The sequence below is a fragment of the Schistocerca serialis genome, chromosome 1, assembly GCF_023864345.2.
Source record: "Schistocerca serialis cubense isolate TAMUIC-IGC-003099 chromosome 1, iqSchSeri2.2, whole genome shotgun sequence".
NCBI classification, from domain to species: domain Eukaryota; kingdom Metazoa; phylum Arthropoda; class Insecta; order Orthoptera; family Acrididae; genus Schistocerca; species Schistocerca serialis.
Genome location: NC_064638.1, coordinates 168,696,607 through 168,768,695, shown reverse-complemented (window position 1 = coordinate 168,768,695; position 72,089 = coordinate 168,696,607).

The window sequence follows — 72,089 nt, the reverse complement described above, 5'->3', positions numbered from 1 at the left end:
TGCACTCTCCGTCCAGGAGTTCCTTTCGGTTGTGGTTGTACATTGGTGTTCGTAAAGAACGTACTTTCGGTGCTTAGTGTTGCATTTCATTGATGACTATTCTTTCGGATTTGCAATTGAGTGTGGTTACACTACGACAATATGGCTACGGAGACTCTTCTGCCACGCACACGGAGAGCACATGGTGAGGTACAAAGGTTATCTAATATTAGATGGTTGTAGCAGAAATGTAATACACTCGTGTTCAGAAAAATCAGAACACCTTGAAGGACTAGGGACAGGAGTTCATATTCACAGAACATGTACATTAGTATGTTCTGCAGAAATGATTAGCATTTCAGTCATCTAGTCATGTGTCCTGTTGCCTAGTAGGCACAGGCTCCGACAAGGGTCCGATAACTTGTTGCATCCGCGAAGGATCGACGCGTATAAGCCGCGAATGGCGTTCTGTTGTATAGCCATCGACTCTCCATTCTCCTGATTCCAAAGTTCATCTGTGGTGGTTGCCGCCGAGTCAGGGTGCTGCAATCGTCGTTTCGCCACATCCCACACATTTCGATTGGCGACAAGTCTGGTGATCTGGCGGGCCAGGTCAAAAGGCTGACATCCTGCGACATCAAGAAGGCACGTGTTCGTGCAGCAATGTGTGGTCGTCCATAGTCTTGCTGAAAAATAGTGTCTGGGGTGTTGTGCAGAAAGGGTACCACTACGGACCGCAGAATGTCATTCACGTAGGTCACATTGCTCACAGTGCCCTGGACACGCATCAAATGGTTCAAATGGCTCTGAGCACTATGGGACTTAACTACTGTGGTCATCAGTCCCCTAGAACTTAGAACTACTTAAACCTAACTAACCTAAGGACATCACACACATCCATACCCGAGGCAGGATTCGAACCTGCGACCGTAGCAGTCGCGCGGTTCCGGACTGCGCGCCTAGAACCGCTAGACCACCACGGCCGGCCGACACGCATCAGCTGTGATTCGTGGTTGTACTGGATAGCACCCCACACAGCCATAAGGTCTTGAGTTGGCGCTGTACAGGGTTAATACAAATGATTGAAGCGATTTCACAGCTCTACAATAACTGTATTATTTGAGATACTTTCACAATGCTTTGCGCACACATACAAAAACTCAAAAAGTTTTTTTAGGCATTCACAAATGTTCGATATGTGCCCCTTTAGTGATTCGGCAGACATCAAGCCGATAATCAAGTTCCTCCCACACTCGGCGCAGCATGTCCCCATGAATGAGTTCGAAAGCATCGTTGATGCGAGCTGGCAGTTCTGGCACGTTTCTTGGTAGAGGAGGTTTAAACACTGAATCTTTCACATAACCCCACAGAAAGAAATCGCATAGGGTTAAGTCGGGAGAGCGTGGAGGCCATGACATGAATTGCTGTTCATGATCTCCACCACGACCGATCCATCGGTTTTCCAATCTCCTGTTTAAGAAATGCCGAACATCATGATGGAAGTGCGGTGGAGCACCATCCTGTTGAAAGATGAAGTCGGCGCTGTCGGTCTCCAGTTGTGGCATGAGCCAATTTTCCAGCATGTCCAGATACACGTGTCCTGTTACGTTTTTTTCGCAGAAGAAAAAGGGGCCGTAAACTTTAAACCGTGAGATTGCACAAAACACGTTAACTTTTGGTGAATTGCGAATTTCCTGCACGAATGCGTGAGGATTCTCTACCGCCCAGATTCGCACATTGTGTCTGTTCACTTCACCATTAAGAAAAAATGTTGCTTCATCACTGAAAACAAGTTTCGCACTGAACGCATCCTCTTCCATGAGCTGTTGCAACCGCGCCGAAAATTCAAAGCGTTTGACTTTGTCATCGGGTTTCAGGGCTTGTAGCAATTGTAAACGGTAAGGCTTCTGCTTTAGTCTTTTCCGTAAGATTTTCCAAACCGTCGGCTGTGGTACGTTTAGCTCCCTGCTTGCTTGATTCGTCGACTTCCGCGGGCTACGCGTGAAACTTGCCCGCACGCGTTCAACCGTTTCTTCGCTCACTGCGGGCCGACCCGTTGATTTCCCCTTACAGAGGCATCCAGAAGCTGTAAACTGCGCATACCATCGCCGAATGGAGTTAGCAGTTGGTGGATGCTTGTTGAACTTCGTCCTGAAGTGTCGTTGCACTGTTATGACTGACTGATGTGAGTGCATTTCAAGCACGACATACGCTTTCTCGGCTCCTGTCGCCATTTTGTCTCACTGCGCTCTCGAGTGCTCTGGCGGCAGAAACCTGAAGTGCGGCTTCAGCCGAACAAAACTTTATGAGTTTTTCTACGTATCTGTACTGTGTCGTGACCATATGTCAATGAATGGAGCTACAGTGAATTTATGAAATCGCTTCAATCATTTGTAATAGCCCTGTATGTCTTGCGCGAATACAATCACTGTGATGCCTCTCTCCCTGTTTGCGGCGAACCAAAATGCGACCATCATTTTCAAACAAACAGAACGTGGAGTCGTCCGAAAAAACTACCTGATGCCATTCCTGTCCCAATGACGTCGTTCCACATACCACTGCCGTCTAGAATGTTTCTGTACATTCGTCGGAGCTAGGTAGAGAAATGGACGATGCTCACGTAGCCCATGCCATAATAAACGGCGACGGACTGTTATCGCTTATCGTGTGCGATGTGTAAAACTGTTCCACTGTTCGGCCAGAGCTCAGAAGGACGTAGATCTGTCTTGCAATACCATTCGGATGAGGTGCCGACCTTCTCGTTGGGTGGTCTGGGTGGTGCGACCTCCCGCATCTCGTCGTGTTCTACAGCTTTCCGAGAACCGTTCTCACTTCGTCTCATAGGAGCAGCAATTTCCCGAATGGATGCATCACATTCTCTCATGCCAATAACGTACCCTCTTTCAAACTCACTGATTTGACGTTACGGTTCGCGCAAACGGTTCGTGCATACATCTACGAAGTATCCTACAGGTCTGCTCAAATCACACTGATCCATCACATTCGGTTTACAGCAACAACTACAGCCGCACGCACATTTTACCGGGAGATGGTATTGCGCCACGATATCGACGTTGACCTTTCACCCGCGGGACGACATGGGTTAGTCGTTCAAAGTGCTCTGTTTTTTTTTCTTTTTTCTTTTTTTTTGTAGGGTGAGCATTATTCATAACCCCAACAATGTATCCATTCCTTGTGTATAGTTGCTTTGTAGACTTCGCCTTTCAGTCCATCCTTATGGTAGAAATCTGAAGGTGGGAAGTCGGAAGATCTTCGTGGCCAAGAAACGTTACCATATCTGCCGATTCCTCATCCGGAAATTTTACATTTGAATGATGTGTCGCTTGATAGCTGTCATGTACAGGGGTCTCCATCGTGCTGGAACAACATAACCGTCCCTGCAGCAAAAGTAACCTCTTCCAACACGCTTGTTTTCAAGAAAGCCTATACAGCAGAGGGTCTGTTAGACTACAGAGTGACGCTACAATCCCAGTCAACTGATTTCCTGTCATACTGCACCACACATTTACAGAGAAGAGCTGTCGAAAACATATCTCCACGGAGGCATATGGATTTCATCGGACCACTCACGTGATGTTATTGGTACGGTAACGACTGAAAGTTGCCTCATCCGCGCACAGTATTAATGGAATTACCCGGCGATTTGCAATTACCTGACGACAAAATTTCGAACGAGTAGAATTCGCTTTAAATGATAAGGATAGAGTCCGTGCATTCATAATGGCCGCTATATTATTGCGCTTGCAACACCGATAAAACTAAATTGTGCGTCTGTGCTTGTTGGACTATGTTCTACACTGAACAGTGTCCTATGATTCGTCCACACTCTGATCTTTCGGACGTGCAGGTGAATTATGACAGCTGCATACTGCAACAGTTTCACGCGGTCTGCTGCAAGCGCAAGCAAACACTCTTGAATCTAGTATTCCCCGGTTATTAAACTGTCTACCGCGTGCTCTACAGGCAGCAACAATGTTTCCATCACAAAAAGTTGTCACAAATACCACTTCGGCATAGTCGCTATTTGCAAAACCACGCAGCGAGCTTAAATGATACAGTAGAATTGGCTAACGATTCATATCGGCAGTTGAAAAATTCGATACTGTGAAGTCAAACAAAATTATCGTAATATATTAGGCAGAAGAAATGTCCTGTATTGTTTGCATGGGCCTATAGATAATACGATGCGTACGTTTATGAGCCATTTTCAACTCCTAAACGCAGCTCTGAATTTGATTAAACTCCTCTCCTTGAAGCATGATAAAACTGGCATCTCTGGCTCCGGAAACTTTATCTCCCGAATGCAATATTCACGCTCCATTACATGCGATAATGATGCTGTCAGGACTGCAGTGAAAGAATAAAAGACGAGCAGGAAAAAAGTTTCAGAGAGCTCTTTTCTCCGACGAGAGGCGAAAGGCGAGAAGGAGCAGTTGTTCGCACGTCAGCGCCTCTTCGCTAGGTGTGGCAGAATCGGCTCACTTCTCATGAACGTCACATTCCTACTGTCGCCTGTAAACAAGTAATGTTCTCACTCTCACCTTCTCTTCTCTAGGAGTTTCTGGTAGGCGACACGCGACATCAGTTAATACTGTGTAGTGTTGAGTAACCAGATGTTTACGTAACTGAGAAATAATAAACGTTTTCGCTGTCGTTCCTTGGTCTCTCTATGACCTACCTTTAACAGATCAAGGATGAGCTCAGTGGAATTCTCGTAAATCACAAGTCAAAACAACGGAACAAAAACCTCTCATATTCAATATTTAAATGGAAGGATTGGCACCTGCTTTGCAATGGAACAGGGTCACAATAAATGCAAGGATTGTATTTATTTTTGTACGGTCACCTAAGTAGGATTACTTATAGACAATAGTTCGGTACTGAGGTTCAGATCAATTCTGAATTTAATAAGTCATTTATTTATTTTAAAACTTGACGTATACCACATTAAAATGACAGGAAAGCTACCTACAAAAGCAACATAAAGTCCCGTAATGTTTACGGAGAAACTGTTTCAACTTAACTAGCACGAGGCAGTCTAAAATAATGAAATACTAAGATCTCTTGAAGCTCACTGTTGTCATGAATGTCCCTCTGACGACGTGGGAGGTACTGTATTTATGGGAAAGACAGAATGGGAAACGCTAAAAGCTTTCCTAATGTGTGCAGGTCACAATTGCAAAGTAAACGAACCCAGGACCGACGAGATAATACAATTATTCATGTAAAACAAGTTCAAAAAAATGGTTCAAATGGCTCTGAGCACTATGGTACTTAACTTCTGAGGTCATCAATCCCCTAGAACTTAGAACTACTTAGACCTAACTAACCTAAGGACAATACACACATCCATGCCCGAGGCAGGATTCGAACCCGCGACTGTAGCGGTCGCGCGGTTCCAGACTGCAGCGCCTAGAACCGCTCGGCCACTTCGGCCCGCTAACTCAAGTTGCGTAGCAAATTCCGCAAACTGTTAGCTGCTCAGAAAGTATACAGCACTAAACGCGAAATGGGACACTTCTTAAAATTCAGCACAGTTGGGCCAAAATGCGCAAGTCAGCATCTAATACTGCCACAGACGGCTTCCCCGCGACAAGCGCCCACAATTCTCCTTCTCTAAACCTAACTCCCGAGTTTCGAAAAACTCTACATGGAGGGGAGGACACCAAGCTATTGCTATAGTGACCAGCGAAAATTGCCTTACTGAATGCATCTCAAAATGCAAGAGGTTGGTAGGTTTAAGTGAGAGAGAGAGAGGGGGGGGGGGGGGGGGGGGGACCAAACTGCTAGGTCATCGGTCCCCAAGATGCTGGTGTCGGCTGCCAGACATGTTCCACTCATTCGCATCTAAACATGATGGCAGAAAAGACCCACTTGATTGGATAATATTTCGAGGGAAAAGGTAAAGAATTTTTTCACATTTGCCGATCTGCACAGTGTTGGCCCATTCTATATCTGCATGCACTGAAGTGGAAAAAGCTGCATTCGCTGGCGAGGCGAGGACACGGGTTTATTTCACTAGCTTCCGTGAACTGCGGTACACAGGGGAGCCCCTTTCTTCCTCCAGAGCCTCTGAGACTGACCTCCTGTGGTCAATCTATGCCACAAGATGGACACCTTAGCTTTCGTTCCTTAACAAAATACACTCTCACAAGAAAAAAAAAGACTCATCTCCAGGGAATTATCGGAATTGGACGGAAATCGGTAGATGCGATGCACATGCACAGAGAAACAAATGTAAAATTGGGTCATTTATTCAAGAGAGACAGCTTCACAAACTGAGCAAGTCAGTACCTCGTTTGTCCATCTGTGGCCATTACGCAAGTAGTTATTTGGTTGGCTTGCTATTGAGTGATAGAGTTGTTCGATATTCTCCTGGGGGCTATCGAGCCAAATTCTGCCCAATTCGCACGTTAGAACGTCATAATCACGAGATCGTTGGAAGGCCTAGAAGTAACGCTCAAAACGTCTCAGTTGTGAGATTCTGTGATATTGCTGGTCAAGTTAGGGTTTGGCAAGCACGAAGATGGAAGTACAAACTCTCGACATGCGCGGGCGAGTGTTATCTTGCTGAAATGTAAATTCGGGATGGATTGCCATGAAAGGCAACAAAATGAGGTGTGGAATATCGTCGATGTACCACTGTGCTGTAAGGGTGATGCGGATGACGATCAAAGGGGTTCTCCTATGAAAATAAATGGCACCCCTGACCATGACGCCTGGATGTTGGCGACAGTCAGGCTGGTACCTCACACTGTCCGGGTCGTCTCCAGACATATATTCGGCCTGGAAACACATTGATTGGGATTGTATTGTATTGTATTGTATTGTATGTTAAGCGGGGACCTAGAAACGACGGAGAGGCTCCATCCCTGCCGCAGCCGCAGTGGTCCACAACCCCACGACGACTACCGGAGTCCACTATACCCCTCCGCCGCCCCACACCGAACCACTCTTTTAGGGTTATTGTGCGGTTCGGGCCCCGGTGGACTCTCGCAGGGAACGTCTCACACCACACGAGTGTAACCCTATGTTTGCGTGGTAGAGTAATGGTGGTGTACACGTACGTGGAGAACTTGTTTGCGCATCAATCGCCGACATAGTGTAGCTGAGGCGGAATAAGGGGAACCAGCCTCCATTCGCCGAGGCAGATGGAAAACCGCCTAAAAACCATTCACAGACTGGCTGGCTCACCGGACCTCGACACAAGGCCGCCGGGCGGATTGGTGCCGGGGACCAGGCGCTCCTTCCCAATCCGGAAAGCCGTGCGTTAGACCGCACGGCTAACCGGGCGGGCATTGATTGGGATAGAACTATCTTCAGAGATGAGTCCTGCTTCGAAATGAGCCCCAATGAGAAGCGTAGATGGTTTTGGAGATGCCCCAAACGCGGATGGGTTATTAACCTGACTGTACCCGCCATATGGCGCGACGACCAGGAATGGTCTGGGGCGCCATTTGTTTTCATAGCAGAACCCCTTTGGTTGTCATCCGCATCACCCTTACCGCACAGCCGTAAGTCGACAATACGCTGCGCGGCTTTCAAGCCGTTCTGGGCTTACATTTCAGGAAGATAACGCCCGCCTACTCGCATGCTTGTCAGACCCAACATGGGCCAGCAGGATCGATGGATCTCTCCCCAGTTGAGAAAATTTGGGGGAATCCAACCAGCTCGGGATTCTCTGCTGAAACGCGCCAATACAACAGAATTTGACTTCAAACCCCTCTGGAGACATAACACTGAAAACAGATGACAAAACCAAAGTCAAACCGATACATGTACAAACAACATATACAGGCAACACATCACAGAAAATAAACAAATTGTTAAGGAATACGAAAATACAGCTACCATTTCGCACTATCGATAACTTACAAATAAAGCTGAGATCAGGGAAAAGCGATGTCCCTGTCTCTCCTAATCCAGATGTAAGCGTATACAGAATTTCCTGCTATTACTTCTACAGGTTCTACGTCGGACGTGCAGGATTAAGTTTTAGTATAAGATTTAAAGAACACAAAAGAGATTGCGGAAGCTTACACTTAAAAAATACTACACTTAAGAAATAAAAATCATAGAATGAACAGAATCGATAACGCTTTGCAAATTCTACGCAGGTTACCATGAACATTTTGGAGGAACTAGAAATTTACGCAGACAAATTAGATATCCGAATGACATCCTAAACAAACAAACAGACCTCAGCGTAAAAATTATCTGTAACACTTTTTTCACATGCTAAGAAAAGCAAAGGTATGAACGCAACACGTTAAACAAAAAACAATAGACAACGATAACATAAAAATATCTCTGACTACCTAACATATAATTTACTTCTAAACATAAAGGACAACTGGAACGATCTGTCATTTGACAACTGTAAAAGAAACCATTGATATTTCTGTAGAAAGTATGTATGTGACCTTCTTGTATGTTAAAACGTAGTACATAAAAGAACTTACAACTAGGCGTAAGTACCGAGTGATCAAAAAGTCAGTATAAATTTGAAAACTTAATAAACCACGGAATAATGCAGATAGAGAGGTAAAATTTGACACACATGCTTGGAATGACATAGGGTTTTATTAGAACCAAAAAAAAAGTTCACAAAACGTCCGACAGATAGCGCTGGACAGCAAAACTGCTACCGTGACGGGTGAGAGGTACGCCGACATGTTAGAGAATCGCATCATCCCCAGCCTGGCTGATAAACACCTGCTGGAACGTACGATGTTTATGAAGGATGGTGCTCCACCCCATATTGCTAGACGCGTGAAAGATTTCTTGCGCACGTCGTTTGGTGATGGTCGTGTGCTCAGCCGCCACTTTCGTCATGCTTCGCCTCCCAGGTCCCCAGACCTCAGTCTGTGCGATTATTGGCTTTGGGGTTACCTGAAGACGCAGGTGTATTGTGGTCGACCGACATCTCTAGGGATGCTGAAAGACAAGATCCGAAGCCAATGCCTCATCATAACTCCGGACATGCTTTACAGTGCTGTTCACAACATTATTCCTCGACTACAGCTGTTGTTGAGGAATGATGGTGGACATTGAGCATTTCCTGTAAAGAACATCATTTTTGCTTTGTCTTACTTTGTTATGCTAATTATTGCTATTCTGATCAGATGAAGCGCCATCTGTCGGACATTTTTTGAACTTTTGTATTTTTTTGGTTCTAATAAAACCCCATGTCATTCCAAGCATGTGTGCCAATTTGTACCTCACTATCTACATTATTCCGTGATTTATTCAGCTTTCAAATTTATACTGACTTTTTGATCACCCGGTCTAATATAACATAAAACCTCATAGTTTTATTATACTGACATTGAAGCGATCTATAATTTTATAACTGTCAAAAAATAATAGGACACTTCAATTATATTCTTCTACAGAACGTAAATTCGTGATCTATATTATCAAAATAGTACAGAAAATAAATTAAGTTCCAAGACGTTTTATGAACGTCACGCTATCTAGTCGTAAGTACAATATCAAATCTCATAGTACTACTACATAAACTTGGAATAAAATGATATACGTATACGTGTAATGTTAACTGAACACTTGCAAATGGCACATATGAGAAAACAAGCTTGTCGGAAACATATGCAATCCACAAGAAACAAACAATCTACGGGTAGTTTTGTCAAAAGTATATAGAAGATGTCATATCACGACCTTATGTAAGCTGCAGGCTCAGAAGAGAGAAAGTTATTTTGCGGACAGGTAGCTGCGTGTCACGTATTTCTTAATAATTAATAGTGTTGTGGCGTAGATTGACAGCCACGCCACTCGGAAGTAGCCGAAAGGCACGCGTTAACTCACGCAGGCTAGAGATAGGTCTGAAACAGAATACGTAATGAATGCTATAAAGAAAAGTACGTAGCTTTTGGAATACTTAACTTTAATCCATCCTTGTTGTATACATCGTTCTTGATGAGACATGCTTTATACGATAAGTATCAATTACTATGTAAGGCTAATGGCGCCTTGCTAGGTCGTAGCCATGGACTTAGCTGAAGGCTATTCTAGCTATCTGCTCGGCAAAGGAGCGAGGCTTCGTCAGTGTAGTCGCTAGCAAAGTCGTCCGTACAACTGGGGCGAGTGCTAGTCCGTCTCTCGAGACCTGCCGTGTGGTGGCGCTCGGTCTGCGATCACTAACAGTGGCGACACGCGGGTCCGACATGTACTGATGGACCGCGGCCGATTTAAAGCTACCACCAAGCAAGTGTGGTGTCTGGCGGTGACACCACAAATAGCTATTGGCAATCATCTTCAAAAAAGTTTGCTATAGTGTAATAAATGAGCAACACTCTATTGTAATCTCCTGAAGCACATTGACATCAGTATATATAGATGCCTGTCCAGTTAGAATAAACTGCTGCGTCCTGCGTGTCAGCAAATATTCCATCCAGTCGTAAATTTGTTTAGACACGTCATTCTTTAGACGGTGTAGATGTGGAACTGAAGCAAAAGATTGTAGAGAGTCAAGAAACTTGGGTTGCGCTGTTCACGGCACTGAGGATGTTATGAGACAAGGAGATCAGTTCAGTATCACATGGTTCCTATTTCTGGAACCAATGCTGTTTTCGGTAGGACACAATTTTCACCCAAGTAGGTTATAATGATTGAACTCAGATTATGTTTGCTGGGGTACGGATCCACATTCTCCAAGTAGTTACTAATCATGTTCGTCTAAGCTTATTCCTCTCAAACAGTTATTTTATATGTCCTCGGAGTCTTTCGCGACGGCATACGTGAATATTCTGGGTTATCAAGCCGCGTCAGTTCGAATAAAATTCTCGAGATTTCGATGACCATCTGCCCGATCGTCGTCAGGAGTTCACTGACTGCTGGGGCTGCTACGGTTTCTCGCTTATATAGGCATGGCGACATCATCATCATCATCAGCAGCCAATCAGATCGATCCAATGTGGCGCGTGCGGCTAAGCCGACCCGGGCAGCTAGCAGAGCTATTGCCCGTTCCAGCACGGTGACGTCAGGAGGCGCCAGGGGCAGGCGCCACGTTTGAAACTGCCGCTCCCGCGTCGCGCGTCTGTCTTTGCTTCTTTCGATGTCCAACGCCCGCCCCCCCCCCCCCCCCCCATGCCTTGCTGAGTGTGTATCCCTGGTCTTTGTTGAAATTGTTGTTGTTTAAACGGATATCGGCTGCTTCCTTTATAACGGAGTCCCAGTATGTAGATGCCTGAGAAAACACTTCTGTATTTTCGAACTGTACTTTATGTCCGTTTTCTAGACAATGCTGCGCTATGGCCGACTTGTCAAGCTCCCTTTGTTTTATATGGCGCTTGTGCTCAGTACAACGCTCCGCAACCGTGCTAATTGTTTGTCCGATATACATACTGTCACATTGACAGGGTACACCATACACGCCAGGCACTCGAAGAGCAATGTCATCTTTAACAGGGCGCAACATATCTCGTATCTTGGGGGCGGGCCGGAACACTGGCATTAGTCTATGTTTCTGCTAGTTGCTCCACAATATGGCAGGAATGCAGTCCGTTTGGCCTCTTCTACTGATTAACCAGGCGTCTTTCGTCGGCGTCCCTTAAAAACGTTTACGATGTCTCTTTTGCTGTATCCACTTTTCCCGAAAACACGTTTTAAGTTCTGCAATTCAGACTGTAGGAGGTCTTCGTCAGAGATAATCTTGGCTCTATGAACCAAAGTATTCAGGCCAGCTTTATTGTGTACAGGATGGTGGAAACTATTGGCTTTCAAGTACCGATCAGTGTGTGGTTTCCGGTACACTGAATGACCAAGGTAGCGTCCTGCCTTCTGCTCAACCAAAATATCCAAGAATGGTAGCTTGCCGTGCTTCTCCATCTCGACATTAAATTTAATGTTGGGATGGACACCTTTCATGTGCTCGACGAACAGCTGAAGTGTATCTTTACCGTGAGGCCATATCAGTCCGGCCCCGGTAGCTGAGTGGTCAGCGTGACGGAATATCAATCCTAAGGTCCCGGGTTCGATTCCCGGCTGGGTCGGAGATTTTCTCCGCTGAGGGACTGGGTGTTGTGTTGTCCTAATCATCATCATTTCATCCACATCGACGCGCAGGTCGCCTAAGTGGCGTCAACTCGAAAGACCTGCATCAGGCGAACAGTCTACCGGACGGGAGGCCCTAACCACACGGCTATATAGAAAGGTGACATCAACGTATCGTAGGAAGCAAGAGGGCCGTAATTTCACAGTTTGCAGAGCCTGCTCCTCAAAGTGCTCCATGAAGAAATTTGCGACTGCTGGAGACAGTGGTGATCCCACGGCTATGCTGCCCGTCATCTCATAATATTCATAGCAGTACAAAAAGTACATTGTCGTTAGGACGTGACAGAAAAACTTAATGATCCCAGATGGAAAATGTTGGGCCACAAGATCCAGCGTATCTTGTAATGGCAACCTCGTAAAAAGTACACAACGTCCATGCTAACCATTAGGTCGTTTGGGTCTATGTTTATTATCTTGAGTGTCTCAACACATTTCTGCGAGCTGACAACATGGTGTTCACAATGTCCCAATTTTGGTGCTACATTACTTAGTAATGCAAAACACCACGTAACGATAAAGCAGTTTTTACTCGACTCTCATAGTTTTCAGTACTGTTACATTAGAGTACTATGATGATTAGATATATAAGATTATAGAATCGCATTCTGCCCCCACAAACGCTAGTGTACAGTGGTATATAAACAGTCCATGTGGCTTGTGTTAGTTATTATAGTTGCTCTTTGACATGAGTGATAAGACGATTCCATGTTGTCTTAACAGTTAATTGTTCAGGCTTCCACGCTTCCAAGCTTCTCTGTATAGATGTGTTTCATGTTGAAATAAATTTTCAATTCTACCAGATACCACAAGATCTTTGTACCAACTATTCCAAAATGAATAAATATTTACAAGTTATTTTAAAGAAGTTACAGACAATTCTATTTACACCAACGATGAGTGGTAATTATAATTGAGAACAAAAGGGTATGCAGGTTAATTAACAAAGTTCTGCAAAACAATTATAATCTTCCTAGCTAATACATGTGTTTTATGTATAAGACTTTGCTCGAATGTAACGTAAAACCTAAAGTAGCGTAAAACATCTCGGATTTATTTTGTGAGCATAACATGGGGTCATAGCACCAACGACATACATGACATGAAAAATAATCCTTAAAGTAAGTTATAATGCGCTTAGTATATCTTCAGACATGACTTGTTCCTACATCAAAATCACAAGTGTATAATGCTTTCGTTTCAGATTTTTGAAAATGGCCTAAGGCCGAAATTGTACAATTGTACTTTAAATAAAAAGAACGGCAGCTGAGGGCATCTCATGAAATCTTTCAAAATGGTCCCAACGATGTTGAGCGTTCAGTGTACTATCTTCGCAGATTTGGATGGTAGTACATTCATGTAGCATTATGCCCCCGTACACCATAACACCCGGACACTAAAAACGATCATGTTCCACAGTATTCCTGGCTGCACTGGGTTCTCACTTCTCGCCATATGAGGGTACCATCAGAATTACTACTCACATTATGTCTGCTCTCATCCGAGAAGAACGTGTGATCCCATTCCTCGTCTGTCCACTGCCTACGCTCTTGGCACCATCGAAAATTTTGCCGTCGACACGCAGGTGTCACAGCGGCCTGGTCGTTGGGGAAAGAAACCGACCCCATGACGTCGCCGTGCCAGTGTGGAGTGAGAGACTGCGTGTCCAGCAGTCCCGTGGAACATGAATACGGTTGCACCCGCTGTTTGATGTGGTTCCTTCTTACCTGTTGCACAATGTAGCAATCATCTGCTGCTGTAGTTGACCGTGTCGACCACTTTTTCTCCTTTGAGCAGCAGTGTCTGTGATTCGGAACGCTTTCCAAGCACGTGAAACGAACTCTTGCTTGGCCTTTCTTTCAGTGCCCTTACGATTCTCCCCCAAGTGAAGTCATCCAAGCACAGTGCACCGTAACAGTTCGATGATCGACACACACTGCCTTTTAGAGTTTCTTCATTTGCCTCGTGTTGCAGGGCGCCATAGATACGTTTACCTCACGCTATGTGACGTCCAGGTTTCTGTGGATGGCTGAGAGACGTGTGGAAAACACTCCCGCACTCCCAGTCACACTTCCCATTAATAAGTCAGGTGACGTCTTCTATCCTTAAGTTTTGTAGACACGTGTATGTATGCGTAAAGAAGACGAATGAGAAATTATGACAACGCCGCTAAGACCCACGTACGGAGGCTCCGTACCGTACAACATGAGGCGCTGAGAAGGATATTCCACGTGCTGTTCAACTTCCCAGCACAATGCTTACACGAAGCCGTCGAAAACCTGGAAGTTTAGAAACATTTGAGAAGAAAGCTGTAAAATTCTAAAATCAGACACGAGGATCAACTAACCTACTTATCCAGCGACTAGGAAGGTCGAAAGACAACCGAGACTACTATAATCGGCCAATAACTCTACTAAGTAGATAGTAGAGCCACACTTGAAGTGCTTTTTTTTTGGTCATCCGTCTACTGACTGGTTTGATGCGGCCCGCCACGAATTCCTTTCCTGGGCTAACCTCTTCATCTCAGAGTAGCACTTGCAACCTACGTCCTCAATTATTTGCTTGACGTATTCCAATCTCTGTCTTCCTCTACAGTTTTTGCCCTCTACAGCTCCCTCTAGTACCATGGAAGTCATTCCCTCATGTCTTAGCAGATGTCCTATCATCCTGTCCCTTCTCCTTATCAGTGTTTTCCACATATTCGTTTCTTCTCCGATTCTGCGTAGAACCTCCTCATTCCTTATCTTATCAGTCCACCTAATTTTCAACATTCGTCTATAGCACCACATCTCAAATGCTTCGATTCTCTTCTGTTCCGGTTTTCCCACAGTCCATGTTTCACTACCATACAATGCTGTACTCCAGACGTACATCCTCAGAAATTTCTTCCTCAAATTAAGGCCGGTATTTGATATTAGCAGACTTCTCTTGGCCAGAAATGCCTTTTTTGCCATAGCGAGATAATATACTGGCGGAAACCCTCATGGTCTGTGTTCAGTGGCACCAGGGTATAATATGTTCATATTTCGGCTCAAATGGTTTAATTGGCTCTGAACACTATGGGACTTAACATCTGATGTCATCAGCATCTATAACTTAGAACTACTTAAACCTAACTAATCTAAGGACATCACACACATGCATTGCCGAGGCAGGCTTCGAACCTTCGACCGTAGCGGTCGCGCGTTTCCAGACTGAGGCCCCCAGAACCGCTCGCCACACCGGCCGGCGTTCATATTGAGGGTTTGTAGGCATAGTGATTCCTTCCTAACTGTGATCGATGATCAGATGGCGCTCACGAGGGCTGTCAGTGCACCGTCTATTTTGGCTCTGCTGGCAGTAGAAGTGCTGAGTTTAGATGTGAACTTTATTCGACACATTCATTGTGGAGTACAGCCATGCCCCACCTAGGAGTATGTACTCTTGTTGAAAGCTTCAGCCATTTGAATGGGGTCACATTGTGGGCCCGTGGAAAAATAGATCGATGGATCGACCGATTGCTGTACATGTTGGGCACACATTATAGGTCTCGCGGTGCTGATTTCAGCGGTCGTCTGTGGAACATTCTCACAGCTGTACACCAGGTTCTGGACGTCTGCGCAGTAGAGAGGCAAGTCAAGATTGACACACTACGTTAGCAGCTGTGGGCGACCGAAAATCATTCAGGGACGAGAATCGGGCACTTGTTGTAGCTGCTGTGTCAACATAGACCATTGGGAACCGTCTGCTTGTAGCAGAGTTAAGATCACCTGTGCGTCTGAATACCACAGACACCACGACACCGCCAAACATGGGTACTCTGGTGTCGTGAAAGACTCTACTGGAGACTGGATGGCACGCTTTTGCCTTCTGTGCTGAGTATAGGTTCTGTCTGTATGCGACTGATGAACGTACACGTGATCGGCGTAGATCTGGTGAGCATTTACCAGTGGTACATGTGTGGGACATGTTGAGGCCGGAAGTTCGTCGTTCTCCAGTCCCTGCCAGAACCGTTGCCGAATAAAAGATGAAAGGTACTTGGGGCAGTGCATCGTAGGATGCCATTCGGCACCTTTATGATCATTTGAATGCCAGAATACGCTCATGCGTTGTTGCTAGCGTCGGGGTACAGTGTATATTGATCCGAACGTTCGCACGCTCTTTACTGTGACATTTGTGTTTCAGTTGGTCTGAATCTGTTATCATACACACTTACAATGTTACCATATATGTTACTAGCTGTCACCTCACTTTTGAATAAAACGACATTGTCCTTATTTCCGACCGTGCAGTTCCGGCTAACCAGATTCCATCTACCAAAGAGATGTTCCCTAAACTTGTATCCAACTGTCACTAGCAGTAAATACCGTAAATAGACAGTGCACATTAGACATTATAAAGAAGAAGAAAGTGACAATGTGTGTGGGGTATCATACGGGCTGCAAATGGGGAAATCAGCGGACTCTTATAGTCCTGCGCATTTGAAACAATGAAGCTGGTCGCCCGTTCACATGCCGCTGGTATGAACATACACGGAAAATAGCTAAGGATGATCAAACCACCAGAAGGTGACAAGGCGTTGGACGTCTACCCCTCATCACAGAACATGGACGTTGGAGGATGGCCATTGTGTCAAACAGGATAGCCCCGATATGGGGCAGATCTAACGACGGAGTACAGTGCTGGTGCAGGAGCAAAGGTTTCAGATCACATTGTCGAGCACACATTGTTAAATATGGGGCTCCACAGCGGCCGACGCTTAGGCTGGCTCTGAGCACTATGGGACTTAACATCTGTGGTCATCAGTCCCCTACAACTTAGAACTACTTAAACCTAACTAACCTAAGGACATCACACACATCCATGCCCGAGGCAGGATTCGAACCTGCGACCGTAGCAGTCGCGCAAGTTCCGGACTGAGAGCCTAGAAGCCGTCGCTTAGGTGTTCCCATGTTGAGTGAATAATATTCTTAATTACCATTGTAGTCTGCATGGGATCAGCAAGACTGTAAACATGTCGCCTGGTCGTATGACTCACGCTTCTTGCTACACCATATCGATGACGCTGTCCCGATACGGTATCACCCATGCACCACGACAAGAACGCAGGCCAGTGGCGGTATATACAGGGTGGTTCATTGACAGTGACGGGGCCAAATATCTCACGGAATAAGCGTCAAACGAAAAAAAACTACAAAGAACGAAAATCGTCTAGCTTGAAGGGAGAAACCAGATGGCGCTATGGTTGGCCCGCTAGATGGCGCTTCCGTAAGTCAAACGGTTATAATCTGCGTTTTTTTTAAACAGGAACCCCAATTTTTTATTACATATTCGTGGAGTACGTACAGAAATATGAATGCTTTAGTTGGAACACATTTTTCGCTTTGTGAAAAAGGCGCTGTAATAGTCACAAACGTATAAGTACGTGGTATCAGGTAACATTCCGCCAGTGCGGACGATATTTGCTTCGTGATACATAACCCGTGTTAAAATGGACCGTTTACCAATTGCGGAAAAGGTCTATATCGTGTTGATTGATGTATGGCTATTGTGGTCAAAATGCCCAATGGGCGTGTGCTATGTATGCTGCTCGGTACCCTGGACGACATAATCCAAGTGTCCGGACCGTTCGCCGGATAGTTACGTTACATAAGGAAACAGGAAGTGTTCAGCCACATGGAAACGTCAACCACTACCTGCAACAAATGGTGATGGTAGCAGACAAATTGCGCGAGAATCGGGAATCTCAAAAACGTCGGTGTTGAGAATGCTACATTAACATCGACTGCATCCGTACCATATTTCTATGCACCAGGAATTGCATGGCGACGACCTTGAAAGTCGTGTACAGTTCTGCCACTGGGCACAAGAGAAATTACGGGACGATGACAGATTTTTTGCACGCGTTCTACACTCCTGGAAATTGAAATAAGAACACCGTGAATTCATAGTCCCAGGAAGGGGAAACTTTATTGACACATTCCTGGGGTCAGATACATCACATGATCACACTGACAGAACCACAGGCACATAGACATAGGCAACAGAGCATGCACAATGTCGGCACTAGTACAGTGTATATCCACCTTTCGCAGCAATGCAGGCTGCTATTCTCCCATGGAGACGATCGTAGAGATGCTGGATGTAGTCCTGTGGAACGGCTTGCCATGCCATTTCCACCTGGCGCCTCAGTTGGACCAGCGTTCGTGCTGGACGTGCAGACCGCGTGAGACGACGCTTCATCCAGTCCCAAACATGCTCAATGGGGGACAGATCGGGAGATCTTGCTGGCCAGGGTAGCTGACTTACACCTTCTAGAGCACGTTGGGTGGCACGGGATACATGCGGACGTGCATTGTCCTGTTGGAACAGCAAGTTCCCTTGCCGGTCTAGGAATGGTAGAACGATGGGTTCGATGACGGTTTGGATGTACCGTGCACTATTCAGTGTCCCCTCGACGATCACCAGTGGTGTACGGCCAGTGTAGGAGATCGCTCCCCACACCATGATGCCGGGTGTTGGCCCTGTGTGCCTCGGTCGTATGCAGTCCTGATTGTGGCGCTCACCTGCACGGCGCCAAACACTCATACGACCATCATTGGCACCAAGGCAGAAGCGACTCTCATCGCTGAAGACGACACGTCTCCATTCGTCCCTCCATTCACGCCTGTCGCGACACCACTGGAGGCGGGCTGCACGATGTTGGGGCGTGAGCGGAAGACGGCCTAACGGTGTGCGGGACCGTAGCCCAGCTTCATGGAGACGGTTGCGAATGGTCCTCGCCGATACCCCAGGAGCAACAGTGTCCCTAATTTGCTGGGAAGTGGCGGTGCGGTCCCCTACGGCACTGCGTGGGATCCTACGGTCTTGGCGTGCATCCGTTCGTCGCTGCGGTCCGGTCCCAGGTCGACGGGCACGTGCACCTTCCGCCGACCACTGACGACAACATCGATGTACTGTGGAGACCTCACGCCCCACGTGTTGCGCAATTCGGCGGTACGTCCACCCGGCCTCCCGCATGCCCACTATACGCCCTCACTCAAAGTCCGTCAACTGCACATACGGTTCACGTCCACGCTGTCGCGGCATGCTACCAGTGTTAAAGACTGCGATGGAGCTCCGTATGCCACGGCAAACTGGCTGACACTGACGGCGGCGGTGCACAAATGCTGCGCAGCTAGCGCCATTCGACGGCCAACACCGCGGTTCCTGGTGTGTCCGCTGTGCCGTGCGTGTGATCATTGCTTGTACAGCCCTCTCGCAGTGTCCGGAGCAAGTATGGTGGGTCTGACACACCGGTGTCAATGTGTTCTTTTTCCCATTTCCAGGAGTGTATTTAGCGACGAAGTGTCATTCACCAACAGCGGCCGGCCGCGGTGGTCTCACGGTTCTAGACGCGCAGTCCGGAACGCGCGACTGCTACGGTCGCAGGTTCGAATCCTGCCTCGGGCATGGATGTGTGTGATGTCCTTAGGTTAGTTAGGTTTAAGTAGTTCTAAGTTCTAGGGGACTGATGACCACAGCTGTTAAGCCCCATAGTGCTCAGAGCCATTTTGAACCAACAGCGGTAACGTAAACCGGGATAATATGCACTATTGGGCAACGGAAAATCCACGATGACTACGACAAGTGGAACATCAGCGACCTTGACGGGTTAATGTATGGTGCGGCATTATGAGAGTAATGATAATTGGCCTCCATTTTATCGATGGCAATCTAAATGGTGCAATGTATGCTGATTTCCTACGTAATGTTCTACCGATGTTACTACAAGATGTTTCACTGCATGAGAGATTCGCGATGTACTTCCAACATGATGGACGTCCGGTACATAATCGCGTGCTGTTGAAGCGGTATTGAATAGCATATTTCATGACAGGTGGTCGTCGAAGCACCATACCATTGCCCTCACGTTCACCGGATCTCACGTCCCCGGATTTCTTTCTGTGGATAAAGTTTAAGGATATTTGCTATCGTGATCCACCGACAACGCCTGACAACATGCGCTTGACAACAATTCACTCTTGAGAGGAATGTCGTTACACGTATTGCCAAATGCATTGAGGTTAATGGAGATAATTTTGAGCATTTATTGTATTAATGTGGTATTTACAGGTAATCACGCTGTAACAGCATGCGTTCCCAGAAATAATAAGTTCACAAAGGTACATGTATCGCATTGGAACAACCGAAATAAAATGTTCAAACGTACCTACGTTCTGTATTTTAATTTAAAAAAAACCTACCTCTTACCAACTGTTGGTCTAAAATTGTGAGCCATATGTTTGTGACTACTACAGCGCCATCTACCACAAAGCGAAAAAAGTGGTCCAACTAAAACATTCGTATTTCTTTACGTACTACACGAATACGTAATATAAATTGGGGTTCCCATTAAAAAAATAAAATAACGCAGTTGGTATCCGTTTGATCTATGGCAGCGCCATCTAGTGGGCCACCCATAGCCCCATCTGGTTTCCTCCTTCAAGCTAGACAAGTTTCGTTCTTTGTAGTTTCTTCGTTTGACGCTTATTTCGTGAGATATTTGACCCGGTCACGATCAATGGACCACCCTGTATAAGCGTAAAATAGACGAATGGGAAATCATGAGAAAGCCGCTAAGACCCGCGTACAGAGGCTCCAGACCGTACAACATGAGGCGCTGAGGAGGATATTCCACGTGCTGGTCAACCTCCCAGCACAATATTTATACGAAGCCGCCGAAAACCTGGAAGTCCTAGAAACATTTGAGAAGAAAGCTGTAAAATTCTAAAAGCAGACACGTGGATCAACAAACCTCCTGATCGAACGACTAGGAAGGCCGAAAGACAACGGAGACTACTATTAGTGGCCAGTGACCCTACTAAGTGGATAGTAGAGCCACACTTGAAGTAAATTACGAGATAATATACTGGCGGAAATCCTCATGCTCTGTGTTCAGTGGCACCAGGGCATGTTCATATTGAGGGATTGTAGGGTTAGGGATACCTTCGTAACTGTGTTCGGTGATCAGATGGCGCTCTCGAGGTCTGTCGGTACACCGTCTATTTTGACTCTGCTGGCACTAAAAGCGCTGAGTTTAGAGGTGAGCAGTATTCGAAACATTCATTATGGAGTACAGCCATGCCCCACCTAGTAGTATGTACTCTTGTCGACAGTTTGAGCCATTTGAGTGGGGTCAGATTGTGGGCCTGTGGAAAACTAGATGGATGGATCGACCGATTGCTGCGCATATTGCTGTATCGGTCATGTGGCGCTGATTTCAGCGGTGGTCTGTGTATCATTCTCACACCTGCAGACCAGGTTCCTGACGTTCGCGTAATACAGACGTAAATCGGCACTGTGCGAGCAGCGGTGGCCGACCGACCATCATTCAGGGACTAATTCCAGGCCCGTTTTGCACCGGCTGTGTCATCAGGAACCATCGGGAACCATCTGCTTGTAGCGGGATTAAGGCCACATGTGCCTCGAGTCTGAGCACCACAGACACCACGACACCGCCAAGCATGGCTGCTCCGGTGTCGCGAAGGGGTCTTGTGGAGACTGGAATGGCACTCTCTTGTCTGCAGTGGTGAGAGTAGGTTCTGTCTGTATGCGACAGATGGACGTACACGTGAAGGGCGTAGATCTGGTGAGCTGTCTATTGCAGACTGCATTCACCCACGACATACTGGTCCCACCCCAGGCTTCATCTTTGGCGGGACCAGCCCCCTCCTTTGGCGGGACCAGCCCCCATTCTACCCCCATACCCTCAAATCATACCTGCCCACGTTACGCTAAATTCTTCTGCCTGACTCATGCAGTACTGTCACCTCCAAAGTGAATTGCAGTGACGCAGTCACTGCCCTGTGGATAAATTTACTGCCTTACCAACACAGTTAGACCGCAATAGACCGGTGCTATGGGTGGTGGTGGTGGGAGCGGGGGGGGGGGGGAGGAGGTCGCCATCAATTGCAGCTCATGGTCACATCCGGTGTGTCTAGAGGGTAAATTAGCTAGTGATCGCCACATTGCATATGCTGTAATCCCCGTAATGTGGCCATTCCACCGACAGGTATGTGATGTCGTTTTTCAGCAGGACAATGCTGGTTCACATACGGATATGTGACGCAACGTGCTCTTGGTGATGTTCAACAGCTCTTCTGGCCAGCAAGCTTACCAGATCGCCCACCAATGCATGGGACGTGTTGAGGCGGGAAGTTCCTCGTTCTCCAGTCCCTGCCAGAACCATTGCCGAATAAAAGGCGCAAGGTGCTTTGGACAGTCCATCGTAGGATCCCATTCGGCTCCTTTATGATCCTTGGGATGCCAGAATACGCTCATGTGTTGCTGATAGTTTGCTCTGAATCCGTTATAATACACGCTTACAATGTTATCATATACGCTACTAGCTGTCACCTCACTTTCGAATAAAACTACATTGTCCTTTTGTCCGACAGTGCAGTTCGTGCTAACCAGAGTCCATCTTCCAAAGAGATGTTCCCTAAACTTGTATCCAACTGACACTACAATAAAAACCGTAAATGTAGACAGTGCACATTACACGTTTTAAAGAAAGGGACTATGTGTGTGGGGTATAACACGGGCCGCAAGTGGGGAAATCCGCCGACTTCTATAGTCCTGCGCATTTGAAACGATGAAGGTGGTCTTCTGATCGCATGCCACTGGTGTGAACCGAAACGGAAAATGGTTAAGGATGATCGAACCACCAGGAGGTGACACGGTGTTGGACGTCTACCCCTCATCGCAAAAACATGGTTAGCAGCTTGGCTATTGTGTGAAACAGGATATCTTCGATCTGGGGCAGATCTAACAACGAAGAACAATGCCGGTGCAGGAGGAAACGTTTAAGGGTACATCGTTGAGCACACATTATTGAATATGTGGCTCGTCAGAGGACGGCGCTTATGTGTTACCATGTTGAGTTAATGATTACGATTGTAGTGGGCATGGGATCAGCAAGACTATACAGTGGATATGAGTCACGTTTCTTGGTACACCATATCGATGACGCTATCCCGATACGCCTTCACCCACGCATCACGATAAGGACACAGGCCAGTGGCGGTATATACACTGGGCTTGCATGAGACCTGTGGTGATAACCGAAAGCCACTTGACAGCTGTGGACTATATTAACATTATCCGAGGCCACTTGTATCCCTTCACGGTGATTGCGTCTGCCAGCAATATAATTGTCCCTTGCACAGGCCCAGAAGCGTTCTACAATGTTTTGAGAAGCACAATAGTGAATTCACGTTTATGTCTTGAAAACCATTTTCGACAGATTTGAGACTGACGGAATACATGTGAGACGCTGTCGTGCGGCAGCTCCGCCCGCACTATCCACCGGCCCCTGATTTATGAGAATCGAGTGATCTGCGTGAATATATCTGGTGACACGTCTGGTCGGAAAGCTACGAAAGACGTGTCAAATCCATGCCTCGTGGAATTGTGTACCAAAATAGACTAACGTGGTATTAAGTAGGTGGCCATAATTATATGGCTTATCAGTGTAATTCACTAGTGAATCTTGTATACAGCGACGTGATAGGGATCTCATGCTCCTTGGGCCTCTGTTAAGCTATATAAGCCTATATAAGCTACTTTTCACCAACACTAGAGATCGCCACCGACATGCTGCCCAAGTCGGACTCCGTTAGTTCAAATGGTGGAGAAATCTGCTTCACCAGATAGTGACTGACGAAGGGGCAAGTAGTCTCATTCTAAAATCCGTAAATGCGGTCTGTGTAAGAATGCTCTCTCTGAAATTTCTAACCTCTCAATTATGTTAGAAGTGAGTACGTATAGTGATCGATGTAATATCTTACATGAGAAGTCATGAACACAAGTGGAAGTAAATTCGACCGTGTCCCAGGGAGCAGTAGTTTGATATGTTGAATATGAATGACCTGACATATAATATTAACAGTAGCCTCAGTCTTTTTGCAGATGATAAAGTTACCTGTAAGGAAAACATTTGTCACGTATCCAGCAGATCGTGAAAAGACTTAGCAGTAGTCAGAAATTGGGAGCTTGCTTGGAGTGTTTAGAATTTCAAAACTGGGCGTTTCACAAAGTGCAGAAAAGTTGTAGTATCGAAGTAGTATCTTTCGATTACAGTGCCAGTTGGTCACAGCTGTGATCAGTCAGCTCATACAGATGCGTGGATGTAATAATTTCTGAGTGCATGAAATGGAATGATCATACAGTGTAATGTAACGGACTACTGAAACTACCGATACCACCGGCTGGCGAGGTGTGCAGTGCCGTGAATCAACTTGAACGAGGAAGTGAACTTTAACTACGTAAACATAAACATATTATTATTTTGTTACAAAACTGTTAATATGAGGACAATCATGACGTATATTGCCACAGAACTATATTATATACACTTTTCATTTTTCATACTATGTTTTTCATATATGTATACGTGCGATGTGTAAAATATCGATATAAAACCAAGGTTGGCACTACTGCACAGTTTGTAAGCTCTGTGAACAGGAGCCGGAGGTTGGGGGGGGGGGGGGGGGTGTAGAGACAATGGGCAGTTGGTGCTGAGACATCTTGTAATACGCATGCTTTGAGAAGGTCAAGGATAGAGGGAACGAAATGATGTATTGGAAAAGCTGTTACGTTGAAAATTAATGATTATCGTCACGATGAGCATTTATAAAATAAAAGTGGGAAGTTTAAATATGTGTCAGTTCTTACGCAGCCCTGGACCTCAAATTGATTTAACAAACAGCGGATGGCGAGATTCATCACTGGACCACGAGCGTGCAACAATGACCAATAAAAGTAAGAAAGTTATAGTACTCTAAATTCAAATTGTGATGATACCTTTCTTTCTCCATGTCTTCAACCCTGCTTTTACTCTGTTGTTAGAGGGTACAGCGTGACGGGGACGTGTGGTAGACTAGGCACACCAGGGAGACCACACAGGTTTAAAATGATAATTTGTGGCTTAGTATACTACTACTGATAATAATTAATATTGGTCCCCCGGAGAAAGAGGTGCATTACAACAGACACATTGGTAGGGTGCTGAGTAAATTCAGCCTATAAACACATGCGTAAGAGCGTTACGGAGAAGCTGAAAAATGTGAATTGACAGTTGCTCGAAGACAGACGTCAAGTAGTCGTCGAAATACTGTGTACAAAGTTTGGAAAACCAGCACTTAGTGAGAAGCCTCTAAACATACCAGAGCCAGGTACGTATCGATCCCGTAGGGACTAAGACGAGATTAGATTATCTAAGGCACGCACGTAATCATTTAACCAATCATACTTCCTGCTCAACATAAGCAAAGGGAATGGAAAGAAACCTCAGTGTGTGATACTATGAGAACTATCCTTGTCGTGGCGCTTCGCGGTGGCTTGCAAAGTGTGGGTGTTGTAAATAAACAGAATGGAGACGTTATAAGTGGCTACCATCTCAGTGATATTCAATCAGGCAATCGGTTTCACTGTCTTCAGGTGACTCAAGAGTTCACACGAAAACTGATTTACTGCCTTTTCACGGTGTTGCAGCCGCAAAACAATCGTAACCAACAATGCGGTTGCAAAGTGCACGAAGCCTACACCACGTGCGCTGGACAGAACGCTGCGATCTGATACACTGCGATTACTGCCGGTTATTCTATCAAGCTTAAACGTCAGAGGAAAAGTATTCGCTAAATTCTAGTAGTGCTTTGATCTCACACTCCCCAAGCAGAGCGCTGTTTTACAGGAAAGGAACGCCGTGTCTGGCAAAAAAAAAGGACCAATGCGACACTGTTTTTTACGGCCACATGCTGTAAAGTGCTGTCAATAAGCATTTTGTGATGTCGGCTGTGAGGGTTACGATATCGACTAGCCGTAAAAGCGGCTCCGATACTTCGATATCGGGAACTTGCGCTAGCTGAACGACATCGGCTTTGTTGCGAGTTATACGACCGCTCTTTGCCCCGTTGCTCGGGGCGTTGCAGAACGCAGCCGGTGCGCATACTGGCTGACGCTTTCTTTCGGAGGACCAACCTGTTGCGACTGCACACGGCACCCGCTGCCGCGGAGGAACCATAAAAGAATTTATGCGCCGTCCGCACTAAAAGTTGGCGCGCAGGCAGTGTTCCGGAGTTCTCGCCTTTGTGCTGCTAAATAACGCGACAGGTTCTCCGCGCCATAAGGTTTGACAAATTGCGACAGTAGGAGTCAAGGGGTACTTTCGTCTGCCGACTCGGAATCGCTGACATAGTTAAGACTTCAGTCCAGACAAGAACAGAGTAGAAGCTACTGAAATTCTGGTGCTAAACATAAATGTTGAAGATGAGGCGCATAGGTCAAATAACTACAGTGATGGAGCGAAGTGCGATGGGAAAAATTTTTGAGGGAGACCAGAGTAGGCAGGTTAAAATGGATCTAGATTGGGGTAGTTACTCGGAAATGGAAAGGCTTCCCCTCTCTCACTATCTGTCTCCTCTTTCCCCTTCTCTCTGCTCTCCTGTGCCCATATGAATGTACACTCCTTGGAATGCATTGCAATAATGATGTCACGTGGACATAGAGGAGGAGGAGGAAGTGGAGACAGAGAAAGGGGGAAGAAGAGGACACACAGAAAGAGAAGGTGACAAATAGAGAGTGGGGAAGAAATGGACAGGGAAAGATGATGGAAGAGATGGATGGAGAGAGGTGGAGGAGGAGATAGATGCCAAGTTTGCAGGGTGGCCTAGATGTCAGGCTCTGGCCAACCTCATAATCCTCAATCCCACCCATAGGGGATCCAGACAGTTAATACACCCACAGTACTTCTGTGCAGACAATAAGTAGCATGCGTACAAAATTTAGTTAAAATGGATACAGTGGTCTGGGAGGAAATGCGAAAGTTACGTATATACACACTCACATAATCCATTTATATATACTGCTTGAAAAAGAAGAGGAGGCTGTGGAAATTAAACGAAACCATATGTTACGCCAGTCATTACAATTTAAAGTCAAATTTAAAGAGAACTTGGCAGTTTTCAGCCCAGTTATCAGTATGATGTGGCGCCCACTCTGGTATGGGTGCCTGCACTGGGAAGGATGGTACAAAACTATTAAATCCTCTCAGGAGCCTAGCTGGTCCACAATTATTTTAACTAGTCCTTGACATCTGGGTAATAGTATTGGGATGAAGTTGACATCCGAGCTGGTCCTGCAGATGTCCTACTGGAGACATAGCTGGGGAAGAAATAGTTCCAAATATATATATATATATATATATATATATATATATATATATATATATATATATATATATAAACGCTCTAAGACTTTTAAACAACACATCACAAAGAAATCATCTGAATGGGATGGAAAGCAGTAGATGAGATGTACGTGTACACACAAACAAGTTATTAGTATTTCATATCTATATATACACAAACACACGTATATATATATATATATATATATATATATATATATATATATATATATATATATATATATACTCTAAGACGAAAATGACACACCAAAAATGGATCATCTGAATGGGATGCCAAAATGATTGTTCTCATTCTTTACTTCATCTCTCTACATTTTATAATTCACTAAAATTAATATTTATGTCAAATTCTGAATTGATTCGTCAATAAATTTAATCTAATTCTGAAATGGTTAGTTTAAGTTGTGAAATTAGAACCCACTGTCCGAGATCTGAACACTGACAGGCTGGTCAGAAAAAGATTTAGTCTAAAAAATGTTTCGTTCAGATAGCATATTGCATCATCAATAAATTCCATTGCTTTTGTTATCTTTTATGCTTTGCACTTTTAATTAATCTGAGCGCCATAAGATAGAAAGCTTTTAAGTGCATCATCCTTCCACACACGTTAGTTCAAGAGTTTCAGAGTGATACACATTATCAGTACCCTCCTCCATTGTGAGAAAATAACAAAATCATGAAAGAGTGTGTTTATGAACACAATCATAATTTCAGTGCAATATTAGAAAACAGCAAACTATTATAAGTCCATGCTTATTTCAATAAACAAGAGTTTATGATCAACTTTCCCTCTCCCACTGCTCAGCCTGCAACGATGTATGTAGTACAAGCTAACAGATATAGATTCACAAGCAGAAGAACGTGTAGAAGGTGGGCTCTTCTGTGTATCTACTTGTTTCACAGCATTTCCCTTCATCCATCCCACAACAACGAATCCACATTTTGGAATCTGAAGTGTACATCATCCACACACAAAAGAGCAAATCCATTAGAGAATGAAGACATTTAGAAGTCTACCTCATGTTGATGCAATCCCACACTGACGTGCTCAGTTGACAAAAAAATCTGTCCTAAGAAAAATATTATACTCACATTATCTAGACTTGAGGGCAGCTGGATGCTGAAGGAACAAGAGAGAAAACCTAGGAAGCCTTAGCATTTGACAGTATATATATCTCTGTGAAAATCTTCTTAACTCTACAGTAATAGCGCAGGTGTTTATTTTCATGCCAGCTGCAGGTTACATCTACATCTCATCTACATCTACATCTACTCCGCAATCCACCATACGGTGCGTGGCGGAGGGTGCCTCGTACCACAACTAGCATCTTCTCTCCCTGTTCCACTCCCAAACCTGATAGGGATCCCAAACGCTCGAGTAGTACTCAAGAATAGTCTTCCCAAAATTCTACCAATGAACCGAAGACGACTATCCGCCTTCCCCACAACTGCCATTACGTGCTTGTCCCACTTCATATCGCTCTGCGATGTTACGTTCAAACATTTAATCGACGTGACTGTGTCAAGCGCTACACTAGTAATGGAGTATTCAAACATTACGGGATTCTTTTTCCTGTTCATCTGCATCTGCATTTAGCTGCCACTCTTTACACCAATCACAAATCCTGTCCAAGTCATCTTGTAGCCTACTACAATCATTCAACGACGACACCTTCCCGTACACCACAGCATCGTCAGCAAACAGCCGCACATTGCTATCCACCCTATCGAAAAGATCATTTATGTAGATAGAAAACGACAGCGGACCTACCACACTTCCCTGGGGCACTCCAGATGATACCCTCACCTCCGATGAACACTGACCATCGAGGGCAACATACTGGGTTCTATTACTTAAGAAGTCTTCGAGCCACTCACACACTTGGGAACCAATCCCATATGCTCGTACCTTAGTTAGGAGTCTGCAGCTACGCACAATAACAAATGTAGCAAACAGGAGACTGTCGCCACAGAGACGTCAGCAAGCCACTGAAATTGCATTCTATGGTGCTCTCTCATCTTCATTACAGATTCGAGTTTGTATGTCTTCTCCTAACACTGTACTACCATGACAGTGCTAAAAACGCAACATGAAACTGATACACAGCACAGGTAATGGTACCATTCTCTTGAGAGGTGATTATTGCCAGCGGTCCACAGGTGTTATGTGTTAATTTAACGATATGCTCACCTGTGAAAGTGTGGTTATTCCACTAAAGACAGTGAATGCGTTTGTGACTACCAAGGCTTTCCTGGCGTAATAATTGATAATATTCTTCTCGGGGGTGCAGCCGGCTCATAACGTCACCTTGACACAATATTTCAGCGATCCACCTGGCCGCCATCTTCAGATAAACAGATCCGTTGTGCTTTCCAGTTTGGACCTTCGCCTGAACCACCGCAAGATACCTGCAAATCGGTGGCTTTTCTACCTTTTGCTGGGAGCATTTCCTCGAAAATAGGAAGAATTCTAAAAAGATATCATATCAAAAGTGTTTTTTGTCCAGCAGCCAAAATTAGAGCGCTTCTTGTCTCAGTTAAGGACGACTTGGGTTTTTAGGAAGCCCGGTGTGTACAAGATCCCTTGCCACTGTGGGAGGGCATATAGGCGTCAGACAATCCCTACCATTCAGGACTGATGAGTTGAGCACCAGCGGCACACACGGTTGCTTCTACCTGAGAAATCTGCAGCGGTGGAGCACTGTCTCACCGAGGGACACAGAATGCTGTATGATGAGACACATATGGTGCCCCTGCATCTCGCTATTGGAACTGTGTTTTAAACGAATCCATAGAGATTCGATTGTCTGATAGTCCTATTAATAGTGTAAGATTGCAAGAATTATGCCCCTGACATGAAGTCATTAAAGATCAGCTAACTCACGTTGAGCGAACAGTAGGGGTCAACAAAAATGACTGACAAGGCACAATGCATCTTGTAGGGGTATAGTATGGACGTATTGGAATAATTAATGTTGGGTGATGGTTTTAAAGTAATTCACATGACATGAAAACTTTGTGGAAACGCGTCGATTTACTGGAGGCTAGTTGACCCCAGGGAAGAACTCAGAATTGACTGTGGCCGCTGGGGGAGCGGCTAAGGGAAGCGACAATAGGCAGCTTAGGGCAGCTCAAGCTCTGAGAAAGCAGTAACGCCTAGAACCGCTCGACCACTCCGACCGGTGGGCGCGGCCTCCAGCCGCCTTCAGATGAGTGACAGTGAGTGGGTGGTTGACCACGACTCCATGTTGGTGTACTGGGAAACAGACGGAGAACTTGTACGCCTGTTGATAAATGTCTGTCGTCTTGTTTCCTGTGAAACATGCGAGAAAGCCACGCAAAGCTATGGTGCAGCGGTCAACAGAGGTCGAAATATGTGTGTTCGTGACTATAGCAACTTCACGCTGAATTCATGGTCCGCAGAGTCTGAAACAAATCAGGTGAAGAGCGACAGAATGAAATACGCTGGCCTCCAATGGGAACGTAGGACCAAGGAATTTGAAGTACTCTCCTGGGAGTCAGAATTCAGGAAAACTTGGTGTTGTGCAGACGTTAACCTTGATGGGTGGCCTGGCTAAATAACAGAAGTTGAGAGGAAGGGAAATTTTGTGGGAATTTGTTCACTTCCCAGAGCAGGCATTGGTTGGCTCTGGGAAGCGACGCATAATTAACGCGACTTGCGCTGCAATTGGTGTAAGTGATTTTGCTGGAGAGGAAACCGAGGCGAAGAGCAGACTGTGAGAAGTCTCCATAGAGCACTTCAGTTCCCAGCTTGCCTAGAGTGCGGACGTGGCGTTCTTGACTCAGCTTGCCTGAGAAAGAGTGAGCATCTCTGCAGTTTAGGACTTAGCAAAGGGAACGATTGAGCTTGGAGATAGGAAGTTTTGGTTCAGCTATGTACTGAGCAAGATAGCTAGGAGTGAATAGACGAGCGCAGCCTTGCAGCACCATGAGGTCAGCCGACGTCCACACAACGACGCCACTCTGCCACGCTGTATTCGGTGATATTGCCCCCGCTCCGGCCACTGATTAATTTGTTGGATCACGTCGGCAAAGTTTCCACGAGGGTTTCATGGGCCATGTATTGTAGAATTCTTCTCGCACTTCGCATTACGCCTGGGTCAGTCGATAGGATTTACTTTTGAGTTATCGCGCTTTACTTCACGCAAACGCAATTTATCACCACTGCCTGATAGGAGAGTCTTGTAATGTGATGATTGAAGGTCGGGAGTTAAAATAAATTTGTGCTAATCGACTGCATCTGTTTTCAATCAAGCAGTTGAAATCCCAAGTCACTTTCTCAATTAATTTTAGGTTCGACATTTGGATCTGGTGTCCAATAGCTGAATATAACATCAATGTGCATCCCTTTTTAATTGAAAGTGATCAATTTTGAATAAATTAATGTCAACACTGCCACCGCAGTTCAATCAGGAGTCACAGGGCCATATTACTTCTTTTTGTGTTATCCGATATTGCAGCAGTTTTGCACTCTCTGGTGATCCGTTAGTCAATTACTTGGGGTGAACGCACGCCAGAAAAAGATAAGTGACGGGTGGGGTGTTACAATAGTGACAAGGGTTACCTTTTAAGTAAGACTTGGAACCCGGTGTTATCAGACATTAAAAAACAACGGTCTGTGTTTCGATCGTCGGAATACTTTTTAATTTTTGATAGCGATATCTCGATTTCGCCTGTTTCCACCACTGGGGCGTTGTGTGTTTACTTGCGCCAGAGGGCAGTTACGGCACCTTCTTGCGCACTCATTGTGGTTCTTTTGGGGCATATATAGCAGCTGCCGCTTGCGCTGAGAAGTTGACGGATCGCCCAGAAGACAAACATCCCACAACGTCCACATCTCTCACCAACTCAGACTCGGGAGGAGAAGCCGCAAGGCTGGACACTCCATACACACACGGGTTGAAGTCCACTGAAGGTCCGTGGTGCTGAGAAGTCAGTTCCGGCGAGATCGTGTACCAGCACTCTCTCCTGAAGATGGCGGCCAGTTGGACCGCTAAAATATTGTGTCAAGATGACGTTATGATCCGGCTGCACACCCGAGAAGAATATTATCAGTGAATGGGTTTGTTAAACGTCTTAGAGGTGATGAGGCGAAAGCTTCTGGCATGTGAATTTGAGTCAAATTCCTTGTATGCACATGTACAGATACTGACAACTTTTTCCAGCTATTCACAACTCTCTGGCCAGACGTTCCACATAAGATCTACACCCGTGCATTCTAGTCAGCTCAAAAACGTATGGCGCTAGGAACAGCATCTTGACAATGTGCCATTATAGTCATCATCATTCAACATTTCTTCTTAGACATGTGTACGGACACACACACACACACACACACACACACACACACACACACACACACACGTTCGCCTATTGATTACTTGCTGCAACTGAGGGATGCTGATCTTATTCAGTGTTGCAGAGTCTGAAGCAGCCGTGGACAGAGGGAGAGAGCAGAAGCTGTCAGTTCCCGGAAGAAATACAAGACTGTGACGAAATTCAGAGAAACAGATGTCATCTATCGAAAGGACTGCAAATTATGTACATCAGCAAAGTCAAACATGAGTACCTGAACTCTGGACAAGTGGTGGTAGGCTGAACAATATGGTCATCATCGACTGTTTCGTAAATACTATCCTAGCAATACCCAGAGATAAAGAAATTTGAATTAGTGAAGTTTATTGCAAAGACAGTGAAAAAGCACGACAACTGTGTCAGTTAAGTATCTAGAAAAATAGATGGAGGTATGTTGACACAGAGAAAGTTCAACAATACTGCAAGAATTCTATATTTCACCTGTTGTGTTGCAGTGATGGGTAAAATGACTCGAAAAGCGCGTTACATTAAATCCGTTCCACCATCTGGAATGGAATTCTGCTGAATATGAATGTAAAGTCGAATATGTACAGGCGTGATACCTAATCAGGTTCGGTGTAAGGACCATTCACACTTCTTGAATGACCGATTTTACATCGTTGATAAAAAAAAGTGCATCTAATTTATCTTCTTAAACTCTAATTTTTAGTAGTCCCCAATTTTCTCATGCCCAAGTGAGGTGAACTAAAAGAATTGTGCTTCGTTACAATGGGTGTAAGTTTAATACATTACGTGATCAAACGTATCCGGACACCTGGCTGAAAATGACTTACAAGTTCGTGGCGCCCTCCATCGGGAATGCTGGTATTTAGTATGGTGAAGGCTCACCCTTAGCATTGATGACATCTTCCACTCTCGAAGGCATACGTTCAATCAGGTGCTGGAAGGTTTCTTGGGAAGTGGCAGCCCATTCTTCACGGAGTACTGCGCTGAGGAGAGGTATCGATGTCAGTCGGTGAGTTTAGGCACGAGTAGGCGTTCCAAAACATGAACAAGTACTCGATCGTGTTGAAAGATGCAATCGCCATCCCCGAATTGCTCTTCAAAAAAATGGTTCAAATGGCTCTGAGCACTATGGGACTTAACTGCTGTGGTCATCAATCCCCTAGAACTTAGAACTACTTAAACCTAACTAACCTAAGGACATCACACACATCCACGCCCGAAGCAGGATTCGAACCTGCGACCGTAGCAGTCGCGCGGTTCCAGACTGTAGCGCCTAGAACCGCTCGGCCACTCCGGCCGGCTGCTCTTCAACAGTGGGAAGTAAAAAGGTGCTTAAAACATGAATGTAGGCCTGCGCTGTGATAGGGCCATGCAAAACAACATGGGGTGTAAGCCCCATCCATGAAAAACACGATCACACCATAACACCACCGCCTCCGAATTTTACTGTTGGCACTACACATGCTGGCAGATGACGTTCTTCGGGCATTCGACATACCCATCCCCTGCCATCGGATTTCCACAGTGTGTACCGTGATTCGTCACTCCACACAACGTTTTACCACTGTTCAATCGTCTAATGTTTACGCTCATTACACCAAGCGAGGCGTCGTTTGGCATTTACCTGCGTGATGTGTGGCTTATGAGCAGCCGCTCGACCATGAAATCCAGGTTTTTTCACCTCCCGCATAACTGTCATAGTACTTGCAGTGGATCCTGATGCAGCTTGTGATGATCTGAACAGATGTCTCCGTATTACACGTTGCGCCCCTCTTCAGTTGTCGGCGGTCTCTGTCAGTCAACAGACGAGGTCGGCCTGTACACTTTTGTGCTCACGTGTCCATTTACGTTTCCACTTCACTATAACATTGGAAACAGTTGACCTAGGCGTGTTTATGAGTTGGAAATCTCGCGTCCAGACGTATGACAAGTGACACCCAATCACCTGACCACGATCGAAGTATATGAGTTCCGCGGAACGCCCCATTCTGCTCTCTCACGATGTCTAATGACTACTGAGGTCTCTGATACGGAGTACCTGGCAGTAGGTGTCAGCACAATGCACCTAACATGAAAACCTGTTTTCGGGGATGTCCAGATACATTTGATCGCATAGTGTATCATCCAAAATAAGAGATGAGCGGTAGTCAATAATGTCTATACCTGCGTCTGCATCTAAAAGAGTACTATGAATTTTAAACTTAATTGCCTGGCGGCGCGTACACCGAAACATCTGAAGACTTCAACTCTACCATTCTAACCTCGAAGAGCGTGCGGGGAACCGACATTTAAGTGTTTCCGCACGAGCTCTGATTTCTCTTACTTTGATAGGATAGTTTCTGATCGAAATTTCTTGAAAAAATCTCTTTGCAACGCAAAATGCCTTTGTTTTAATGATTGCCACCGAATCTCGAGTATCACATTCGTGACATCCGTAACATCTGTGACACTCTCTTTCCTATTTGGCAATAATACAAAACTAGCTCCTTATCCTTGAACTTTCTCAATGTCATCCATCAATCCTGCAAGGTAATAATTTCGTACCTCCCAGCAGTACTCCAGAAGTGGACGGATAAGCTTAGTGTAGGTAGTCTCGTTAGTAGACCTGTTTCCATCTAATAAGAGAGAACCCCCGATGGTGTAAGAGGGGCTTCTTAGAATAGTAACCAAAACACGCCGGCACGGTAGCTCAGCGTGTTCGGTCACAGGGTTAGCTGCCCTCTGTAATAAAAAAAGTGAGTGAATGAATGCACTATGAACTTGAACGGGTGTCATGGGACGTCCGCCCCGAACAAATGGAACGAACATTATCGAACAAAATAAGTTTAATGAATAAATAAAGGACGGGTAGTGTCTTAGATTAGTAATCGAAACATTCTCGATCCGGGATTCCAAACCCACCACGGCTTGAATTTTTGTTAATAATCAGCATTGACGTCTGAAGACTTCCAAATGACGTTATGCCAAAATGTCCTTTCGAAGAGCGCTTAGGAGTGGAGAGAGGTTCTGGGCACTCTCTTGTCCTTGGGATGGAAAACTGTCCCTAAGGGCGGAAGAAGCTGCAATGACCAACGGCATGAGAACTCAGAAGGCACTAGAAACCACTTCATTAAAGACACATAACGTGTATCCACAGGACACGTGGCCTGTAACTGAAAAAGTGCCATGATGATCTCTCCATTTGGCAAAAGATTCCGGAATAGTACCACATTCGGATCTCCGAAGGCGGGACTATCAGGGGAGGAGGGGGGTGACCATGAGAAGAAGAATGGATAACGTTCTAAAAGTCGGGGTGTGGAATGTCAGGAGCTTGAGCGTGGTATGTGTTTTGGTTGGCAGGAGAGCCAACACCGTGTTACTAGAGGAGGCCGAAAGGCACGCGTTTTAGCTCACGCAGGCTGGCGTGAGGTCTGGAACAAGACAAGGAAATTAGAATTTAGAAAAACGGACGTAGCTGGTGGAATACTTAACTTTAATCCGTTAATGGTGAACGTCGGTCTTGATGGTACATTAGTCAATATCAATAGTAACTGATAATGGCGCCTTGCTAGGTCGTAGCAAATAACGTAGCTGAAGGCTATGTTAAACTATTGTCTCGGCAAATGAGAGCGTATTTTGTCAGTGAACCATCGCTAGCAAACTCAGTTGTACAACTGGGGCGAGTGCTATGAAGTCTCTCTAGACCTGCCGTGTGGCGGCGCTTGGTCTGCAATCACTGATAGTGGCAACACGCGGGTCCGACGTATACCAACGGACCGCGGCCGATTTAAAGGCTACCACCTAGCATGTGTCTGGCGGTGGCACCACAATATGGAAGATAGAAAATATGAAAAGGGAAATGCAAAGGCTCAATATAGACATAGTAGGGGTCAAGAAAAGAAATGGGAAGAAGACAAGGATTTATGGTCAGTTCAGTGTAGGGTAACACAACAGCAGCAGATGGTTCGAATGGCTTTGAGCACTATGGGACTTAACTGCTGAGGTCATCACTTCCCTAGAACTTAGAACTACTTAAACTTAACTAACCTAAGGACATCACACACATCCATGCACGCGGCAGGATTCGAACCTGCGACCGTAGCGGTCGCGCGATTCCAGACTGTAGAGCCTAGAAACGCTCGGCCACTCCGGCCGGCAACAGCAGCAGAAAAAGGTATAATCGGAGTAGGATTCGTTATGAATAGGAAGGTAGGACAGAGAGTGTGTTACCGTGAAAGTTCAGTGATAGGGTTATTGTTGTCAGAATCGATAGTAAAGCAACACCGACAACGATAGTTCAGGCATGCATGCCTAAGTCGCAGCCTGAAGGTGAAGAGATAGAGAAAGTATATGAGGGTACTGAAAGGGTAACATAGTACGTAAAAGGAGATGAACATCTAATAGTCATGGGGGACTGGAATGCAGTTGTAGGGGAAAGAGTAGTAGAAAAGATTACAGGAGAATATGGCCTTGGGACAAGGAATGAATGAGAAGAAAGACTAATTGAGTTCTATAATAAATTTCAGTTAGCAGAATCACTGGAGGAGGAGGTATACTTGTAAAAGGGTGGATGATGCGGGAAGATTTCGGTTAGATTACATCATGGTCAAACAGAGATTCCGAAATCAGATATTGGATTGTAAGGCATACCCAGGAGCAGATATAAATTCAGATCGCAATGTAGTAGGGATGAAGAGTAGGCTGAAGTTTCAGAGATTAGTCAGGAAGAATCAATAAGCAGAGAAGTGGGATACTAAAGTACTAAGGAATGAGGACGTATGCTTGAAGTTTCTATCGACGTATATACGGCAGTCAGGAATGGCTCAGTAAGCAGTACAGCTGAAGAGGAATGGATATCTTCAAAGAGTGCAATCAGAGAAGTTGGAACGAAAAACGTAGGTATAATACAAAGACGGTAATTGAGAAAAAACCATGGGCAACAAAAGAAATCTTCAGTTGATCGATGAAAGAAGGCAGTAAAAAAGTGTTCAGGGAAATGCAGGAATAGAGATATAGAATTCGATGAGGAACGAAATAAATAGGAAATACAGGGAAGCTAAGGCGAAATGGCTGCATGAGCCATATGAAGAAATCTAAAAAGAAATGATTGTCGGAAGTACTGACTCAGCATATAGGAAAGTCAAAATAACCTTCTGTTAAATTAAGAGCAAGTGTGATAACATAAGAGTGCAACGGGCTTTCCACTGTTTAGAGCAAACGACAGAGCGGATAGGTGGAAAGAGTACGTTGAAGGCCCCTTTGATGGGGAACATTTGTCTGACATGATAGAAGAAGAAACAGGAGTAAATTTAGAAGAGATAGGGGATCCAGTATTAGAATCAGATTTTTAAGAGAACTTTGGAGGACTTAAGAATAAATAACGCAGGAGGGATAGTAACATTCCATCAAAATACCAAAAACCATTGGGGGTAGTGGCAACAAAACGACTGTTCGCGTTGGTGTGTAGAAAGCATGAGTCTGCCGACATACCGTCTGACTTTCACAAAAATATCATTCACACAATTCCGAAGAATGCAAGAGCTGACAAGTGTGAGAATTATTGTACAATTAGCTTAACATGTCTTGCACTAAAGTTACTTACAAGAATAACGTACAGAAGAGTGGAAAAGAAAGTCGAAGATGTGTTAGTGGACGATCAGTTTGGCTTTAAGAAAGGTAACACCACCAGAGAGGCAATTCTGACGTTGCGATACGTAATGGAAGCAAGACTAAAGAAAAATCAAGACTCGTTCATAAGATTTGTCCACCCGGGTAGAGCGTTCGCCAATGTAAAATGGTGCAAGATGTTCAAAATTCTGTGAAAAATAAGGGTAAGCTATAGGGAGAGACGGGTAATATACACTCCTGGAAATGGAAAAAAGAACACATTGACACCGGTGTGTCAGACCCACCATACTTGCTCCGAACACTGCGAGAGGGCTGTACAAGCAATGATCACACGCACGGCACAGCGGACACACCAGGAACCGCGGTGTTGGCCGTCGAATGGCGCTAGCTGCGCAGAATTTGTGCACCGCCGCCGTCAGTGTCAGCCAGTTTGCCGTGGCATACGGAGCTCCATCGCAGTCTTTAACACTGGTAGCATGCCGCGACAGCGTGGACGTGAACCGTATGTGCAGTTGACGGACTTTGAGCGAGGCCGTATAGTGGGCATGCGGGAGGCCGGGTGGACGTACCGCCGAATTGCTCAACACGTGGGGCGTGAGGTCTCCACAGTACATCGATGTTGTCGCCAGTGGTCGGCGGAAGGTGCACGTGCCCGTCGACCTGGGACCGGACCGCAGCGACGCACGGATGCACGCCAAGACCGTAGGATCCTACGCAGTGCCGTAGGGGACCGCACCGCCACTTCCCAGCAAATTAGGGACACTGTTGCTCCTGGGGTATCGGCGAGGACCATTCGCAACCATCTCCATGAAGCTGGGCTACGGTCCCGCACACTGTTAGGCCGTCTTCCGCTCACGCCCCAACATCATGCAGCCCGCCTCCAGTGGTGTCGCGACAGGCGTGAGTGGAGGGACGAATGGAGACGTGTCGTCTTCAGCGATGAGAGTCGCTTCTGCCTTGGTGCCAATGATGGTCGTATGAGTGTTTGGCGCCGTGCAGGTGAGCGCCACAATCAGGACTGCATACGACCGAGGCACACAGGGCCAACACCCGGCATCATGGTGTGGGGAGCGATCTCCTACACTGGCCGTACACCACTGGTGATCGTCGAGGGGACACTGGATAGTGCACGGCACATCCAAACCGTCATCGAACCCATCATTCTACCATTCCTAGACCGGCAAGGGAACTTGCTGTTCCAACAGGACAATGCACGTCCGCATGTATCCCGTGCCACCCAACGTGCTCTAGAAGGTGTAAGTCAACTACCCTGGCCAGCAAGATCTCCCGATCTGTCCCCCATTGAGCATGTTTGGGACTGGATGAAGCGTCGTCTCACGCGGTCTGCACGTCCAGCACGAACGCTGGTCCAACTGAGGCGCCAGGTGGAAATGGCATGGCAAGCCGTTCCACAGGACTACATCCAGCATCTCTACGATCGTCTCCATGGGAGAATAGCAGCCTGCATTGCTGCGAAAGGTGGATATACACTGTACTAGTGCCGACATTGTGCATGCTCTGTTGCCTGTGTCTATGTGCCTGTGGTTCTGTCAGTGTGATCATGTGATGTATCTGACCCCAGGAATGTGTCAATAAAGTTTCCCCTTCCTGGGACAATGAATTCACGGTGTTCTTATTTCAATTTCCAGGAGTGTACAATATGTACGAGAGTCAGCAGGAATAATAAGAGTGGACGACCAAGAACGAAGTGCTCGGATTAAAACGGATGTAAGACAGGGATGTAGTCTATAGTTCCTGCTGTTCAATCTGCACACTGAAGAAACAATGATGAAAATAAAAGGAAGGTTCAGGAGTGTGATTAAAATTCAAGGTGAATGGATATCAATGATACGGTTCGCTGATAACATTTCTATCCTGAGTGAAAGTGAAGAAGAATTACATGATCTGCTGAATGGAATGAATAGTCTAATGAGTACGAAACATGGATTGAGAGTAAACCGAAGAAAAATGAAAGTAATGAGAAGTAGAAGAAATGGGCCCAGCGAAAAATTTGTCATCAGTTTTTATGATAGGGAAGTAGATGAAGTTAAGGAATTTTACTACGTAAGGAACAAAATAACCAACAACGGACGTAGCAAGGAGGGCATCAAAAGGAGACTATCAATGGCAAAAAGGGCACTCCTTGCTAAGAGAAGTCTACTAGTATCAAACATAGGTCATGATTTGAGGAAGAAATTTTTGTGAATGTATGTCTGGAGCACATCATTGTATTTTAGTGAAAAACGGACTGTGGGAGAACCGGAACAGAAGAGAATCGAAGCATTTGAGATGTGGCGTTAGAGACTAATGTTGTAAATTAGGTGGACTGATAAGGTAAGGAAGGAAGAGGTTCCTCGTAGAATCGGGGAGAAAAGGGATATGTGGAAAACACTGACAAGAGGAAGGGACAGGGTGATTTGGAGTCTGTTAAGACATCAGGGAATGACTTGAGATGAAGAGGTTGACGCAGGAGAAGAATTCGTGGTGGACAGCATCAAATCAGTCAGAAGAATAAAGAAAAAAAACGCTGTCTTTGGTTCGTGTTACAACATTATCTGGGTGATTTATTCAGTAACCAAAATTTAACGGTTTCCTTGTAGATGAACTCACACTTCTTTTCATTATTTACAGCAATAGATGCCTGGTCGAAACCATTTTGCAATTGATTTTGACCTTCTGTTAACTTTGCTGGACCATGAATGACAGCATGATCGGCAAAAAATCTGAGAGGATTGCTCAGATTGTCATTTAAAGTGTTTATATTGATTAGGAACAGCAGAGGACCTATAACACGTGCTTGGGATATGCCAGATACCGCGGTGATTCCGTGTGCTAAGTACCAAGAGCACTGTTGACGAAAAATACGATGTACCAGTGTCTCTGTTGAACACGTTTTTCATTTGAAACGTGCTATAATCAATCTACTATTAAAACTACTTTCAAGGCCTACCTGTGTTCGCGAAATGTATCCTCAATTTTACAGTTACCAAAACTGATGTGGCCTTGCAGAAAAACTTGGAATCCACGCTATTTGCTGTTGTCACTACTATACTATCAACAGTTTTGTAAACTGTTATTACGAACTGCGACCCTTCTGAAAGGAGCCGACAAATTTAGTCTCACAACTGAGACAATACTCCTTAACCACGTAATATTATTGGAAGTCACTTGTGATTAACGGTGTCAGAAATCTCCTAGAAATGTAGATATTTGGAATCAGTTTGATTGCCCTTGTCTATACCACACATTAATTCATGTGAATAAAGAGCTAATTGTGTTTCACAACAATGATATTTTCGGAATCCTTGCTGTATACGTGTCATAGGATCGTTTTTATTTATTACATCCTTTGTTTGTGAAACCTGAGCAACTTTTCAGTCATTAGGTATGGATCTTTCAACGAGTAAGCAGCTGTTGCTAAGTGTGAAGTTATTGTGTCAGAACACTCTGAAAGGAGTGTATAATCTGGGCGCAAAACCTGTCTTTATTAAGTGATTTAAGCTACTTCACTACACCGAGAATATCTGCCTCTAAGTAAATACTGTTGGCAGCTTTTCTTGATTCGAATTCTTGAATATTTACGTCGTCTTCTGTCGTGAAGCAATTTCGGAAGGTCGTGTTTAGTAACCTTGCTTTAGTGGCACTGTCATTGGAAATATTATCGTTGCTATCGTGTAATGAAGATCTTAACTGTGTCTTGCCGCTACTGTACTTTACATACGATCAGAATACGTTTGGCTTTTCTGCCAGATTTCGGGGGAAAATTTCGTTCTGAAATTATTAAAAGCATCTTGGATTGAAGTCTGCGCCAAATTTCGAACTTCTGTAGAACACATGACACCTTCGAGATAATGCATTCATTTAAATTTGGTATGCTTTATTCGTTGCTTTTGCAACAGCATCCTGCATTGTGTATCATAGGGAGTTGATACATTTTTTGTTAATTTATTTTGTATAAATCTCCTGACTTTCTCTGAATTTAAGCCACATCTGGTTTATGCTTATACAGGTCCTTTAAATGGAATAGAGTGTGTGTCTTAGGAATGCGTCAAGTGAATTTTCATTTGCTTCTTTGACCAGATATATTTTGCATTTATTTTTCGTAATGTTAATGATAAGCTCTTAAAGAGACAGGAGACTTTTCAATGCAGGCATTTCGGTTGGGCGTTAAAACAAATAGTCCAACTGCATGCTAATCTTAATGACATTAAAAGGTTTTACGTACGGCTGTATAAAAAACTGCCAACAGTGACAGCAAGTAAAACCGTAATAACAAATGTTCAGTCGTATAACACGTCTTGTTTCATGTGCTCAGTTGTAGCTGATTTGTGTCTGTCTAATTTTAGCCATATATAAGAAAGTTAAACTTTGCTGACACAATATTTCCTAAAGAGGTGGTGCATGTACACATATTCAAAAAACAGAACAAAAGTGTATCTGTTAATGTGTTTGAAACCAAGTACATTGATGGTGATGGTTGGTTAATTTGGGGGAGGGGACCAAACAGCGAGATCATCGATTCTGTTGGTTTAGGGAAGGATGTGGAAGGAAGTTCGCCTTACACTTTCAGAGGAAACATCCCAGCATTTGCCTGAACCAATTTAGGGAAATCAGGTAAAACCTAAATCAATATGGCAGGACGTGGGTTTGAACCGTCCTCTTCCCGAATGCGAGTCCAGTGTGCTAACCGCTGCGCCACCTCTCTCGGTTGCGAGGAGACATGGAGGATGAGAAAGACTGCTATATGGCGAAACGAAATATTACAAGAAACTCGTAAACTTATTTATTACAAAAATCTTCCTAGGTTACCACATTATAGGCGTACAGCTCTTCATAAGTCCGGCACAGTAAGTGGGATTGTCTGTGGTGTTTTCATTTGAAAGAAAAATGAATGGTTTTTATTGCAAAATAAAATGATGGACACACGCCCTGAAAAAGGAATTAGCATTTCGCTCAGCACTGCTGTGTTATATTAACGAATTAAGGGACGAGATGTTAAATAGAGACATCAATGCATTTTTCAGGTGCATATCAGTGTGCTGCACATGATCGCTGCAGTCTTCACAGCCCCCGTTGTATTTCATAGTATGAGCAATAACAATTGCCATTTCTTGATCACAGTGTCAAAAGACGATGACAGACAGAGATGAGAAAGTGAAACTATATCTTTATCATGTTCCTGTGCTATCATCGAATATGAACAAGTGCAAAACATTTACCAAGAGTACTGCAGTAATACACCAAGAAAGGAGATCTAATATAAATTTCTGATTTATAAATCCACTTAATCTTTCTGTTATGTTCTGTCGAGGAATGGACATTGTTCGTGAAATAGGACATAACAGTTGTCTGATGGTTGCGAATTGAAGTTGCTCAACGAGAAGGGCATATTTCTGTATAAGTACATGAATAGTGAGACTTTTTTACTAGAAGATCATTTACCTCTGACTAGGAAGCTTAAAACTTTCTCAACAGGTGAAACTGTCACACAAGGTGAGTAACACAGCGCATGCGGTGTATGGAACTCATTGATTTGTAAGACACTAGGAGATTATTGCGATCTATATTGACGTGTTACTGCTTGCTGATGTATTCGCAAACTTTCATAGCCTTTATATTAAAACATATGAACTGGGTGCTACTCATTACATTACTTCACCTGACTTAGCTAGCGATGCTCTATTAAAAATTACTAGACCAGAACTGCAGGTCTTTATAGACACTTCACAATTTCAGTTTACTGAAAGAGGCACTAGGGATCGTGTTCTCCACTGTCAATGCCGATATGCTGTTGCAGAAATAGGACCATTGCTAGTTATGACGAGAAAAAGTTGTGAAATGCTTATAATGTTGTTATAGGGTAGATTGTACTGAGCAAAATTAAGCAAAAAATTCGATATGTTGCTGAGTTAATTAGCGCTGAAGTTAGCCAGCGCACACAAATTCAAGTGGATCACCAGAAACGGTGTCGTTGTAGGTGCTGATCCTCTGGTTTCCTAAACCTGAACGAGAGAGAGGTACAAAAATTGAACGTGGGGCATTAGTAAGGACTTAACCCTAGCCAAAGGCTGAGCAATCTTGTGCGCTGTCACCTACGCAACGAGAACAAGGGGCCCTAATTGTATCTGGCGGAAAGCTTGAATTTGGAGCTGCTACATCCTCATTGGCTAACTTCACTGACAATTAACTTGTAATCTGCGCAACATAACGAAATTTTTGCTTAACGATTATTTCTCAGCGCAACCTACGCAACAACACCCCTACAAGCTTCTCAGGGTATTTCTGATTACCCTGCAGAGCATGATGTGAATAGTCTTTAGAGCTGAGCAGAGATGTAATATCGTCCAGTGTCCCGTTTTTTCTCCAGAAGGTGTTGAATATCTTGATACACTATGTGATCAAAGGTATCCGGATACCCCCAAAAATATACTTTTTGCATATTATGTGCTTTGTGCTGCCACCTACTTTCAGGTACTCCATATCAGCGACCTCAGTATCGTGAGAAAACAGAATGGGGCGCCCTGCGGAACTCATGGACTTCGAACGTGGTCAGGTGATTGGGTGTCACTTGTGTCATACGTCTGTACGCGAGATTTTCACACTCGTAAACATCCCTAGGTCCACTGTTTCCAATGTGATAGTGAAGTGGAAACGTGAAGTGACACGTACAGTACAAAAGCGTACAGGCCGACCTCGTCTGTTGACTGACAGAGACCGCCGACAGTTGAAAAGGGTCGTAATGTGTTATAGGCAGACTTCTATCCTGACCATCAAACAGGAATTCCAAACAGCATCAGGATCCACTTCAAGTAGTATCACACTTAGGCGGGAGGTGAGAAAACTTGGATTTGATGGTGGAGCGGCTGCTCATATTCCACACATCACGCCGGTAAATGCCAAACGACGCCTCGCTTAGTGTAAGAAGCGTAAACATTGGACGAGTGAACAGTGGAAAAACGTTGTGTGGCGTGACAAATCACGGTACACAATGTGCCGATCCCATGGCAGGGTGTGGGTATGGCGAATGGCGAATGGCCGGTGAACGTCATATTCCAACGTGTGTAGTAAAATTCGGAGGCGGTTATGTTATGGCGTGGTCGTGTTTTTCATGGAGGGGACTTGCAGGCCTTGTTGTTTTGCGTGGCACTATCTCACCGCTGACCTACATTGATGTTTTAAGCACCTTCTTCCTACCCGCTGTTGAAGAGTAATTCGGGGATGGTGACTGCATCTTTCAACACGATCGAGCACCTGTTCATAATGGACGGCCTGTTGCGGTCTGGTTACACGATAATCACATCCCTGTAATGGACTGGTCTGCACAGAGTCCTGACCTGAATCCTATAGAACACCTTTAGGATGTTTTGGATCTCCGTCTACATGCCAGGCCTCACCTACCGATATCGATACCTCTTCTCAGTGCAGCACTCCGTGAAAAATGGGCTGCCATTCCCCTAGAAACCTTCCAGCACCTGATTGAACGTAAGCGTGGTTGAGTGGAAGTAGTCATCAAGGCTAAGGGTGGCACAACACTATACCGAATTCCAGCATTACCGATGGAAGGCACCACTAACTTGTAAGTCATTTCCAGCCAGGTGTCCGGATACTTTAGATCACATATTGTATGATAAATGTTCCCTATGTTTCTAACATAGGATATATTTTAGAAATACTTCTCGAATATCAGGAGAATGTGGTAGCATGTATTGATGCCACCCTGCCAGCGTCTCACAGTTGGCAACAGAACTGCAAGTTTCCAGCTGATGCTGATACCGGTGGTACAGGATCCAGCGGACCCAGTGTTGCACATCTGCTGAGCCACGCCTCTGGCAGCCCTGGACTACGAGCACCCTCTGCCAGTACAACATAGGACAGCTGGCGGCAGCCATACAGCACACTTGCACTTTGAGTGACTTCGCTACGTGATACTAGGTGTAGTCCATTTAGTCACGGCTCTGACACTATCGTTTGTACTTTATAGCAGCTCATAACTGTTGCTATTGTATCAGCTGGACTCTTATTTCTTGCTACATTATTTGTAATGAGTCTTTGTACACTTGGAGAAATACAAGTAGATGTTCTGTTTACTGTGTTAACTTGTTCACTAACCACAGTCCAGTTTTCCTAAGACGGCAGTTGCCAAACCACTCTGTAGTCCACCTCTCCTTACCATTGTTTCTTAAGTTGTACACAACATACCTGGTAACAAGGCAACACCTACCTGTAATTCGTTTCGGTATTCAGGTCAATGTCCTTTCGTTTCTTCCTTCTATTCTCGGGACAGTGGTGCTAACTTACTTACAGAATTTCAGGATTTGTTTTCTGAGGGTTTAGGGAAAGCCAATAATTTTGTTACCCATGTCACAACAAAAGACTATGCCCAGCCAATTTTTGTTAGAGCTCGCAATGTTCCTCATGTTCTTTGGAACAGGAGGCTCAGAAACGTATTTTTTTGCAAGACAGTGGGGTCTTAGATCCACCACTGCCAATCAGTGGATGTCCCCTCTTTTTACGCCGGAAAAGCTGTCCGGCAGACTGGCTGTGCGCAACTTTAAGAAAACTGTGAATCCTCAAACAGTCGTTGGCAGTTACTTCTTGCTGTGCCTGGAAGAACTGATTGATCTGTCGTTACTTTTCCAAAACTGATTTGCGCGACTCCAACTTGCAGATATCTGTGGATGAGCAGTCGCAAGAAATCTTTGTCATTAACAATCATCCTTCTATGGAAGGCAGGGTGTAGGCCACTCGTGTTTTCTGATGAAAGCTGCTTCTGCCTCAGTGCCAGTGAAGGCCGTGTGTTGGTTACAAGGGGGCCAGTTGAGAGCCGGCAACAAACATGTTATGGTCTGGGGTGCGATTTCGTATGACAGCAGGAGCACTCTCGTGGTTATCCTACACACCCTGACTGCAGACCTGTGCGTCAGTCTGATGATTCGTCCTGTTGTGTTGCCATTCATGAACAGCGTTGCAGGGGGTGCTTTCCAACAGGATAACGCTCTATCACATACCGCTGTTGTAATCCAACGTGCCCTACAGTGTGTTGACGTGTTGCTTTGGTCTGCTCGTTCACCAGATCTGTGTCCAACTGAGCGCATATGACAGATCATCGGATGACAACTCCAGTGTCATTTACAACCAGCATTAACCGTCAGTGTGTCGATCAACCAATGCAACAGGTATGGAACTACATCCCACAGCCGGCCGGTGTGGCCGTGCGGTTCTAGGCGCTTCAGTTTGGAACCGCATGACCGCTACGGTCGCAGGTTCGAATCCTGCCTTGGGCATGGATGTGTGTTATGTCCTTAGGTTAGTTGGGTTTAAGTAGTTCTAAGTTCTACGGGACTGATGACCACAGATGTTAAGTCCTGTAGTGCTCAGAGCCATTTGAACATCGCACAAAATGACGTCCGGTACCTGTACGCACAATGCATGCTTGTTTGCATGCTTGCTTTCAGCATTCTGGCATTTATACCGGTTATTAATGTACCAGCATTGGACATTTGCACTTACATGAACCTGCGATCTTGCAGTGTTAATCACTTTGATATGTTATCTAGACAAACTAATTCCCAAAATTTGATCACTCTACATTAATCATTTTTTGTGTTGCGATTTTTTTTCAGCGGTGTAATTTGAGTCCCTTTTTGAGTTGGATTACAGGTTTTCCATTGTAGATTGCAAAGTTTTCTGAAACGAAATGATTTTCATTGAATTGTAAGGATTCTATTGAGTTGTTTCAGTTTATAGTCTTTGGAAGAAATGTTTGTCTTGATTGTTCGTGATGTGTTGGCAGAAGAGCCAACACCGTGTTGCTAGACGAGGCCGAAATGCACGCGTTTAAGCTCACGCAAACTGGCGTGAGGTCTGGAACAGGACAATGTAATTAATATATCCAATAAGGTACGTTGCTGCTGGAATACTTAACTTTAATCCATAAATGGTGATACATAATGATACATAATGACAATCTCAATATAAACTGGTAATGGCGCCTTGCTAGGTCGTAGCAAATGACGTAGCTGAAGGCTATGCTAACTATCGTCTCGGCAAATGATAGCGTATTTGTCAGTGAACCATTCCTAGCAACGTCGGCTGTACAACTGGGACGAGTGCTAGGACGTCTCTCTAGACCTGCCGTGTGGCGGCACTCGGTCTGCAATCACTGACAGTGGCGACACGCGGGTCCGACGTATACTAATGGACCGCGGCCGATTTAAAGGCTACCACCTATCAAGTGTGGTGTCTGGCGGCGACACCACAGTTCCCATATACACTCCTGGAAATGGAAAAAAGAACACATTAACACCGGTGTGTCAGACCCACCATACTTGCTCCGGACACTGCGAGAGGGCTGTACAAGCAATGATCACACGCACGGCACAGCGGACACACCAGGAACCGTGGTGTTGGCCGTCGAGTGGCGCTAGCTGCGCAGCATTTGTGCACCGCCGCCGTCAGTGTCAGCCAGTTTGCCGTGGCATACGGAGCTCCATCGCAGTCTTTAACACTGGTAGCATGCCGCGACAGCGTGGACGTGAACCGTATGTGCAGTTGACGGACTTTGAGCGAGGGCGTATAGTGGGCATGCGGGAGGCCGGGTGGACGTATCGCCGAATTGCTCAACACGTGGGGCGTGAGGTCTCCACAGTACATCGATGTTGTCGCCAGTGGTCGGCGGAAGGTGCACGTGCCCGTCGACCTGGGACCGGACCGCAGCGACGCACGGATGCACGCCAAGACCGTAGGATCCTACGCAGTGCCGTAGGGGACCGCACCGCCACTTCGCAGCAAATTAGGGACACTGTTGCTCCTGGGGTATCGGCGAGGACCATTCGCAACCGTCTCCATGAAGCTGGGCTACGGTCCCGCACACCGTTAGGCCGTCTTCCGCTCACGCCCCAACATCGTGCAGCCCGCCTCCAGTGGTGTCGCGACAGGCGTGAATGGAGGGACGAATGGAGACGTGTCGTCTTCAGCGATGAGAGTCGCTTCTGCCTTGGTGCCAATGATGGTCGTATGCGTGTTTGGCGCCGTGCAGGTGAGCGCCACAATCAGGACTGCATACGACCGAGGCACACAGGGCCAACACCCGGTATCATGGTGTGGGGAGCGATCTCCTACACTGGCCGTACACCACTGGTGATCGTCGAGGGGACGCTGAATAGTGCACGGTACATCCAAACCGTCATCGAACCCATCGTTCTACCATTCCTAGACCGGCAAGGGAACTTGCTGTTCCAACAGGACAATGCACGTCCGCATGTATCCCGTGCCACCCAACGTGCTCTAGAAGGTGTAAGTCAACTACCCTGGCCAGCAAGATCTCCGGATCTGTCCCCCATTGAGCATGTTTGGGACTGGATGAAGCGTCGTCTCACGCGGTCTGCACGTCCAGCACGAACGCTGGTCCAACTGAGGCGCCAGGTGGAAATGGCATGGCAAGCCGTTCCACAGGACTACATCCAGCATCTCTACGATCGTCTCCATGGGAGAATAGCAACCTGCATTGCTGCGAAAGGTGGATATACACTGTACTAGTGCCGACATTGTGCAAGCTCTGTTGCCTGTGTCTATGTGCCTGTGGTTCTGTCAGTGTGATCATGTGATGTATCTGACCCCAGGAATGTGTCAATAAAGTTTCCCCTTCCTGGGACAATGAATTCACGGTGTTCTTATTTCAATTTCCAGGAGTGTAGTTTTTCTGTATTGGATGTAGAGATTTTGAGAAGCTCGGGTTCTTTTGCACATGGTATTACTGGTCCACCAAAAGTCAAAGACCAGTAAAACTCAATCTAGAGACTGATGCCTGAGATAGAGGAACTCATTCCTGTTATTTATTCAGGCTTATTCATGTTGGAGTTAGTTTTATGGCGATACTATGTGCAAGATGTCATGGCTGTCCAGATCAGGAAGTGCATGTAGCAGTCGCACCAGGTAGCTGAACAGAAGCTAGCTTCTGAAATCCTGAACATACGCTAGTAGATTTAGCTATCTATATTTCATTTGATCCCTCTAAGTCGGGCTGCCTCTTCCTCCAGTACTGCCGTACCGATGATCATGTCGGTCTTCAGTTCCACTGAGGACTTCACCGTAATCACAGCAAGAGACCTTTACAAGCTACCGTCATCCGTGCCAGGTGAGTGTGTATGCGCGTGTGTATGAGGGGGGGGGGGGGCGGGGGGGCTGGAGTGGGAGGGTGGCTGCATGGTTCTGGGTGTGAAGGAGCGTGTATTTACGTAAGTTTTGTATGTGAACAAAGAAATTAAAAAATTACAGTGAAAAATGTATACGACTTAATTTATTATTCGCTCGTGGTGGGTAACCTATACGACATCTCGCAATGATACCTATTCTGTGAAATGCCGGGATGCACGTTAATTGGGGGTTTACGTTAAACTGTAGGTCCCATATAACTGACTCCATAAATAAGTGGAGACATTGGCGGAAGTAAACGGCATGCTACCTTCAATAGAAAAATGGCTAGTGAATGGTACTGCGATGCGGGGTAGTTTACCAAATTTACTTCTGTTCGTCATGTACGATGCAGTGTAGGAAGTGTTGCCACGTGGCAGTGATTCTTTGAACTCGGTGTATAAGATGGAAATGGAAATGAGCGTTTGGCGTCATTGGCTGAGAGGCCCCTTACGAGACAGGTACGGATGCTTTGGTGCAGGTCTTATTACATTCGACGCCACATTGGGCGGATGGGGATGAAATGATGATGAAGACAACACAACACCCAGTCCCTGTGCAGAGAAAATCCCCGACCCAGCCGGGAATCGACCTCAGCCCCGTAGAACGTCAATCCGTGACGCTGACCACTCAGCTATCTGGGCGGACGGTGTATAAGATGTAAACACGCCACTCATTCACATAATCGAGTTGCCTCGAGGGGCAATGAATCCACTGTCTTCAGTGCGGATTGACTATTACGTTCGGCCTTCTGCGGGGATCTCGAAGTAGCGAGCACGGAGGGCGTAGACGGGACTGCCGGTAGGTGCCGCTAGTTGGGAATGGGGGTCGGCTGAGAGGCATAGTCCGCGGAATTACGATGAACACTGTGTCCGGATGGTGCAGTGGTTGACGCAACTGACTAGCAAGCAGGAGATTCCGAGTAGGAATCCTGGTCCGGCACCAATGATTCCTCATAAAATCCCGATACAGTTGACGTCAATACTTCTTCCCCTTTCCTTTCTCCTCCTTCTACGTTCAGTTTACATAACAGTGTTGTTGTGTTAAAGTCTGTGGAAGATTACTTTGTTTGTGATAAGTTCTGAAAACGTTCTAGTTTTTACAGGGGTTGGAACTTTAATAGTGGAAACTTATTAATTATATCTCGTACAAAATAGATACGTGTTTCAAAAATTTACTGACCTTCAAAGTAGTCACCAGCATTCTGTATAACCCGTTGCCAGCGATGTGGAAGTCGTAGGATACTCTTAGCAGTGCCAGTTGTGTTGCCATTTCGAGCGGCGCGGTCTACTGCCCGACGAATTTGTAGCAGTTCTGAAGCGATTACCAGGAAGTGTTTCCTTCGGTTTAAAAATCGAGTTGAACTCACAAGGGCTTAAGTTAGGGGAGTGCAGTACGTGGTATAGCACTTAGCAGCACCATCAGTCAAACAAAACAGTAACAGCTTGCACTGTACGTGCTTGAGCATTGTCCTCCAAAATGATGGTCAGGTCTTGGAGAAAATGTCATCACTTCTGTCTGTAAGGCGGTCTTGAGTTGCGTTAAGCCCTCGTAAGTTCAACTCGATTTCTAAACTGAAGGAAACACTTCTCGGCATTCGCTTCAGAAGTGCTACAAATCCGTCAGGCAATAGACCGCGCCGCTTCAACTGTCAACGCAACTGGCACTGCTAAGAGTATCCTACGACTTCCACTGCGCTAGCAACGTGTTATACACTATGCTGGTGACTATTTTGAAGGTCAGTAAAACTTTGAAACACGTATCTATTTTGTACGAGCTGTCAATAAATATTGCCGCTTTTATTTTCCAACCCACGTAAAATAGCTTTGGATTTAGATTAATAATTCCCTGTCTGTTCGTTCAGTAATTTGTTAAGTATTTGTTACATAGTAAGTTCATGTACTGGAGAAAAGATGATGGTGTTACCGGCTTGTAAATATACTGGTGCAGGATCCTCGATGTAGGGAAAGAAAGATATTTTGCAATTCCGGCGAATCGGGTTAGTACAGAGAGGACGCAGAGGATCAGTACCTTTATTTCAGTTTATTGCAATTATTGCATTGTTTTAGTTTTGTAATATTTTGTTTTCGTTTTTTACTTCAGATGGGAAAATATAAAAGAAAAACTGTTTCTTTGTAGACCGAAGATGACACGCAAAATAATGTTGAAGCTTACGGGGAGGGTAGAATTCAGCGCCACGCTGCGGAATCGTTTCGGATTCCGTATTTTTGTCTAGAAAGATGAGTGGAAAGTGGAAAACATTCGGCAGAAGAGGCAAAAGGTGGTCAAACAATATTGGGGAAAGGAAAAGAATTTCTTTCAAGAATCCTGAAATTATGAACATGTGGCTTCCAGTTGGATTCAAATGATTCAAGGAGAGCTGCCAACGAATTGGTCGCAATAGCCAACCGAAGCATATCTTTTCATGCGGCAACAAAATGGCAGGCATAGAGTGGCTGAAAGGTTTCAGGGAACGAAACCCAATTTATCTTTGAGCAAAGTGGAAGCGCTTTCCGTAGCCAGATGAAATATCGCTGACTTCTATTCCTTCTTAGGGGAAAACTTGGTTTAGTGGGCAAACATAAGCGGATTTACGAGTATAATGCAGTTGAATCAGTCTGCAAAAGAACAACAAGACTAGTTTCTGCTGAAAAAGGAAGTAAAGCTGTTTATGCACAAACTTCTGTAGGAAGAGAAAAACTTTGCGCCCTCTTAGTTTGTGCTAATGCCACAGGGAACTTTGTCCCCCGTATGACCTTAGTTAAAGATAAAAGTTTTTCACCTACCTTTCGTGACGATTTTGAAAGTGAGTCCCTGAAAACAATGACAAGTTCTTCTGTAGGAAGAGAAAAACTTTGCGCCCTCTTAGTTTGTGCTAATGCCACAGGGAACTTTGTCCCCCGTATGACCTTAGTGAAAGATAAAAGTTTTTCACCTACCTTTCGTGACGATTTTGAAAGTGAGTCCCTGAAAACAATGACAAGTTCCGGATGGGTTAACGAATAATTATTCCTCAAATGGCTGAAACTTATTCAATCTCAAGGTTTTCGTGGGCACTGTGTCTTACCTGTGGACGGTCACGCGTCTCAAAAAACTTTATAAGCCCTTCAGTGTTGCGAAGAAAATAACATCATAATATACCTGCCATGCCCCACAACTCAGCGCCTGCAGTCATTACACAGGTCATTTTTTAAGCCACTATAATCATATTACGACTATGAATGTACGAACTTCATTCGTAACACAGAAAGAGCAGGGATGATCAAAACACTCATATTTGTAACATCTTCAAGGCTGCATGGATGAGAACGACAACACCAGCGATTTGTACATAATAGATTTTGTTAAACTGTTTTTCCGTTGAATGACAACGACGTGGCTGAATATGAGTTCTTGCCGGCTAGTAAATCATTGAACCAAGAAAGCACACCAAAGGAAACTGAAATTCATCCTTTGTCTCCCCCCGGTAGTCCATTTCTTGATAGACATATCGATTACACGGAAAAGTCTTCTACTTCACCCCGTCACTTGCTGCCCCTCCCAAAGACTGCAAGAAAAAATTTAACCAAAAAGAAGAAAGTACTATTTATTACATCTCCAGAAAATATAAATGCAATAAATATACATTTGAAAAGAAAAGAAAATACTGTTCCCAGCCCGGCAGTTTGAAGAAACATCAGGTTAAGAACAGACAACACTTACAGCTTGAGTGACCGGTCCGGTTCATCAGAATCCTCCGAAGACACTGAAGAAAATAATGACACATCTCGTGAAATCTACAAGATTAAATACTGCGATCCAATATCGACGAAACTTGGTGACTGGATTCAGTGTGGCAGAGAATGGTATCATGAGAATTTTGTTGGTGCACTGGGGAATAAGAAATTTATTTATGGAACTTACATTGCTATTTTAGTGTAATGTATACATTTTTGTACTGGTCCTATTCGCCAGATTTATGACCCGATTTGCCTTACATGAAGAAGGAGAATTGGGTCATCCAGCTCATTCTTTAGATTAGTTTTGTGGAACTACGAACAACATTTATGTAGTAAATGTGAATGTCATGTGACTACGGCCACCTGTCGGGTAGAACGTTGGCTATCTGCAAGACTTTCGTTCTGACGTCACTTAGGCGACTTGCGCTTCGATGGGGATGAAATAATGATGATGGCAACACAACACGCAGTCCCTGAGGGGAGAAAATCTCCGACCCAGCCGGGATTCGATCCCGGGCCCTTAAGATTGACATTCTGTTGTGGTGTCCACTCAGCTACCCGGGGCGGACATTAATGTCGTGTTTTATGCTAGAACTTGTAGGCAAAAGGACATAGTTCTTAAATATTTACATTGAATATTGAGTATTTACAATGATAATTTGGTTATGTGAGTTACAAACGTTTACCTTACTTAGTCGAACTTGCCCTGGCTGGCATCTGGCAGCAACAAGCGTGCTGGTCTGGTCCCGCCAACATGACATCGTCGCATGCCACTGCGTTCCGTTGCACAAGTGGCTCCCAGCTCTCTAGCAGGAAACTACTCAAGACGCAGGAATGTCGCCTATTTCCAGGAGAAAGATTCCTTCATCCTTAATTAAAACTGAGAACAGATAATTGACATTCTTGGGAAATAGAGAGCAATAAGATGCGCAGATGTCAGAGTTTGTTTTGGTTTTGAAGTAGATGGACTTCTAAAAACTTCATACTTGCTACGAGCAAAATATTTATTTGATTAAAAATGTCCTTCTGTGAGGCTTTCACGCAGCAAACATAACAAAAAATGTTTCAATGATTTAAATACTTTATGGCGAGATAAGTTGGAAACTGTTTATCGAACAGAAGAAATTAAACTGCCAAAAAAAATTAACATATACTCGATCTTTGTAAAGTAATGAACGTTCTTAACGTCTTTCGAGAGACTGCATTTATCTATTCCGTACGTAAGTGCTGTAATTTAAGCGAGACCGTGAGGAAGTTACTAACTTTAAAGTAACTCTATATTGCCACGGAGATCGAAGTGCTGCCTGTAGACAGTAAGTCGCAACTTTGAAAATTTGTAAAATGGAGTGTAGTAAAGTTCTAGGAAACTAAATTAAAATATCAAACTAACTCTTTTACAAAACTGCAGTCTGTTGATTATATTACATAGTTACATTTCAAACAGACAATTTGACGATGATATACTAAGTAGTCGAAACTGATCTTGATATGATTTATGCCGCTCGCGGATGAATTTTTATTTTTCTTGTAGCCTACAATCTGGTTTGACGCTTTTATAAACATCTATCCGTTCTGAGCAAACGTCTACAAGTGTGATTAACTACTGAAACCTGCATCAATTTTAACCTGCTGACTGTATTCATTGGTATGTGGCTTCTGTGCCTGGTTGCCTTGGGATCGGAAGGACTGCGATAACAGTGCATTTAACATCATTCCTCACCAAACCAGTTGGTAATTGCATTTATTAAACATTGTGTTCGGGCTAGTTAATACAGAACATTGATCTTTAGTTTGAAAAAGTTATAAAAGACCACTGTTTGGGATCGGATATTAAAGAGTCACACAAATATCTGCTTTACAGTAAATTGCAATGTTAATAAATGAAAACCACCAGTTTGCTTTTGTTCTACAATATTACTTTTATTGTTAACCGGTTTTCGGCTTACAAGGCCATCTTCAGACATTTACTGAATATTATCACCAAATAAGCTACAATGTTTGCAAACAACATTTGAACAGAAGTAACACGTTTGTACTGAAGTAGAAACGTACAGTAAGTAACATCTTTTACTTTGTGGTGGTAGAGCAATGAAAAAGTAAAAATTGAACAGTACATAAATAACAATGGAGTAGACAGAAAAACCTTTAACACAAAATAGGAAGAGCATGCCTACATAACAGTTTCTAATAATAAACAAAACTAATAAAATAAAATAACATTACTAAAATACAAGGCTACGTCAGGAGGTATAAAACATGGAGAATGACACACAAACCAATTAAAAGAAGAGACAATTATCAATGTAACTACAGAATACATAAGGAACGTAACCAATATCAATAAATTACACAGAAATAAATAAATGCAGGAAAATGGAGGCGTTTGAGGGAACCTACAGCAAATGCAATATTTGAGAGTGTGGTGGTTCTGCATTTTAACATTAACATTATAATCAAAACAGTTGCTGTGTAACAGCTTGCATTAAATAAATGAACAATGTAAAATATGAACAATATTTGATGAGACAACTACAAAGGGTGTTAAACATGGCCAGCAATACAAGTACCAGTTAAAAGAAAGCCTTAACTATTGAAACTACTTTCTATATGGAATACAAAGGCAACTTCAACGAAACAAAAGAACTTAATGAATACAGGAAAATGGGAAGAGACAGTGTGGGAAGTAATGAACAACAGAGATGATTATATGAAGTTTAGGAGAGGGGAAGTGTTGAGCTGTGTCTGGTCATTTAGAATTAGATATGGACTGTAAGAAAGATGTCTGTTAATTTCAAGGGCTTCCAGCAGGTTGAGTTTATGGCCTTTGTTTGCTAAATGAAGTACACGGACACTGGCTGGTAGTTGTGACCCTTTTTGTGTTAAAGGTTTTCCAGCTTACTCCGTTGTTATTTATGTACTGTTCTAGTTTTGTTTTTTCATTGCATTGCCACCACACTGTCAAAGATGTTACTTACTCTAATTTCTGCTTCAGTCTAGACGTGTTACTTCTCATCCAATGTTGTTTGCAAACATCGTAACTTCTTTGGAGATAATACTCACGTCAGTAAATGTCTGCAGATGGCTTTGTAAGCCGGAAACCGAAATACTGTAGAACAAATGCAAGCTGGTGCTTTTCATTTATTATAATACCGACGGAAGATTCGATTAATACAATATTAATCCTTGATTTAAAACAACTTATTTAAAGAGGTCAATACATGTCTGAATAAATAATCAAATTTCAGTACTTGCTTTTCGAAGAGTTACTAAAAATCATTAGTTCTGGGTTTAGAAAAAGATGTTCAGAGACGTCAATACTTAACTAACGAATTATTAAAGATCCATGTTTTGGTTAGATAAAATTATATTGAAGGAACATCGCAACCGGAGGCAAAGCATTCACATATACAACAAGCTCTGCTTATGAAGAACCAACCCAGTGGCTGACAGCATGCGCAGATGTCTCCAGAAACATTCTGGACGCCTCTCAAACTGGCACCCCAAGTACGCAGGCTCCACCTCTCTAGAAAATAGACGCAAACAGAACTTGACACACATGAACATTTACTGATACTGCGGGCCCCGTCGCGATATGCAGTTATCCGTAAATGATTATAGAGCGCAGAACGCTAGAATTGCGGCAGCGTTCTTTAAATTTCCGGAACAGAATGCTAAGCTGGCGAGCATCCGAATGTATCACAGAGCCACGCGATAAGCCAACGGGTGGAACTGCCCTCGAAAGTGCAGGGACAGCGACAATTATTTCAATGACAACTTAAGGGTGCTAAGAAATTTCTCAAGGGAGCTACTGTGGTACATCAATACGGAAACCCGCAATTACAGTATTAGCGTCACGCTCACTCACAGAACGAGACAACACACTGTAGTAATTGTCTCAAAACACCAGGAAGGTACAATTAACTTTTCAAAATTAAACAAGAAAAAAGGTTTTTTGTACAAGGCAGGCGTTAAACACGGGTGAATCACCTTCCCATTGAAAGATTGGCACAACATGGGGTCAACTAATGAGATCATACAAATGGCGATTAATTATTTATACGCAGGATTAGTCGAGTACTCTTAGCAAACTTAAGCATGCCCGCAAATACTGTAGAGAAAAGGGATGATATTTCCTAATAGAACATACAGTCGTGAATGCTGGCATAGCAGATAGGTAATCGACAAGTCACTACAATGTAATGGTTCACTCAAATACCTTAAAAATCCCAGTAAATACTTTGTACAGAACTGTCTAATGGCTGCTAACGTTTGGGGCTCCAGCTTGATTAAATACAACTCGTACAGCCTCACGCAACACAGTCAGTAAACAAGTGAGTTTGTAATGTTGTTGCTCTAATTTCTTATGAAAGCGGTGCTGACAGACAATAAAAGCGGGTTAAAAGCTGTGAGCTGTCTGGGGAAGCTAACCTTGCATTACTGAGCAACTGTTGCACCAGGTATCCAGTCTAGCTTACCAAATTCCCAACCAGACTAACATTAATTATAATCTTTTAATCGTCATACGACAACCGGTGATATATATATCTATATATATTAAATGAAAAGAAATAAATCAGTTTATATTTGGAAATTTATTTTAACATTGATCATTGAAATTTCAGCATGTTAAACTTGATTCATAACTAAACTGGTGCCTTATTTAGGATTGTGAAAATGTGATTTTTTTAATCTTATGGAACGCATCAAATAGCGAGCCAAGATTGAAAGACTACATACAACACTGCATTCATAAAATAACACACGAAGAACGTTGAAACATATCCAAGAGGAAATTAACCGCAACCAACCGATTCAATTGTCACCCAAAGAAGTTACGTTCGTAGCACAATCCTGTCTGTCATGAAATTACCACACACTGGTATACTAAATGCATACTAACTCTCTGTGAAATGTTCCCGAAATGAATAGCTGAGGGCTACTTTGATGCTGACACCACATGCTTCACGTGGTCAACTTGGTTTACACAAAGAGTGTAACTCGAAAATAATTTTGATAATTAAAATAAATTACATCGAAACGCAATTTACAAAAGAAAAACCTCGAACTGGTTACTACCGTCTTACTATTAACCTGATGGGTCAAACAATTGTATAAGCACGTGGTACTGGTCTCACGAAGCACACCCCACGTGGGTTGAACATAAAGAAAAGTTGCTATATTGAAAAATATTGTCAAGACGAGAGGTTATAATCTCACGCACATTCGCATTTAAGATTGATGATCTTAGTGTTACTGATCAACACGTGGATCCACTTTACTCACAAAGTAGTAACAAAACAACTACTGGAAGATATTCTGAACTTCACACTCGAAATATACTGTGTTGCAATTTAAGATGACATTAGATATTTTAGAGCTAAACCTGAAATAAAGGTGATTAAATTTTCAGTTAGGCTGAACTTAAGAAATCCATTGTCCTACGGACTTAACAGAGGCGCGCTTAGCTGGAGATCTTACCACTTCAGACGATCGCCATGGACAGATTGACCTGGGCTCCCTTCGCAGATACAAACGGAAGTGACCAGAGAGGCAGCTCCCTATACCAACATGACAAGGGACGGACAGGACCATACTAAGAATAGAAACCTCTTTGCTTCTAGAAAGCGTAGCTACCTGTTCCGACGTTGGTCCTACTGTTCTCTAGCAGACAGGCTTGTCTGCTACCATCAAGCATGCAACTAGAAATACATTTGCTCATTCATCCTCTCACACAAGGGAAGTGGGATGACAGTATCCTATCATATACAGAATATAAACGAAAGCAGATGTACGTTCCGTATGAGACTGTGTGACATGAATTACATATAAACTGTGTTTTAAAGGGTAGTAGTGTGACAGATCGTTCTTTTTTATGTGTAAAAGTAACACGTTGCACTGCTCAGTCTCCTCCCAGATAGTCAGAAACATCACAGTAAATTTAGAAGAGGAATTTATGCTGTAAATGACAACATATTTAAGAAATTAACATGAAAGGAATTCAGAGACCTTTCAAGTTTACGAAGCTCGTTACCAAAGGAGTAAACCAGCAGCAAAATTTCCTCTAGACCTAAAGCATTAAGGAAACACCCACGGAAATACTTCGTCAGGAGATTCTACTGATTAATTAATAATTACATGAATAATAATTACTATGAAAATTTGCTGGCGCCGCACAAAAGGCGCAACAGTAGAGATTTCGCTCGGGAGCGCGAGTCTCAGATAATTTAGACACAGAGACGCATGGTCCAGACAGTCAGGCTTATGATTTTTTGTATAAACAAAACTTTTCTACCATATAACACTGGATTATTAGATGAGAGTTCTTCGAGGCTTGAAGCTATTTACCTCTTCTTCTTCTTCTTTGAAGACAATGTTACGGCGTCGAGCTTGCTCTGCTTATAGTTCTTGTTTCTTAGAAGCACTGCAGGCGCCGGTAACGCAGAAATACGAAATAAGGAATTAGTAAATGAAGTTGACTCCGTACTGTAAGAATTAATGTATTTCACGTTAGTAGTTTAATGAACAGAAGTACGCGTCCTCTCTATCAGCCGGCCGCTGTGAAGGACTGCATCGCTTCAGGATTCTACCAATAAACCGCAATCTAGAGTTTGCCTTGCCCTTTACTTGTGTAATCTGATCATTCCATTTGAGATAATTTCGAATAGCCACACCCAGATATTTGACAGATGTTACCGATTCCAAAGACTGGACATTTATTTTGTACTCGTACATTAATGGGGATTTTCGCCGTATCATACGCATTAGGTTACAATTACTAGTATTGAGAGATAACTGCCAGTCATTACGCCACGCATTTATTTTCTGCAAATCTTCATTGATTTGTTCACAACTTTCGTGTGATACTACTTTCCTGAATACTACAGCATCATCGGCAAACAGTCTAATGCAGGTGTAATTACCATCGTTTATGTAAATCGTAAAAAGCACCGGACCTAATACGCTGCCCTGGGGCACACCTAAAGTTACGCTTGTTTCTGTTGAAGTCACCCCATTCAAGACGACATACTGTCTGTTAGAAAACTTTCTATCCAACCCCATATGTCACCGGATAGACCGTAAGCGCGCACTTTTTTGAGCAAGCGACAGTGCGGAACTGAGTCGAACCCCTTTCGAAATTCGGGAAATATGGAATCAACCTGGGAGCCGGTATCTAGAGCCTGTTGTACATCATGCACAAAGAGGGCCAGCTGTGTCTCGCATGACCGCTGGTTTCTGCAAATGGTTCAAATGGCTCTGAGCACTATGGGACTTAACATCTGAGATCATCATTCCCCTAGAACTTAGAACTACTTAAACCTAACCAACCTAAGGACAGCACACACATCCATGCCCGTGGCAGGATTCGAACCTGCGACCGTAGCAGTCGTGCGGTTCCGGACTGAAGCGCCTAGAACCGCTCGGCCACTACGCCCGGCTGGTTTCTGCAGATGAGCTTCTCAGTCTAGGAAGGTCATTATGTCTGAACACAAAATATGTTCCATGATTCTACAACAAATTTAGTCTGTGTTAAATAACAGATGAAGAATTTTTGTGTTATAATACAAAGCAGTTTTTGAGATTATAATATTACATTAGTAAAAGTATTAACAGGAATGTCAACACGAATAGTACATGCCTTAGTATTACAAACTGGTGTTCATGTGGCTGGCTGACATTACAGAATAACTATTGTCTTCCAGTATGTCATTTGCAATTAACAAGGGCTTTTCACTGTTATGTTACGTAATATGCCATTTAAAGGCCTAATATGAAATTATAGCTCTAATATAATTACTTTACGTGTTTTCAACGAAGATTCACTGTCTTACTGCTTGGCTATCGATTTGTCTTTTTTTACGTTAGTTTTTTTTTTAGTTTGCAGTACAAGTTTTCGAAAATGTGTTGGGGAATATGCTGATTGTGAAGAGGCTTTGTGAAATGGTGATTTTGGGGGTTGGTGGGAAAATATATATATTGTGTGTACTTAGATTTCACGTTTCCGCGCTTGTACAGGGCGGATGAGCTATGCATCTAAACACACACTGTTTCACTGTTTATGTGACGTTTACTTGTTCTGCGAACTTGTTCTGTGTGATCTCTCTACGACTTTAATATCTGCAGTCTGGTTTCTGTACCAGTCCTAAATACACTACTGGCCATTAAAATTGCTACACCAAGAAGAAACGCAGATGATAAACGGGTATTTATTGGACAAATATATTATACTAGAACTGACATGTGATTACATTTTCGCGCTATTTGGGTGCATAGATCCTGAGAAATCAGTACCCAGAACAACCACCTCTGGCTGTAATAACGGCCTTGATACGCCTGGGCATTGAGTCAAACAGAGCTTGGATGGCGTGTACAGGTACAGCTGCCCATGCAGCTTCAACACGATACCACAGTTCATCAAGATTAGTGACTGGCGTATTGTGACGGGCCAGTTGCTGTGCCACCATTGAACAGACGTTTTCAATTGGTGAGAGTTCTGGAGAATGTGCTGGCCAGGGCATCAGTCGAACATTTTCTGTATCCAGAAAGACCCGTACAGGACCTGCAACATGCGGTCGTACATTATCCTGCTGAAATGCAGGGTTTCGCAGGGATCGAATGATGGGTGGAGCCACTGAAATGTAACGTCCACTGTTCAAAGTGCCATCAATGCGAACAAAAGGTGACCGAGATGTGTAACCAATGCACCCCATACCATGACGCCACGTGATACGCCAGTATGGCGATGACGAATACACGCTTCCAATGCGTTCAAAATGGTTCAAATGGCTCTGAGCACTATGAGACTTAACTTCTGAGGTCATCTGTCCCATAAAAATTAGAACTACTTAAACCTAACTAGTCTAAGGTCATCACACACATCCGTGCCCGAAGCAGGATTCGAACCTGCGACCGTAGTGGTAGCGCGGCTCCAGACTGTAGTGCGTAGAACCGCTCGGCTACTCCGGCCGGCCCAATGTGCGTTCACCGCGATGTCGCCAAACACGGAAGCGACCATCATGATGCTGTAAACAGAACCTGCATTCTTCCGAAAAAATAACGTTTTGCCATTCGTGCACCCAGGTTCGTCGTTGAGTACACCATCGCAGGTGCTCCTCTCTGTGATGCAGCGTCAAGAGTAACCGCAGCCATGGTCTCCGAGCTGATAGTCCATGGTGCTGGGAACGTCGTCGAACTGTTCGTGCACATGGTTGTTGTCTTGCAAACGTCCCCATCTGTTGACTCAGGGATCGAGACGTGGCTGCACGATCCGTTACAGCCTTGCGGATAAGATGCCTGTCATATCGACTTCTAGTGATACGAGGCCGTTGGGATCCAGCACGGCGTTCCGTATTACCCCCCTGAACCCACCGATTCCATATTCTGCTAACAGTCACAGTCTCGACTAACGCGAGCAGCAATGTCGCGATACGATAAACCGCAATCGCCATAGGTTACAGTCAGACCTTTATCAAAATCGGAAACGTGACGGTACGCATTTCTCCTCCTTACACGAGGCATCACAACAACGTTTCACCAGGCAACGCCGGTCAACTGCTGTTTGTGTATGAGTATTCGGTTGGAAACTTTCCTCATGTCAGCACGTTGGAGGTGTCGCCAACGGCATCAACCGTGTGTGAATGCTCTGAAAAGCTAATCATTTGCATATCACAGCATCTTCTTCCAGTCGGTTAAATTTCGCGTCTGTAGCACGTCATCTTCGTGGTGTAGCAATTGTAATGGCCAGTAGTGTAATATTTTGCTCTCTATATCTTATGCCTGTTACTTTCTGAATTTTATAGAGTGTATTCTAATCGACATTATCAGAAGCTTTTCTAAATCCGCTACTGCTCTAAAAGTAGACTTGCCTTTCCTCGCGTGTTCCAAGATTTTTCTGAACTGAAACTGATCATCCCCGAAGTCGACTTCTACCCGTTTTTCCATTCTTCTGTAAACAGCTGCCAAAACTTATTAACACCTATTATTCACAATAGTCAGAATCGCTCCCCTTTTTACGTGATATACAGTTTTCAAAAAATTAGTTTAAAAACGGTCATTAGTTTCCCCTATCTATGATGCCGTAGCTTCGCACGTTACCCGTCGGATGTCAACTACTTTAAATTAGACTACAATTATGAAATACTTGTACCTTCACGTGTTTCACGACCTTTCGCTCACTTGTGTTACAACTGGGTAAGAGACAGGGAACTTCAAAATGTCACGGTTTATAATCTCGCCGGATTACCTCCTACCGATTTTTCACATTTTCCCGCTCGCAAAACGCCATTGTCAATATAGTAATCACTGATCCGGGTACGCAGCGTATAGCGGGCAGGCCGAAATGCGGCATCCAAACGGATGGGCTAATTAACTGCCCTGATTAAGGCTCAGAGCAGACACGTAATCCCACAAAGAGTATACTGTGTGGGCCCTCCGGCCGCGGCCGGTCGCGCCAAAGCAAAACATTTTTTGACCCACCTCGGGGCCGCGCCCTTTGTTGATCTGCATCACAGTTGTTGGCCTGCACAACTCGTCAGAGGCTTCCACAGAATTTGTGTCTGTTTCCAGGATTCACGGCTCTACCGACAAAAACTATGACGGGGATATCAGTCCAATTTCCGCAGTTCGACCGAAATAATACATTGCTTATAGAAATTCGTGCCGTGAAGGTAAGATGAAAGAAAAAATTAAGAACTGGAATTCTTAACAGTGATACGTTTACAATATATATAAATTAGTTTCTTTGGTAGTCAAATAAAGCTGCAAGAGTTGAAAACAAAAAAGTGAAGATCCAGATGTAATCCCAATTCAATTTTACAGACAATAGCTTGTAGGGATTTCATTGGTAAACTCAAGAAGACTCAATGTGACGTCAGAGAGCCCTACCCGAAGCTGGCGGCAACGACCATGAAGGACACAAAAAAATTTTGGTGTCCAGCTTGGGGGGATTTTGCGGAGAGCACTGAAGACAGATGTTCTTTGCATATTCCCGCCGCCTCCTATCATTGGAAACATTCGAGCGTGATGGGATCGCGAAGAGCTAGTTTTCAGTGTCGGTGCATTGTGCACGAGAAGGACAGTCTCCTCTAGGCCACCAGGAAGAACAGGTAAGAGGGTCACTCCAAAAGAAATGCACACTATTTTCGTAAAAATACAGTATTCATTCTGCATGTGTGAAAGTTTTACAGTGTGTAGATACATCCTTCCCGCTTCTTTTCAAACTTAGTTCAACCTGTTCCCGTGAGTGGCGCCGTCACAGCATGTCTTCAAGGTGGCTGCTACACTTGACGTTCGTCAGAAGCAACGTGCTGTCATAGAATTCCTGTTCTGTGAAAACGAGACAATGGGAAACATCCACAAGAGGTTGTAAAAGGTGTATGGAGATGCTGCTGTCGATCGCAGTACAGTTAGTCGGTGGGCAAGCAGGTTACGTGATGAAAGCGGGCACGGTAATATTGAGGATTGTCCTCGCAGCGGCAGGCCTCGTACTACACACACTCCAGACAATGTGCAGAGAGCTGTAGAATTGGTGACTGCTGACATACGCATATGTGATGACACTGGAGAAACTTCAAGCTCGACTGAGTCGTGTTCGACCACATCGGCAAAAGCGGGATGTTTTGCTGTTGCACGACAATGCATGGCCCCGTGTCAGTCAAAAAACCACGGAAACGATCACAAAACTCGGATGGACAACACTGAAACACCAGCCATACAGTCCTGACCTGGCTCCATGTGACTATCATCTCATTGGGAAACTGAAAGACTCTCTTCGTGGAACAAGGTTTGCAGATGATGACTGCCTTGTGCATGCTGTCAAACAGTGGCTCCAACAGGTTGGTCCAGAATTGTACCATGCGGGTATACAGGCGCTGGTTCCAAGATGGTGTAAGGCAGTTGAGAGGGATGGAAATTATGTGGAGAAAAGAAAATATTGTTCCTAAAGGATGTATCTACACACTGTAAAACTTTCAAACATGTAGAATAAAAGATGGATTTAAAAAAAAAAATTGTGTGCATTTCTTTTGGTGTGACCCTCGTATTTTGACGGTCGCCTCCTGTAGACAGTCTTGCGCAGACTTAGGAAAGAGACTTTTTCAGTGATCCGGACAGAAGTTCAGATTCTTTGTGGAATTGTTCTCTTCGGGGTTTATTCGCAGCCATTGATCGTGAGAAAACCTAGCAGCACAGAGGTCAGCGGCAGCGGCAACCGACCGCTGCCTGCTTGCCGTTTACACAGCGCCTGAGATCTCGGTGGTGAAATATTTGCAGCACCAGCGTAACAGGGACCTGTAACTCTGCTCCGACGCTCTCAGCAGCGTATGCTCTTGTTTTAGACCTATGGCACCCACGATTTTGCATTGGATTTCTTGCAGAGTTCTCATTTCCAATCGAAATTCTGTCGTGCAGTCCGGATTTATCATTATCTCTGTTCATTGACTCTCTCAAAATAGATCACTGTATTCAGTATTTCAGAGGAAACAACTTTCCAACTTCTTATTCTCAACACCATTACCTTTTGCCCTTGTTCTCTTAAAACATTGGTCAGTGATTTTCACATTTACATGTTAATCAGATAAAATAAATCTCTTTGTGGTATTTAATTTATTTATCAGTAGAAGTCAGATGACAGACTTTATTTCGTGACTATCTCTTGTAACGATTGATTATAAAGACTGATTAGCAACTTAATAAAATTATAGCGTGTGTTCAACCCTTTTCACTCCTCATCTACACGTTCATTTTATTAATTCTCTTAGCGTTTATTTCTCCATTGCGCCGGCCGGAGTGGCCGTGCGTTTCTAGGCGCTACAGTCTGGAACCGGGCGACCGCTGCGGTTGCAGGTTCGAATCCTGCCTTGGGCATGGATGTGTGTGATGTCCTTAGGTTAGTTAGGTTTAATTAGTTCTAAGTTCTAGGCGCCTGAGGACCTCAGAAGTTAAGTCGCATAGTGCTCAGAGCCATTTTAACCATGTTTCTCCATTGCGCATTGTTGAGCGTATGAGCAGCTCTCATGAAAATTCAGTTGAATCCAAGCGTTACACACATTTCTTCACTGTAACACATTCCAACCCATATCATCAGTAGAGAAGGTGACGCTTGGTTTTTCTTTACATTCTCATGATGTGGTGAAAATATTTTATGCTGTTAAGGGGGAAACCATGCCACAAGCATAAGAGTTTACAGACGGCTGCCAAGACGAAGTGTTGCAGGAAGTTGTCCCATATGGGGCTGTGCTGCATGGCAACCCACAAGTCAATTCTTCACTGGACACAGGCACATGGATATTGATTCGTGATTCTTGGCGCTATTTAATTTTGTCTCACCTCTCCAGAGTCCAACCCTTGTATTCTCTTCACGTGGAATTTGGTGTTTCTTTCTATAAACAAACCGTTGCACGGTAAGTATACCCAGAGTGAAAACTAGGTGATTTTGGAGGTGAAACATTTCCCGTACAGCAAAAATTCTGACTACTACAACCAAAGTTTCTAGCAAGTTATCCACAATTAGGAAAAATGTGTGGAACTGAAGGGTGAATGCATAGAGAAGGACTGACATCACTACTAAAGTTCATGGTTGTAGGTGATAACTAAAACGTTATGACCAGTGTCGCAGACGCTGATGTTTATTGAAACATGAGAAGCTGCCACATATTCCAGTGCTGTCAACAGCTGTGTTACGAGTCGAGATAACTTGGCGCTGACACTAAAACCGCTTCCAGCCGCAATAACGCATAATCCAGTAAGAAATTCTGGAAACAAAATGCCGTTATAAATGCATCATACTGCATATGCTCTGCCTGACGAAAAAAGTGAAGCATGCAGAAGACATGGTTGAGTTCTAATATAGCTTCACACACATTGTAGATGTCACTGCCAAATTTAGATGTTGGCGTGTGGTGGAGGATTATTGGACGAGGATGGAAACTGTCAGGATGCGCCATATTAAAACTCAGCCGTGATCTTAAAGTGTTTTGTTGTTCCCAGCTACAGTGCCACATTGCTCTCTGTCTATGTCACAGGGTCCCGCGATGCTGAGGACACCACTTCACTGTCTGCAATCAGCTTGGTGAGGAAGGGCTACCTCAGCAACCTGTGCAATGTACTGCAGCGTGCTGGCTGTGTACAGCCACAGAGTTTTGACGATGTCAGGATGCACCGGCAGCTGACCCAGTGGCCTCCATTCCCGTTGCCTCAGCGCCGCTTGCTGGAAGCCGCAGGGTGGCCCGCTGTGTGCTTCTTTGCCATCATGGTTAAGACTGCAGCAACAACAAGAGCCTGTGACCCGATTGCCAAATCTGTGGCCCTCAACTTGGGATGCCTCCGGCGTCTGTTGGGAGCCAACAAGACTGCCCGCAGTAGCGAGCCGACGAGTGGCCCGCCACTGGCTGGCTATAGACACCACGTTGGCCTCAGAGGTTTGAACCAGCGATCCGCTGTGGACTGGAATGCTAGCGCCCCACCACGCAGGAGAGCTGCCACACTTGAATCTCCTTTGTTGGAAAACCAGCACCTATTTATATGTGGCTGTGCGCCTCTATTTTGCTAACGTGCCGCTCCAAGTCATGTACTCATAACACCTTGGTTGGGCCAGTGGACCCCTTCTGCCTGTAACTTGCACCATGCAAACCGCTGTGTTTACTCTTTTCAGTGGTTCTACAGCCCTGTGGCCTCCATTCTACTTCACAACCGCTGGTAAGCGTAACTTACTGTCAACAGGCCTGCGCCTGGCTGTAACTTGTGCACTGATAAATATTGCATCGAATCCAACTTTTTCCTATCTTAAACGGTGGTGTCGGTACAACATATACACCAAAGGCTGGTATGTTAATGATTAGCGTTATAGTTATCTATCATGGATAGAATGGCCAGCAGAGCTCATTAGTGATGTACATGTTTAGCTGAAATGCACAGTGGGTACCCCACATGAAGAAAATGATTTCGTGTCTGGTGTTGTTACCAGACTTGGGAGGGTGTATAAAGCGTGTCTACAGCGTCAGATGTTGAGTGATCGCTGTGGAGGAAACAGAGACACCGTGTTTTCATAAGACAACTTATCGACATGTGGCAAAGTATTTAAGATGCTCAGTGTGGGTTTTCTATTGCCCAGATTGTCAAATCGTCCAATAGCCACATCATTCATATGTGACAGTGGCCTCATGTTGGACTGCATTAGAACGCGAGAGGAGGCCTGGTCATTGTCAAAGTGTAGGTCGATCACATCTCACCAAGGCAGGGGAGAATCACTGTATGTGCACCAAAAACTTAATAACCCCATCGCATTGGCACCTGCCTTCTGAGAACAAGTAATGTTCTCCCTGCAGCATCCTGTGTCACACCCCATCATTGGTCGGACACTAGCAGCAGCGAGACTGAGGAATTAGTGGCCCATGTCCAGGCTGCCATTGACTCCACAACACAATGACTGCATTTGGAGTACTCTCGTGACTAGGTAGCGTGGACTGCTGATGAATGGCGCCGCAATCTGTTCGCTACAGTGTCCCAGATGGCCATGATCGGCAAGTATGGTGACCACCTAGGAAATTGTTCCACTCTTCCAATGTTGAGGAGAGGTGCAGCGGAATTACTGCTGGCGTCATGATATGGGGAGCCATCGAGGATGACTTCAGTTCACGGGTGTTAGTCACTGAGCGAACTCTGACAGCACAACGGTACATTACGGACGTCCTTTGTCCTCACGTGTTAGCAACAGTATTGTTGTTGTTGTTGTTGTTGTGGTCTTCAGTCCTGAGACTGGTTTGATGCAGCTCTCCATGCTACTCTATCCTGTGCAAGCTTCTTCATCTCCCAATACCTACTGCAAACTGCATTCTTCTGAATCTGCTTAGTGTATTCATCTCTTGGTCTCCCCCTACGATTTTTACCCTCCACACTGCCCTCCAATACTAAATTGGTGATCCCCTGATGCCTCAGAACATGTCCTACCAACTGATCCCTTCTACTGGTCAAGTTGTGCCACAAGCTTCTCTTCTCCCCAATCCTATTCAATACTTCCTCATTAGTTATGTGATCTACCCATCTAATCTTCAGCATTCTTCTGTAGCACCACATTTCGAAAGCTTCTATTCTCTTCTTGTCCAAACTATTTACCGTCCATGTTTCACTTCCATACATGGCTACACTCCATACAAATACTTTCAGAAATGACTTCCTGACACTTAAATCTATACTCAAAGTTAACAAATTTCTCTTCTTCAGAAACGCTTTCCTTGCCATTGCCAGTCTACATTTTATATCCTCTCTACTTCGACCATCATCAGTTATTTTGCTCCCCAAATAGCAAAACTCCTTTACTATTTTAAGTGTCTCATTTCCTAATCTAATACCCTCAACATCACCCGACTTAATTCGACTACATTCCATTATACTCGTTTTGCGTTTGTTGATGTTCATCTTATATCCTCCCTTCAAGACACTGTCCATTCCGTTCAACTGCTCTTCCAAGTCCTTTGCTGTCTCTGACAGAATTACAATGTCATCGGCGAACCTCAAAGGTTTTATTTCTTCTCCATGGATTTTAATACCTACTGCGAATTTTTCTTTTGTTTCCTTTACTGCTTGCTCAATATACAGATTGAATAACATCGGGGAGAGGCTACAACCCGGTCTTACTCCCTTCCCAACCACTGCTTCCCTTTCATGTCCCTCGATTCTTATAACTGCCATCTGGTTTCTGTACAAATTGTAAATAGCCTTTCGCTCCCTGTGTTTTACCCCTGCCACCTTTAGAATTTGAAAGAGAGTATTCCAATCAACATTGTCAAAAGCTTTCTCTAAGTCTACAAATGCTAGAAACGTAGGTTTGCCTTTCCTTAATCTTTCTTCTAAGATAAGTCGTAAGGTCAGTATTGCCTCACGTGTTCCAGTATTTCTACGGAATCCAAACTGATATTCCCCGAGGTAGGCTTCTACCAGTTTTTCCATTCGTCTGTAAAGAATTCGTGTTAGTATTTTGCAGCTGTGGCTTATTAAACTGATTGTTCGGTAATTTTCACATCTGTCAACACCTGCTTTCTTTGGGATTGGAATTATTATATTCTTCTTGAAGTCTGAGGGTATTTCGCCTGTTTCATACATCTTGCTCACCAGATGGTAGAGTTTTGTCAGGACTGGCTCTCCCAAGGCCGTCAGTAGTTCCAATGGAATGTTGTCTACTCCGGGGCCTTGTTTCGACTCAGGTCTTTCAGTGCTCTGTCAAACTCTTCACGCAGTATCGTATCTCCCATTTCATCTTCATCTACATCCTCTTTCATTTCCATAATATTGTCCGCAAGTACATCGCCCTTGTATAGACGCTCTATATACTCCTTACACCTTTCTGCTTTCCCTTCTTTGCTTAGAACTGGGTTTCCATCTGAACTCTTGATGTTCATACAAGTGGTTCTCTTATCTCCAAAGGTCTCTTTAATTTTCCTGTAGGCAGTATCTATCTTACCCCTAGTGAGATAAGCCTCTACATCCTTACATTTGTCCTCTAGCCATCCCTGCTTAGCCATTTTGCACTTCCTGTCGATCTCGTTTTTGAGACGTTTGTATTCCTTTTTGCCGGCTTCATTTACTGCATTTTTATATTTTCTCCTTTCATCAATTAAATTCAATATTTCTTCTGTTACCCAAGGATTTCTACTAGCCCTCGTCTTTTTACCTACTTGATCCTCTGCTGCCTTCACTATTTCATCCCTCAAAGCTACCCATTCTTCTTCTATTGTATTTCTTTCCCCCGTTCCTGTCAATTGTTCCCTTATGCTCTCCCTGAAACTCTGTACAACCTCTGGTTCTTTCAGTTTATCCAGGTCCCATCTCCTTAAATTCCCACCTTTTTGCAGTTTCTTCAGTTTTAATCTACAGGTCATAACCAATACATTGTGGTCAGAGTCCACATCTGCCCCTGGAAATGTCTTACAATTTAA